Source organism: Coffea eugenioides, chromosome 1 (assembly GCF_003713205.1).
Source record: "Coffea eugenioides isolate CCC68of chromosome 1, Ceug_1.0, whole genome shotgun sequence".
NCBI classification, from domain to species: Eukaryota; Viridiplantae; Streptophyta; class Magnoliopsida; order Gentianales; family Rubiaceae; genus Coffea; species Coffea eugenioides.
Genome location: NC_040035.1, coordinates 43243499 through 43314165, shown reverse-complemented (window position 1 = coordinate 43314165; position 70667 = coordinate 43243499). Strand labels below are relative to the sequence as shown.

Here is a 70667-nt window from a genome sequence, read left to right as displayed (position 1 = left end):
ATTGCAACTTAATTAAGAGTTCTAAACTGTTAGAACTTGTTTGTTGATACATTATTAGTTCTCTTCATTAATTATTCTATGCGAAATTATCATAGCAACCAGGATAATATATAGTAGGATTTATTTCACATTTCATTGGGGGTATAAATTGTAATTCTAAGAGATTTCAAGTTATGACAAGCCATTTCTTTAGCCGACATTGCATACCATGATAGAATTGTACTCCCTTAATTTTCACTGTTCCCTCTTCCCTTTCTAATCATGCAGTAACGATTTTTTTTTTAAAATTCAATATTGCTGCACTCTGAGGTACGTAAATCCATCAGTTCGAGATTTCAGTCCAAGGTACGTACCTGGTTTGAAATTTACAGCTTTAGCGACCCTTAAATGTTTGTTGATCAAAAAGAAAAAATGGTCTTCCTTTGCATGTAGAGAAAGTCCAAACTGACACGAAATTAAAAAAAAAAAAGTCAATGCGATTGAAACAAACGATCATTACTAGATATCGAACGAATTTTGTACAGTTCATGCAAACTTTTTACAATTCATACTCCGCATATGAAAGAATTTTTTGTGGACAGCAGTTCGTTCATCTCTTACATGTGGAAGTACAAGGATTTATGTAAATTTTTACACCATTGTCGTTGCAAATGTGCAAATAGCCAAATATCATCACATCTACAGTAGGCTGAACATTATCCTTTGACAATCGAATGTGCTGGTGTGTTTTACTTCTTATTCTTCAAATTCTAACTACAAATTGCGTGACGTGACCCTAAATTTATGAGGTATTATGCCATTGAGAGCTGAAAACTGCTGAGTCCTTGCATTGGTAATTAATACTTACAAGATTGTTTGCAGAGATAAAATTACTAAACAATCGTTGGCAAAATAAAGAAAAAGCCCTTTTTGCTCATGGCTACTTAGTTAATCATACCCGTTTGAGGTGATCAAGAAATCAAAATTACAAACAAAAATGATCAAATCAAATTAAGCCAATGCATTTACTAGTGTCCAACATTAATTACAGACTTCAATGCAATTGATCAGGCATTCTACTCATCTTCTATTGATTTCGAGTATGAGAAATTAATCTAGTAGGTTAATTACACATGCAGCAGGATTTCCATTGGAAGGATCTAGTCAGATGTCACGGGCATAGCTAGTACAATTATAGATGCATATTCTTGTGAAAGTTAGCCGTCCGTGTATGAACTATGAAGTATGCCATGCTTGTTATGCAAGTGGGGTAAAGACAGAAATAAGCTGCTGAAAGAGAGGAGCAAACTAACATGCTTGAGGCTGATCTGTTCTATCATATATGTGCCACGTGATCTCTGAATTCGAGAGATACTACTCATCAACGGTTCCGGAAAGTTCTCCATATATCATGCGGCTGCAGATGTAGAGGGTACAAAACTGCACAGGAGAAGCCAACCACCCTTCTATATTAACCATGCACAAACCACATACACATGGTGAAAGTACAAAAACTTCATGAGTGGACAATTAAAATGCCTGTGAAAGCACAAAAAACTTCATGAGTAGACAATTGAAATGCTTAATTTCATGTCAAGTTCCCTTTTTTTTTTTTATGTAGACAAAGCAGTACTCAGTTTATTTTACAAATTAGTGCATATTATGCAACTACATTTTCATTGGTACTTTTCTATCTTAGATTTTATGTGCTACACTAGTTTCAGAAAGAAAGTAAGAGGTGCAAGTAATTAAAGGTAAGATTAATTTTTCATACCCTGATAGTATATAGATATAGATACATGTCACACGTACAGAATTTTTAGAATTCAATTTGAAATTTTGATTACGTGACATGCTCATTAAGACTTCATTAGGGTATAAACCGGTAATATAAGAAAGATTAATCCAAAAAGTAATTTCTACTCATTGGATATAATAGCAAAATGAAAATCTAAAACAAGCTGGTCATTGGTTGATGGGATATATTTGGAACATTACAGCTGTTAGACGGGACATCACAAACGATTTAATGGGAATCAGTTCCGCAATCTGTACAATCCGTATTAGGCACTAACTTAGAGTATGCAACTTTCCCTTACAGGGTTTTTAATGAGATTGAGCAAGTTTTCCTGAGTATATAAAGCCTAGACGAAGCAAGCTAAGAAAACTGCACAGATATGAATGATTGGAAGGCAGGAATGGCTAGCTAAAAGCGACCTTTCATGCTTGAGTCGAAACTTCATGCACATGCAGCGGTCTCCCATAATTACACGACTCTCATTTAGTCCTTCCCATGTCCCGATCTCTTTAATCTTAACCCGACAAACATGACCTGACCTTATCTTTGTCACGACCTCTTCCACTATAAATATGCAGGTTTAATTTGCGCATAAAAAGCACCAAGACTTGTTCAAACTTCAAGCAAAACAAAAGGAAAAGAAAAGTCATGGCGAAAATGACTAGAACAAATGGCAAGAAAAAGAATGGCATTGTGAAGCTCAAGATAGTCGCAGAGAAGCTACAGAAGAGTCTTTCATTAGGCAAGAAGTTAGCTTCTCGAGCTGACGAATTCGAAGAAGTTAATGATTCAACAAATGTCCCTGATGATGTTAAGGAAGGGCATTTTGCTGTCATGGCTGTGGATGATGATGAGCTGAAGAGATTTGTTGTCCCCTTGAGTTATCTAACACATCCAACATTTTTGAGACTCTTGGAACAAGCTGCTGAAGAATATGGCTTCGACGTAGAAGGTGCATTAACTATTCCTTGCAGGCCAAGCGAGCTGGAAAGGATATTGGCTGAGAAATTGGTGGACGGAAGAGATTCAAGAGCTAATGCTGATTGGTCACGTACTAAAACCATGGTCAAGAGCTGCTAAAACATAGTACTATAGAATAGCTAGTACTACTGTACCTTAGAGATTTTATTTTTTGGGGATTTTCATCATCTTTTCAAGCTTACCACTATGTGTTGTTCCCCATCTTTCTTGGGTTGCCAATGTCAGGCTGCCTTTTCCTGGCCAAAGGAAGTTGGGCATGTTCTAATCAGAATTAATTCCATGCAATTGTTTATTTGGTTAATAAGATTTACGAGTAAAATTTATCTACAATTCTAGGCATTTGTTCATTTGGTAATTAACATTTACGTGCAAAACTTAATTGTAGCCACTCTTATTTATTTGTTAAATATGATTTACGTGCAAGAATTATCTATTAATCCCTGAACGTTGCACTTGTTCCTGAATTGAAAGACCTACGGAAACCTCAACAAATTGTCTCAAGATGGACTAAGACAAACTCTAGCTTACACCAGAGACTCAAACATTTTACAATTAGCTCGACTTGATTAGATTTAGCAAAATAACATCCCCGATATCTAACTGGACTGACTATCCTGCAAATCTTGTAATTGTCATTGGAATACCGAGTACACGCATGCATCAATACCTGATTACAAATTTTAGAGGACACACATTTTTCTGAGATTTATGATATGGCAATGTTTACTTAGAAGCTGCAGCTGCTTGAACTTGGACCAACGCCAAGTAAGTGCGGAGTTGAGCATCCGCAACCCTCAAGTAGTTTAACTTGTTTGTAGCCCTATCCTAATCCCTCCGAAAGTGCCAAAATTTTCTGGTTCTTGTAATAAGATCTTCAACAGTTACAAAATGGTGAGAAAAGGCAACTAATTAATACCAATTTTACTTTGAACTCGCGAGTATTTAAAGTCCGTGAGTTTGTTTACAAACACGTATGTGTGTGCGTGTATATATATATATATGATCATCATTCGAAGAGGATATGTCCCCAAGGTAACTCATTGAATTCACTAAAAATTAGTGTAGTCAAAGTAGCGATCGATTCAATCCTCTCAAGCTGTTGAACTCATTGTTGGTACTCGACCAAAATAAATCATATAAGTATCAATAATTTCTCTAATAAAATTTAACAAATTAACAAAAATTTCATACCTCAATATTGCATTAAAAAATGTAAATAATTTGTACCATAAAAGTTAATTTGGCGTGAGTTGAGAGGAGAGTACACGAACCACTTCTGCCACCTTGAATTTGACAGCTACTAAGAAGTCTGGTAGGGTTGAGGCGAGTAGAATGCTCTTTTTAAAACAATATGCGTCCCTACGGTATTTTTTTAATCGATGCAGAAGGCCTAGCGCACCGCCTCCAGAATACAACAGTCCAACTCTATAGTTGTTGCTTCCCTTTGATCTGCACAACCAAGAGAAGCAGAAGCTTCCCAATATTTTACTTTGCCCAAAGAAAAACAGAATGAGAGAGAAAGAAATGAGTGTAGGGAAAATAATATTTAAAATAATCTTTTGTTAAGAGAAGTGTATCAAAAATTCTCCAAAGAATTTCACTATTTATAGGCTACAAAAACCTTTAGAAAAAAGGTTGAAAGTCCAAGTTTAATGTATAACCAGTTTTTTTCATATTAAATTGTAGTTAATTGGTAGAATTTGTAACCTAAAAAATGATTCATATTTAAATGGCTTATAATGACTCAATAACTCTCCATTTGACCAAGTAATTCATTTGCAACTCCTATTCAAAGAATTGTTTAATAACCCCATTCAAAATGTATTGTAACTCCCAACATTATAATTCCCATGACTCTCAAATAAATTATTATAACTCCTTGTAAAGATTTGATCAAGAAAAAATTAAGATTGTATTAAAATACACTGACACTCATATGTAAGTCCCAACCAATCCTCAAAAAGTTTGAAACTTCTCCACGAATCCTGAACCTAGTGGTACTAAAAACTCTATCATTCACTGGCCATTGGACCAACCCCAATAATTTGTAATAGGGTACTTAAAACTTGACTAAAGGGTAAAAAGCAACTAATTAAAACCAATTTTACTTTGAACCATTTCTGTCAGTTTATATTTAAAAAAAAAAAACCTGATAGGTTAATTAAATAAACATAGTAATTAGCATTTTAAGGATAGGTTCCCAGGTAACTAAAAGTCTAAATTGAGTAAAAATTACTCCATAGTCAAGTGGTAATTGAACGCAATAATCAGGTATTACAAACTGTAATTCTTAACACTCCAATTATATAAAAATTTTGCATTAATGCATTACTGTACATGCATCATATTCAATGTGACGCAGAGCGTCCAGTCAGGTAGATTAGAGACAGGGAGGAGGGGCAGGGTCTGAAACGAGGGTTCCACCGGCACAACATTGGCAGCTCATCAGCCACTGTCGACTGAATTGACTTGCTTATATTTTTATGTTTCAAGAAAAAGGGATCAGTGATAAAACTGACCGGAGTTTCTTCTTGCTTTCGTGCTGAATCGACTCTTCACTGCCCTTCTCCATCCCAAGACTTCAATTGGTCCCTTTCTGATTTCTGCGTCTTCCTTCCTTCTAGATATGAAACAGAAGGAACCTGCACAGATAGTCCTTTCCATCCCTGGAGTGAGAAGGCCCTGTTGGGTGTACCCATGCTGTACTAGAAAACATCATATCATTCAGTATAGGACAAATAATCTCTCAGTTAGTTTAATTGGAGAAGCAAGGAAGGTTCGATTTGTGTTAGGTGGTGCATGTCATTAAGTTTACTCAATCATTCATTATACAAGAGAAATTTGCACTGTGAAATTATTTAATGTAACGTCATATGTGTACCTCATGAATCAAATTAAGGTCATAGTTAGACCATACCTTAGAAGTGGAAATGTCAACTGGAATTGATATCTTACTAGATTGACGTGACAACTGCATAAGAAAAAATCTTGTTTAGGAGAAACAATAAAATATCTTTTGCTTGAAAGAAGTTTGATCAGAATTTGTAATTTGCCAAGTTCTTGGTTCTTTTATCGTTAATGTTATAGTTTGCGTTTTCTTGTTTTATGTATGTGTTGCAACTGATCAAAAATGGAGAGGAGAAAATTCGAACCATTAGAGGAGGATGACAAAGATCATGCTCGGGAGAAATCACATCTAATTAGTCATTCATCAATTCTCACAATTCTCCGGTATAAAACTGAAAATGGAACAATTCAGAAATTTTGGCTATTGGCTGAAAGCAATAGACACATCAAATCTTAACCAAAAAACCTCGTTAAAATTTGTTTCTCATTCCACAGATGTAATCCCAGAAAGGGTTTGTTTAGATTGTTCCTGTTTGCCTACTTTCGGTAATCTTATCAAAGTGTTACAAACAACATGGAATTTCGAACTGCAAATACCATGTACGTCAATTTTACAAGACTTCACAGAAATTTATCGTCTCTGCTGCTTTAGAAGTTGACTGTTCGCTTAAAGAAGGTCTTTTTTTTTTTTTTGGTTGAGAAAGTACGTTCTTGTAGGCCACATAAGTGCTCCAGTGCTCCAAATTCTATCGGCTGCTGCCAATGGGAGCCCAAATTTCCACAACTCTTATCGAATGCTCAGAACTTACCATTCTCAAGCCAAAATGCCAGCTAAGCTTGAAAAGGGTGATTTGTCCTTTTAATTAAGTTTACGATAGACATAAAATTTGAGCTGTGATGATGTCATTTTTTACCCATTACAATTCGCACGGGGCTTCATCTATAACTTCCATCTGCATCGGTGATTTACAATTTCAGTACGAAAGAAAAACCACCATTTTGCTTAGTATTCTAAACATATTATTTTGCTTAGTATTCTAAACATTAGCTCAAGTGAAAATTACAAATCCAAAGAACAAAATATGGAACCAAAATCGACGCTACATCCTCTCCAAACCATAGACCAAGTACAACAGAGAGCAATACATATGATGCTTCAAAAATAATACTATCGTGTCAAGTACTAATGGACTCATCCAGTCATCAATCACTACAAGTGTCCTTCAAATGGTAAAACATAAAGCGATCAAGCTCTTCCACCATCTTTCGTCATACTCACATCTGAGCAGCAGGATTTTGTGAATGCAGAACCGATCAACTCTTAAAGATCTGTTTTAGTCAGATAAACCAGCCTTTTGCCTCAAGTGCTCCTTGAAGCTCATAATGTCATCCTGCCATCTAGTCACAGTCTGATCTGCGCACACCCATATCTCCTGAGCAACCTGATTTATAAGCCTAAAATCATGACTAACAAGTACAAGGCCACCGTCCCACTCATTCAGTGCCTCAGCCAAGGAGTCAATTGTCTCGATATCTAAATGGTTAGTGGGCTCATCCAACAACAGCATGTGGGGTTGCCTCCAAGCTAACCAGGCAAAAATCACCCTGCTCCTTTGGCCATCTGATAAATTCTTCATGGGCATAACTTGAGCTTTACCAGAAAGCCCAAACTTACCGATTGCTGCCCTCATCCTCTCTTCCTCGTTGCCAGGGTACTCTTTTATCATAAACTGAAGAGCTGGCATCTCCAGATCAAGTTTCTCAGCCAAGTGCTGGTGGAATTGTGCAATCCTCAAGTGGTTGTGACGGCGGACCATGCCATCAAGGGGAACCAAATCACCTGTCATCAGCTTAAGCAATGTGCTTTTACCAGCCCCATTGGGTCCAACCAGAGCAACCCTTGAGTCAAGGTCAACCCCAAAATCAAGATTCTTGTAGATGAGGTTATCAGGTGTATAGCCAAAAGAAACTTCAACAAACTGTAGGACAGGAGGTGGAAGCTTCCCAACATCAGTAAAGCGGAAAACCAAAACCTTGTCCCTCGCCACCTTCTCTGTCAGGCCACCTCGCTCCATCTTGGCCAGAGTTTTCTCTTTACTCTGTGCCTGACGAGCTAGTTTGGCTGACCCGTGTCCAAAGCGAGCTATGTACTCTTTCATTGAAGCTATCTGCTCCTGCTCCCACTTATATTGTTTCATCTGATTCTCCTCAAGTTCGGATCGAGTCTGGACATACTGATCATAATTACCAGTGTAAGGCTTCAACTTCTTACCTTGCATATGGATGATGTTGGTGCAGACACCATTCAGAAAATCCTGGGAGTGAGAGACCACAACCAATATGCGGTCAAACTTCTTGAGAGTTTCCTCTAACCAAACACAAGCCTCTAAATCTGCAATTGCCATATTCACAGATGAAAGAAACAACGTTAGAAATACAGAAAGCCTGCAGGGTTGTTTATGCTATCTTTGCAGTAGATGACAGTGGAAACGCAGTAAGCAAGGGTTGCATTCTTGTGCCAGTATGCATTCTTAACATTGTTCTATCAGCTTTTCTGCTCAACTTCATGAAAAGGAAAGTCTTGTTGCATATAGAAATGATTACAAAGATAAAATAAATACCATGCCTGAAACTCATGTAAAGATGAGCCAAAACAAGAAGACCAACAACAGGCAGTCAAAACCAAATATGGTTTCAGCATCAATAAATTAATATGGAGATTATTGCCCCCCTTTTTCCTCAAATAAAACATCCCACTCCCACATACATGACAGTAGATAGCAATGGCAAGCTATATTAACAACTATTTTACAATAACCAGATAATGAACCTACCGAGATGATTTGTGGGTTCATCCAGCAAGAGTATGGTTGGATTCATGAACAGAGCCCTTGCTAGAGCGATCCTCATTCTCCAGCCACCAGAAAAGTCTCGGGTTTTCATTTCCTGCATCTTCTTGGTGAAACCAAGTCCAAACAAGATTTCAGCAGCTCGCTTTTCAGCAGTAGCCGCATCCATGGCTTCCAAACGTTCATAAACACGCTCAAGTTGTTCACCACCACCATCGTCCTGTCCAGCCAAGGCTTCAGCTTCTTTTTCCAACTTCAATCTCTCCTCATCACAGTTTATGACAGCCTCAAGTGAAGATATGTCTGAAGCTTCAATCTCTCTGGTGAGGTGGTAAATATCCATATGATCTGGAATTGGCAGTTCACGACACCCTATCGCAGCAAGAAGAGTAGATTTCCCACAGCCATTCAATCCTAGCAAACCATAACGTCTGAAAATACAAGATTTTAGAAATGGGAACTAAAATAGTGGTTAACAACATTTTGCATCAATCTAGAGCCACAGACCTGCCATAATTTAGTTCCAGTTCAGAGTCAACTATGAGGTCATGTCCATGGAATGTAAGTGACAAGGATTCAATCTGCAAAAACCAAGGAAAACTGTTCTTAGTCAACATTACAGCAGCTTAATAACTATAATGGAGAATATCCACGTGCCATACACACAGCTTTGAAAGATTGACTGCTCAATCAACATGATACATGCAGTTCACCAAGGGTCATAAATCAGACAACATATTTCTCAGATGAAAAAAAATGATTAAGGAAACAAACTAGAAGCAGATTATCCCAATAATGCTGACATATTACATAACAAATTACAGAATACACTAAAACTGGACATATTATACATCCAATGATAGGTTACATATGTATATTTTATGAAACACATATCTTTCATCTCCACTGTTTTTGTCTACTTAACTGATTCCAGAAAGTGCTAATATTACCACCACACTCTGGTCAAGGTATTCAGATCACAAACCTGGCAATTTTAAAAGGCTAAATTACACGATTATGCGTAGCAGATGTTGCCCTTTTGAAATCAGGTAAATTGGAGAATTTAAGTTTAATCATGACAGCCCTAATATAAGAAACCAACGAAAATTTCTACTACCAATGTCTTTTGAGCAAACTTTTCAGATGACACCACAAGAATTGCATACTTCTACATTTAGATAAGTGAAATTCAGAATCTTGAACAAAATTTAAATGAGAAAATTCTAATAAATGTTCTCTGTTATTAAGTAATCAACTCTTCTTTTTTCTTGTCATCATACAATACGTGGGAGACAGTTACACAAGGCAGATGTTGACTCAGATTACAAACAGACCAGCCAATGCACGACATGACATGGTATTTGCCAAGTAAAATGAAGATAATCTTACACACCTTTAAAAAAAAACCCTACACTTTTTGTATATCATTGCAACCAAAACAGACCAAAATTGCAAATGAAATTGTCACTTGTCAGCAAGGGTCCAGTTACACTTTCAATGGTTTCTTAGTAACAATAAAACAAGATTAATATTTGTTAGTAACAATAACATTGCAACGGTTTCTTAGTAACATTTGTGCAGTTACACTTTCAATGGTATTTCTTAGTAACAATAAAACAAGATTAATATTTGTTAGTAACCCTAACTTTTTGTATATCATTGCAACCAAAACAGACCAAAATTGCTAATGAAATTGTCACTTATCAGCAAGGGTCCAGTTACACTTTCAATGGTTTCTTAGTAACAATAAAACAAGATTAACAATAAAAAAGATCAACATAATTTCAGAAGGTATGATCAACACGAGTCATTCCAAATCTTCATCACGTACAGTGTGTGTAAACATCTAGCTTATAGAAACAATACATTCCTAAGTCTAATCAGAACGTACTCTTGGGCAGTTTATTTTCTTACTCAGCATCTTGTTTTACTACTACTAAGAACGCAGCCCAACATACACATACAACATGAAAAAGGGTTGTCTCCTAACTAATTTCAGTCCAAAAAGAAATTGTAAAAAGCAGAAAGCAAACAAGAAATAAACCCATTAGGAATTGCGTTAAAAGACAAGATACTACCTTTTTCTAACCAACATAATCCCCCAAAAAAAAACCGTTTCTTTTTTATAACCATAGATAGAACATAATCAAAAGAAAATTTGAAAAAAAAGACAATATTCTTTTCTATGCATTATGTTAGTAACTGCAACAGGTAACAAATATAGTGAAAAATCAAGAGGTAAAATACTATTTATTGTAACTGAAATGGTACATATAATGGCATGATTAAAAAATGGATCTTTAAAAGAACTAACCCGAATATCTCTGGACAGCGGATGAGAACAAAGCACGCCGGTACAAGTCCGATCCGATATCTGGAGCATCCCAACTCCATTGGCCAAACTATCAGCGCTTCCATTCTCCGCCGCTGTGGTGGCTGCCGCTGCCGCCGCGGCAACTTCCTTGGCAGCTTTAGACGATGCTGCAGCTGACTTACCTCCTCTCTTAGCTGCCGCCGCCGCCTTCTTCTGCGCGTCTCTTTTCTTGCTCGCGTCCGAAACCATCTAGAATAATCCAACGAAAATAATAACAAAATGAGAAAATCACAATTATTATCAAAAAAAATTAAACAAACTAAAAATCACAATAAATTGCGAAAAATTACAAGTACCTTGAGAAGCTGAGATCTAGGGTTTCAAGTATCGTTTTTGCAATGGAACAGCGTGTGTGTGTATTTCTTTTTCTTTTTCTCTTTTCAATTTGGTAGGAGTAATTATTTCCTTGAATCGGAACAGAAAGGATGGGGGCGTGCTCCGATGCGGTCCGAGAATGAGGGTTTGAGGGGGGATGCTGCGGATATTTATACGGGTTGTGAAGGGGACACGTGGCGGGGAATGGAGGGTACAAGGGAAATTTAACGGTGATTCTTGCCACCACATAACTGGAGACTTTGTGTTTGGACTAAGGAGTTTGCGTATCCAAGTTGGAATCCAATAATATTTCTTTTCCCATTGTTTTTGTTTATGAATATATATCGTTAGCATAGTTCTAGTCTACTAGTAATTGTCAAAACAAAAGTTTAATGGCGGGGCTGCTATCTAAGCCGGTTAAGTTCGAATAGTGTACTATTCGAGTAAAAATGTTAGAGCTCGAGATTGGGATTGTCGAATTTTTCAAAGTTAAACACGAGTTTGCGACCAAATCAAATTCAATCAATTTTGCAATCTTGATTTTTTAATAAATTTCATAATTTTATAATAAATATTTAAAAATTATACTATAAATACACTATTCGATAAGACTCAACAAGTATTCTGAGTTTTGATTTTTTCTACTTGAACTATTTTATAACCTTATTAAGTAGTTCGAACTTAATTCGAATTCGGTCAATGATAAATTTAAAGCAATCCTTTAATCGAGCTATTCACGAGTCCGAGTAGCTTGATTAATTTACACCCTCCGAACTCCTCAAGTTAAAGTTGTATCATTTTGTATCTTTGAAATATTGTTGCTTAAAAGTCTTTTGAATTTTTTAATATAAAAAAAATTCTAAAATTTTAATCTAGTTTTTTTTTTACGCAATGATAACATTTCTATAAGTTAATATATTATATTTTACAGGGAAAGGGAAGTCTAAAGAGACAATAAATCTATTCTATTTTAATAGTGTGTTTATATATTTTACATCCTAGATCGGTTCTAACTGGAGATACCATTATTGTTTCTAGTACAGAAGGTCCTACAAAAATGGGAAATGCCCTGCCTCTATCCTAGGTCTATCCAGTATGGAATGAACTTATAATCATGGAATCGATTTGATCATCCGATTATGAGTTCGTAACCCTAGCCCATTCCCATTCTGGGCGGATATGGGGAAATCTAAAGAGATTGTGTAATGGGGTATACGGATCTGATTAGACTAAATGAGTACTTTGGAACTTTTTTTAAATTTTTTTCAATGCGGTGGAGTTCGAAAACCCCGAGTTACAGCTCAAAGACAGATTTAATTTCTTTTTGGTGGCGACTCAACTTTGGCTCAATGGTTTAATTATTTACACTATGAGACTTCTTTTAGAATTTAATGGTGTTTTCCTGTTCTCAATGCACGTCGAATTTTTTGGCGCAGTGCGTGCCTTTGTGAACTAATGAACGAAAGTGGACAAATCAAAAGGCATTAAAAAAAAATTGGATTGAGTGATGAATTTTAACGGATGGAGATATATGTCATCATATATTTCTCACTTACTTGCAATCTCGATAGATATCCAAAATTTTGAATTTTTTTTTGAATTTTAGAATTATGAAAACTATTCCCATGTCAAAAAAGCTTTTCAAGAGTAAACTAACATGGTGCTGATTTTGTCCATTAGAGTGACAAAAAAAGCTTTTGAAAATTTGAAATCTTTTTGAATTTTAGAATTATGAAAACTATTCCCATGTCAAAAAAGCTTTCCAAGAGTAAACTGACATGGTGCTGATTTTGTCCATTTCTTACTAGAGCAATTTAAAAAAGTGATAAATTAAGATGTGAGAATATAACAAATTTCATTATTTCGACAATTATATATTAGTTCTGTCTAATTGATATCCATAACTTTTTGACAAAAAAAAAAAAAAATTGATATCCATAACTCATTAAAATATATTTCAAGTGTCATATTTTTGAAAATATATAATTAAATAGAATAAATAAATAAATATAAAGGATGACAAGTAATATTAAATAGGAACAGTATACAAATACAATAGGTAGAGGAATAATAATTATTAGTATGTATATATATCAGATAAATTTTAGATGCATTAACCGGTACTTCAAATGCATACTAGCTAGAGAAATCTGATCTTAAATTCAACATCCATAGTGATCAAATGAATACCCATTTCATTTGGGGATAATTTCAAAAACCTCCCCTAAGATTTGAAAAATTACATTACTTCTCTTGATTTGATAGTTTTAGTAATAAAATATTAAAATAATATTGCTAGGCCAAATTTTTAAATGAATACCCAAAAAATACCCTTATGTAATGAGTTCTAATTTATTTATTTTCCTATACAATTATAAGATTATCAAGTATAATTATAAGGAAAATGTGTCAAATTTTGCATGTCTACACCTATTATTTGATAAACAAATATAATAATAATTTTATCACTATAATAGGATACTTTTGATAGTATTTTATTTTGGATTTAGATTTATAACATAGAAAAGAAAATGTCAAAATAATTCATTCAGAATTTATGAATTTTTTAAATAGTGAAATTATCATAATTTAGTAGTGATTTTGAACCATTTCTTTTTAATTTATTGTTAATTTTAATACTAAAAAATATAAAATAAAAATCAGCAAAAACATTGGACTACAAAAATGTTAACTCATTAAAAAAATCACTAATTCGACATTCGGTTACCGTAGAAATTAGAGGTAATACTAAGGACAACGAGTTCACTGTCAATGAAACCATGATCAAAGTTGCAAATTCGGTTCCAATGGGTAGCGAAAATTAACCCGGTCATTTTAAAAAAATTCGGGTTGCATATATTTTTCTGACAAAAATGACCCAGTTTATTTTTTTTTAATTCAAAATCGTGATTTCACATAACACAGGAAAATACTTGAAAGCTATCCCATCCTCGTACCAGAACTCCGGTGCTCTTCTTAGCACGTATCATACTTTTTTTCTTGAACCTTCGGCAGACGTCAGGAAGCCGGCGGTGACTACCTTTCAGTAAGTGACCTGCTCATTTAGCTATTGATTAGTATTATTGTGTTTTTTTAACTTTGCCCCACTTATCTGCTATCCCAAATTCAAGTTGTCCTATTATTTAATATATTAAAATTTTCCACTCAAAATTTGCAGGGAACCCATCTAAAGTTTCCTCTTAAGGGTGATTCTTGGATGGTTTGATGGGAAATAAGGAGACTCCATAATTGCATAAATTAAGGTATGGGGACAGTATATTATTGCATTTCTTAGTGTATCAATTTCTCTGACTCTTACTTGATAATTGATTATTGTTATTATTGTTGATTTGCTGTGACTGTTAATTTTATTGCGTTCAAGTGTTGATTTTGAATGTGTCATGAAGCTGATTAAATCTATTTAGTCTCGTTGCTGTAGTAATTTGTGCCGTCAGAAATTTAATTGGATTTTGTCTGATTTCAATTCTCTTCCTTCTTGTATGGTTAGCCCGCAATAGGTCTGGATTAGCAACCTCAAAGAAGGACTGTAGGATTTGATAGGTGGAGGGTTGATGACTAATGCGTAACCTTTGACAGCACTTATGGTTAATCTGCAGTGCTTGTGCTTGAACATAAGAATCGATATAGTGGTGTCGTACTTCTGTACAACATGGCTCTGGTTTAAAAGAAGGCTAGTGTCCTGATAATTTAGTTAGTCGAGTTTGGATATACAGGGTTGCTAGGAAGCTGTATATGGTTTCTTTTTAGTGGTATCTGCCATGACCCAAGTCTTTTCAGAAATGAGTTCAGCCTTTGCTGCTATCTCCCTTTGCTTTTGTGTGTGTGTGTGTGTGGGTGATTCTTGGATGGTTTGATGGGAAATAAGGAGACTCCATAATTGCATAAATTAAGGTATGGGGACAGCATATTATTGCATTTCTTAGTGTATCAATTTCTCTGACTCTTACTTGATAATTGATTATTGTTATTATTGTTGATTTGCTTTGACTGTTAATTTTATTGCGTTCAAGTGTTGATTTTGAATGTGTCATGAAGCTGATTAAATCTATTTAGTTTCGTTGCTGTAGTAATTTGTGCTGTCAGAAATTTAATTGGATTTTGTCTGATTTCATTTCTCTTCCTTCTTGTATGGTTAGCCCGCAATAGTTCTGGATTAGCAACCTCAAAGAAGGACTGTAGGATTTGATAGGTGGAGGGTTGATGACTAATGCGTAACCTTTGACAGCACTAATGGTTAATCTGCAGTGCTTGTGCTTGAACATAAGAATCGATATAGTGGTGTCGTACTTCCGTACAACATGGCTCTGGTTTAAAAGAAGGCTAGTGTCCTGATAATTTAGTTAGCCGAGTTTGGATATACAGGGTTGCTAGGAAGCTGTATATGGTTTCTTTTTAGTGGTATCTGCCATGACCCAAGTCTTTTCAGAAATGAGTTCAGCCTTTGCTGCTATTTCCCTTTGCTTTTGTGTGTGTGTGTGTGTGTGTGTGTGTGTGTGTGTGTTGATCAAACTTATTTCATGGTTATATGCTTCAAAGGTTTCTTCATGAGGTGAATGTCGTTTTTACAGCTTGGCTTAGGTAGTTTGATGAAGTCAAAATTGTTGATATCTCTATTATTTTCACGAAAAGCATTATCCTTCTCTACCAGAATTACAGGAAGTTGCAGATTCTTCTTATTAAAACAAAACATGTTGTATAGGTGGGTCTTGCTATTGAAAGCATAAAGCCTCCCCCCCCCTCTCCCCCCAAAAAAAAGAAAAACTCCTCTCTCTCTCTCTCTCTCTCTCTCTCTCTCTCTCTCTCTCCCTCTACCTTCTCTTGTGCAGGGAATGAGACTTGGAAATTGATAGTTTAACATAAGGTAGCATTGTTGGAAATGCTGTTGCATTAATTTAAAGAAATTGCTGATGTTAATTCACATTTGAACTCGTAAGATAGCTTGATTTTTGGATTCATTCTTCTGTTAAATTTGTTTATGAAAAGAAGTGCTTAAGCTACGGATATGAATTTTAGAGAAGAATACTTCACCTGTCTCAGTTACAATGTTAATCTTTCTTATGCATCATGATCTCTGGCAACAAAATCACAAATACATTCCCCAAACGTACACAGCCAAAACAGATCTGTCCTTTTGTCAACCTTGGAGGTCCTTATTAGTTTTTTAAGTTTCTCAAACACAGGCAGGATGTTCATTTCTTTCCATTTTTGGGGCACTACTTTTCCCATATAATTTCTTAAGTTTTTTCTTCATTTTCCTTTTAAAGATCCATCACTTTCTATCCAGTAGTTGACCTGCTACGTTAATTTCTGCTGAATGACTTGCACCAAGAAGAATATCATCTCTTTTACTTTTCAAATGATAGCACATAGATGATGGTCTTTAATCATATATAAGATGTACTTCCTTTTCGATCTGTTTCTGGCAGATGCAAAATTTCAGTTATGGGAAGGTGATGGTTTTGTCCAAGGATCACAAAACAGGTGGTGCACTTGAGATGTTTGATCAAATGTTACTGAGTAATTGCATTGTTTAGATATTAGTTCTTTCCTTAGAAGCATGGCTGGGGCGATTGTTTACAGGCAGTGTTGTATTTTGAACTTGACATAGCATGTCTCTGGATCTAATTGATACAGGTAGCACCATAAAGATCAAAATTAGCAAGGTTTTGGGCCAATACAATAGTAACTGCATAGTCATGTCATCATTGGATCTCATGGTGTGAGATAAAAATTAGGAATCAACTTGTGTAATCAAGTCAATCTACTATAGTTAAACACGTTGTATGTTGGCCTTAATAATTATAATTATTATACCATATTTGAGAAGTCATTAATATTTGATCTTGTTTCAGTGCATCAAATTTATTGTGGTTACTTACTACTTAATAAGATGTTTGTAAATTCATGTGAAGATTATAGGGCTCTGTTAATTTCTTTTGCTTCTCAAACATGGTACCAGATTTGATCTTTTATTTCAACATTTTCTTTAAAAGTTTGTCCTGAATTAGTTTTTGCTTTTAGCTCCTCCATCCAAGTTAGAGCACATTATACCATGGCCTTATTAGAGATTGGAGCTAAAGAAGCTAGAGTAAAATGCCACAATGACTCCTTAAGTACTTAAATAGTGCAGAGTTCTGTTGGATTTGCAGTTGGCTATCAGAACCTGTGATGTCTACCGTTATTTCTCTAGGCCCACTCTTCATGACATTTTTCTTGAAACAAAAATATTTGTTGTAATTACATCTTGTAAGTGTAAATGTTAGAAATCCTTTGTTTGTTGTAAGCACTGAAGAGCACTTGATCAGTTGCTCATTTCTGAACAACAAAGTTAGTTATCTTTTCACATGAGTGCCATAACTCTTGTTTTTAAGAACTAAAGATTTCAATAAACAGCACCTGAGAAGTGTTCCATTTTTCTCTGATGCTTCACAATAGACTGCTTCTGGGCATGCCATTTTGTAAAATTGCATACATCAAAGATAAAGATAGTGGATCTTTTCCTTGCTATTTTTCTTGCTTGTCCACTCTGCTAGAAGCCTATAATGTAATGTCTAATGTACGTCTTCTGAATAGGTCGCTTTTCTCGACGTGATGACTGTTATGAAGAGGTATGTCTTAAGATTGTTCTTTTCCCTGAAGTACGTCACTGCAAATGTAGTGGACCGAAACAGTGGACGCATAATCGCATCAGCATCAACAGTTGAACATGCGCTCAAAAATACGCTTGAATGCGGTCGATCTTGCAATGCTAAGGCAGCATCAACTGTTGGAGAAGTATTGGCAATGAGACTTAGAGTAGAAGGCCTTGAACAAGGACAGGGAAATGGAATCCATGTCAATGTGAACAAGGAAATTGAGAAAAAAGGTTTCAAGAATCGGACGAAAGTCTGGTCTGTTGTAAATGCCCTCAAGAGCAACGGAGTCAAACTTATTCTCGACGACGATGACAATCAGAATTCTCGTTCAAGTTAGTTTGTATACATGCTCAAGCACTTGTAACATGACAGAGGAAGATTGTCCTCTTTACTTGTGATTGTCACTGGTGACATCTGTAGATCAGAATTGAATTTAATTCTGAACTTAACAATGAGAGAGGAAGCACTTTCAACGAAATCTGTTATAATATCAAGAAGTTGTTGGCCATCTATGTGAATCCGTTGATAGTGGATTTTGTCCTCAATATCTAGTCCAGGCAGATTGTAGACAACTTATTGTCTTATCATTTTTCATTTTTCATTTTTCATTTTTCATTTTTCACTAGGGTGGTTTGGGGATGGGTACGGTGAAGCAAACTGTGAGTTGAGAGCTTCAACCAAATTGCATTGCCTATCGTAATCATGAACGCTCAGCAACAGCAACAGGTTCGATATAAATGAAACGAGGGCCATGGTCTATGAGTGCCTGGCAGGAAATAACTCTGGCGACAGAATTGGGATACCCAAAGACAATTAAGATGCTGATAATGGACCGCCAATGTGAGGCACAAAATTCTGCATGACAGACATGACCTTTGCCGTCTTTTGCCACAAAGGTGGTCCTCCGGTTATGTCCATATTTGAGTTGGAAATAAAACAGAGATGGAAACCTACTGGGCTATTTGCAACCCGTTTCTAAGATTGGGATGACATGACTGTAACTAGACATGAATCTAGATAAAAGGGTGGTCCTCGCACAAAACTATTTGTAACTAGAACATTTTTTTCTTCTTCTTCTTTTTTAAAAAAAGAAAGAAAATCAAGAGTGATTCTTCACGTATCTTTTTTTACTTACTTGAACTCGCCGTATCTCAATTACAAGTAAAAAATCTTACCAAATAAATTACACTTCGTTTGTCTTTGTAGTCTGAACTCCATTTAACATTCACATATACAAACCTAGTGACTTTGATTCCTATTGTTTAGAAATTCCGTAAGAGCAGATCCTAATCTCTGGAATTAATCATTAATTAATGGATTACTTAATCTGTAGCAATCATTAATTAATGGATCATTAGTTAACTTTTTAAGAGCTAATTTTTTAATTTCGAAACATATTTGTTTGCAGTGAGTCCCCAACCAAGTACCAACCAACCCCTCCGGGGGTGCAGGAGCTAAGTAAGCCCAACAAATATCTAAGACGGTAGGTGAGTCATAGAACCAACTACCAAGCAAAGAAGCTACAAGAATCCAACTAAAGAAAGACAAGAAAGGTGCATTTCAGGCTGTGTGATGTGTATTTCAACTATGCATCTAATCTAAGACGATCGAGTCCATAAACAGCCCTCACGCTGCATTATTCTACCATTCCCTAATTGTTGTTTACTGGTAATCTAGAAAGTATTAAAGCTAATCATCAACCTTTCCCCCACCATTATTGCCACTGTTTCCTTCCAAAAGAAGAAAAAACAAATTAATCATCATTAAATTTGAGGATGAAAACATTTAAGTTTGATAGGCTATCCGCCCGTGCAAGCGCCACAAACCTAATAATTTGTTTGCTTTTTTCCACGTCAGGAAAAGTGGCACACTTTAAACTCATTCCAAATCTTACCAAAAGTCCAATTTGATGATTCTCTTGGCATTCTATTTCTTGGTTAGTGATGTAACTAGAAGAAAGGTGGAACATGGGATTGGAAAAAAAATGGCCGCAAAGACTCCTTTTACTGGTTATGCTTTTCCTGAAAATTTCACGTAGAAACTCCAACCATCAAGTACAATGATGCCTTTCCTGAAAATTTCACGTAGAAACTCCTTTACAGGGTAAAGCTGAGGTTTTGTGAGAATCATGATGCTTTATGATCAGTCAGCAATGATGCCTTCGGCGAAGTTCATAGCTCAAAATTGACCACAATTTTGTCAAGAAAATTCTATTAATGTGGAAACATCTAATAATTTGTTTGCTTTTTTCCACGTCAGGAAAAGTGGCACACTTTAAACTCATTCCAAATCTTACCAAAAGTCCAATTTGATGATTCTCTTGGCATTCTATTTCTTGGTTAGTGATGTAACTAGAAGAAAGGTGGAACATGGGATTGGAAAAAAAATGGCCGCAAAGACTCCTTTTACTGGTTATGCTTTTCCTGAAAATTTCACGTAGAAACTCCAACCATCAAGTACAATGATGCCTTTCCTGAAAATTTCACGTAGAAACTCCTTTACAGGGTAAAGCTGAGGTTTTGTGAGAATCATGATGCTTTATGATCAGTCAGCAATGATGCCTTCGGCGAAGTTCATAGCTCAAAATTGACCACAATTTTGTCAAGAAAATTCTATTAATGTGGAAACATATTACAGTTGCTAAACATGAGATGGGATTGCTGTGCCATGTTAAAGTTTGGATTGCTATTTTTTAGAGTGTTTTTTTTTTGGGTAGAAATATACGTCATAATAATTTGATGTGCATAAGATAAAAAAGTGATCATAAAAAACATTAAAATTTTTCAAAGAAGAATAATAGCTTTTTCAAATTACTCGAGAAAAGATAGACGCTGGAGCTGAAGAAGACTAGCAGTAATAAAAGATGCGGTTCTTGAAGTTTCTTGGGAGAAGAAACAGACGAAACAAATGAAGCATGGAACCTCATACAGACACAATAACTAAAGACCTCAGTTAGTTCAAGTAAAAAAGCGCGTTAAAATTTCCCTTAAACCAAGAAAAACGAAAGGGTAGTTTAGTTCCCTTAAACCTATTAAAGAACAGGTTTTTATCTCAAAAAAAATCAATTAGAGTTGGAGTGAGTGGCTTATTGATTAGCTTTCGCTAGTCTTGACTCTTGACTAATTGATGCAGGATCAGGTTGTTTAACAAAAGCCCACTAAAACACCACAAAAGCGAAATAGGAAAAGAACAAAAGAAAGGACGAGGAAGAGAAAAAGCCAGGTGTGGTACCAATTGATTCCAGGACTTTTACGCTGTGAATACCGAATAGAACAGAGAATGAGTGGAGGGACAGCTGCATATTCAGCTTATCCACCATTATTATCTTTTCCCATTTTACGGCTTCGTGTGAAGATTCAAGTACACAACATGATCATGATGGCAACAGTTTATTCCTATAGTTTTATCTTTTTCTTTTCCATTTTATTTTAGAAGGTCGTGGCTGGAGAGTAGAGGCCAAGTCCAATTTTAGAAACTAAAAAAATAAATGAATAATTGTATCCGATTTTCATATAATATCAAATCCATAAAAGCAGTAAAATTAAGCAAGGAAGGATGGATGGATGTCTTTTTTTTCGCTTATTTTAGTCTGGCTTATTTTATAGTAGTACACTAGTACTAGAGTAAAAAGAAAATGAAATCAGCTTTGTGGAAAGGAAAGGAATGGGGGTGGACTTTCAAAGTCTTTAATTAAGCTTTTACCGTGATGTTGGTTCTTTGGTTATCAAGCTCTTTCCATAACTTCATAACCCCACATGGGATCGAGCTCAGTGGTAATCATCACAGTAAATGAGGAAAGCCCCACAATCACATGGATTTGGAATCTAATCAACATAACTCTCTTTTGTTTCTTATCGATTAACAAAAGTTCCATCAAATTTAATTGCCTTTTCTCTTTGGAGCAGCAAGTTGTGTGCGTATTATGAGCATTGCATGGTCTTGAGACTCTCTGTTAAAAGTTGTGTTACCATCCGACTGAGGTTTATGACTTACCATCCACTGACACTTGCACTGATTAAGCCAAAAAATATTCACACACACTAATGAAGCCAAACATTTTCCGGAGATTTTAAGCTTCATTTACCATTTTCCTTGCCATTTTTAATCTCAAGTAATGCTCAATTTGCTCCCCCAGAGCCACTGATTTGCTTTAAAATGTTTTGTATCTCGAAATTTCCAACTCCGAACCTCAAGAGTTTTGCCTCATTTTCTTCAAAATTCACGATTAGAATTGAAGACTATTACAAGTATTATTGTCATAGCGATCCTGAGATCTCTAATTTGAATTTTTCTGTCCTTTTGTAAGGGTTTGAGCTTTTTTTTAAACCAAAAAGAAAGAAAAAAAACAACTCCTAACAAAATTTTGTTTGATCGATCACTGAAGAACCGTTGTTTGATTCTCTCCTACAATTAAAATTTGGTTAGAGTTGCAAAATGTATCAGAAAGCTAATTTGAATTTTGATATTTTTATCGCTTTTATTTATAAAATGAACCTGTAAAAATATACACAAATTGGTTAGGTTTATGAAATACACAAACTAGTATTAAGCTTGATGAACAGATGAACCCAAGCATCCAACTGTTTGTATAACGCATCTGTCCAAACAAGAAGACAACTACTTTCCACTATATTTACTTTTACCCCTCTTTCCGGAAGCTTCCTTTTATCTCTAAATCATTGAGAAAATAAATGCATGCTAAGGAGTTCATGTCATCAGAAACAAATGGCTACATGTCCTGTACATGACATACACGTACATATAATGCCCATGATGGCATTGGCCTACGGCTTCTTTTTCTTTTTCTTTTTCTTATTTTAATATTAACGAAAAAGTGCCCAAGCATCGCGCGGGTGTTTTGTGCATGTAATTAAAGAGAATTTTTTATTTGACAAATAATAGTATATTTTAAAAAAAATAGTCATTAAATATGATAAAATTAATAATAATACATTTTAATTGCAGCATATATTTGTACACCTTACTTTATCAATACTTTTATAATTTTATCATTTCCAAAAGTTCCTTATAGATGTTAGTTAAAAATCGCCCAAGAGCAGACATAAGTTGTTTCAAACAAAGGAACATCCTTCAACTGTTAGTTATAGCAACGTGTAATTGCACAACAAAAGCCACACTTCAATTAAATGTGTTTATGACACTATTTCAGTAATTACACCAATACATAAACTTATATAAATTGTATTCGATACAAAAATTATTGTAAAATAATTCCATATTCCAGAAATACTCAAATGTCTTCATAAATCAAAACTTTAAATGTATCAAAATGAGGGCATTTCGATAAACATATTCAAACACATGTTGTCTTTAGTTGTATCAAAAGTTTTTAAAAAGTTATACAATTATTTTATATTTTCAAAAAACTTCTATCCATGCAATTGAAATTCAAACCTTCCTTTTGATCAAACTCACTCTTATATATAAGGAAACAATTTAGTTAAGTTCAACTCAGACTACTGTCAAGAGTTTGACCGTGTTCTCAAATTTGAGCATACTTTCAAAATTATAAATTATTTAAATAAATTCTTACAAATTAACCATTAATATAAAATCTTTACGAATTATCCACCAACATAATTCTCGAACGGAGACTCAGACACACTACTTGTGTGGCATTGGCCTACAACCTATGACATGCGCAATGTGCAACTGCTTTAGTTAGATCTCCAGTCCAGAGTCCAGTCCTGGCTCATGAATGAATGATTATTTGAATAATAGTACTAGTACGTATTTGTTAAAGGGGGCCAGGGTCAACGTCGTCATCACATAAGTGTCACCATGAATAGGTGGGACCCATGCCTGTTTCCTCCGCCACTTTCCAATTTGCCGTCTCCTCAGAAATTGTCTCCGTCGCCTCGTATCAACTCCGGACCAATGTTTTCAAACCCGGACCGTCAATCGAACCGGTGAGGTGAAAGGGTCGAGGTTCAACCGGTCGGACCGGTTCAACCGGGGTTCAATAAATAAATAAATATATATATATATATATATATTTATAGACACACACACCTATGCATAGAATAAAATATAAATGCTGAACCACAATAAATATAAGAGCAATATCCAACAATTAACACAATTAACATAGTTATGAAACTTACATGTCCAATTGTCTAAATATTAAAATTAACAAAAAACAATACAAGTCTAGAAAACAATCAAAAGGTCCAAACGAGCCCAATTTCTGAAGCTTCTATAATCTTCTTCATAATTCTGGGACAACAAAGCTTCAAAAAAAGCCATCTTGACAAGTCATCATGATCATCCAAGACCATTATATGAATCACTGACAAGTGATAAAAGTATAAAATCATATTAGTTTCATCACACCAACTGATAGAAATCTTAAAAATAAAAATAAAAGAGTACAAATAATTCTATACCAATTACCATTTGAACATTTAATGCCAATCATCATCTTCATCATTAAAAAAGTTTCGACGCTGAAATGTTTCTAAATCAACATCTTCTGCTTCATCTTCATTATCTAAAAAATCAACATATTTAATTATATACATATTCAACAATTGAATATCATATCATACTAGCTTTATTTTTGCATCAAACTAATGATTTATGTCAAACTAACCTTCAAGTTGTTCAGAATTTGAACATTGACCATGAATTGGAAGTTCTTCAAGCTCTTCCTCTAACTCCTCATAATCAAGCTCCCCTTCTTGTTCTTCTTCAACCACCCAAAATTCTGTTTTATCAATTGACTCATAATCAACGGGATCATACGATCTCTTTTGCTGATTATGCCTACAACATATATATATATATACACACACCATATACATTTAGTTAGTACTAAAATATTTTCTTAAAAAGAATGAAATGTCATTTATAAAAATAAACCATTTACATATACCTATACTGCAAACGCAAATTGTAATGCACATATACAAGATCATTGAGCCTTTGATGCTCCAACCTATTCCTTTTCTTAGTATGAATACGTTCAAAAACACTCCAATTACGCTCACATCCTGAAGAAGAAGCTGTTTGACTCAAAACCCGAATTGCAAGTTTTTGTAAGTTGGGAGCATCACAACCAAAGAGCTTCCACCAATTCTCTGTCATATTCAAAATTTAAATATAAACAAAATATTTATAAATTAGATATATATATATATATATTAGAGAGATTCAAATGCTAGAAAAATATAAATTACCTGGTCTATCTTTCTTGCTAGTAAGAATAGCAAGTTTTCTGCCAAAACTTCCCTCCCGCTCTCGATACATTCCAATTTCTCTTGTTAAATTTTCCACACTACACCAATCCACCTTTGATTCTATGTAATCCAACAAACCATTTGTAATTTCTGGATGTGTAGAGAATGTGGCAGTGTCATATTGAAAAGCGGGATTTAAAAAATATGCCGTAGCATGCAAATTTTTCCTCAACATCCTATCCCATCGGTCATTGATGATATCAATGTAAGGCTTATATAGTCTTTCACTACTCCTGAACAACTTCTTGATTCCAGTAATTGCTCTAAACATACCTTCATACACATACCCCAAAGAAGGCCTTTCATCAGTGTCACAAACTCTCAACAACCGAATAATAGGACCCATTATTCTCACCGTAATCAAACAATTATTCCAAAATCTATCATCCAAAACAATTTGTTTGACCTCTTTTCCTTTGTTCATTTTCAAGAACTTTTTGTAATCTCCGCTAGTGACTAAAGCTTGTAAGCTGTCTTTGTGATCATGTAAGCTCTTTAGTGCAATAAAAGTGGTGGCAAATCGAGTCTCCCCCGGACGAATAATCTCCCTCCACCCATTAGTTTTTCTCAGCCAATTTAGAACATATTTATGATTATACACAAAAACAGTTACTGTAGCAGCAAGAGCCACTAGAGATTTAACAGTACCCATTTCACCAATATCCTTCAAAATCAAATTGATACAATGGGCAGCACATGGAGACCAGCAAATAGTTGGATATCTTTCATTTAATAAAGTTCCAGCAGCCTTATAATTGCTAGCATTATCAGTGACTAAATGCACCACATTTTTTGAACCAACCATTTCAACAATTTCAACAAACAGATTGCACAAATTTTCTGCATTTGTCACAATGTCCGATGCATCTATAGACTTGATAAAAGATATACCCTTAGGACAATAAACCAGAAAATTAATCAATGGTCTTTGTCTACTATCTTTCCATCCATCACCCATTATAGTGCATCCAGTTTCAGCCCAAGTATTTCGAAATGAATCAACAACTAACTGCACATCTTTCTTAGCATCTCGCAACAAAGTGACTCGCAAAGAATGATAAGATGGAGCTTTATAACCATGACCCATTGATGCAATTTGATCGATAGCTTTTTGAAAAAATGGAGAATTAACAGCATTAATGGGAATACATGCATCATAGAACCAAAGAGCAATGGCCATATCAGTATTTTGCCATTTATCCTTACTTTGCAAACAAGCTTTGATAGTAGGTTGAGCACTATCACGTCCACCCTTAAAGAAAGCACGAATACCTGTAGGGGCAGTGGTTTTTCTCTTTCCTTTACCTAATGATGTACCAGCCTCATTCATTGAAATTTCCCTCATTCGAGGAGGTGGAACCTCTTGCACTTCATCACCGACAAATTCGTGCACTGGTTGACCAAAAGGACTTTCGACTCCAAAATCTCCTCTTTTTTCTTTAGATTTTTTATCATTCTCTTGCAAACATGTTAATATTTCAAGCCTCACTGCTGGATCAACATTTGGACATGAAGTAACACTGCCCGTTACTCCTGCCAAGTGTTGCTTCATTCGGTGGATGCCACCCCCATGAAACACTTTAAAACAATAAGTGCATGTCATGGTTTTTCTTCCTTGTGCATTTCTGCCCTCAGAAACATATCCCCATGCTATATCTGTCTTTTGCCTATGACCTTGGGGCTGACTTGCAGATCCCTCACTATTGAATGGTCCCCCCGGTGAACATTGTGAGTTACTACCGCTACCAGCCTCCATCCTAAAATGAGATATTTAAAAATAACTAGTCTTAACAAATAATTAATATACACAAACTGAAACAAATTATTAAAGCTAACAACCGTTTAGCACGAGTGAAGTTAATTCCCTAAGCCTTGTGCATTTCTTGAGGGTGTTAAGTATCTTCACGGTAACTGGGTTTTGCACAGAGATTTAAAGACATCAAATATACTTTTAAATAATAGCACAGAGATTTAAAGACATCAAATATACTTTTAAATAATAGCACAGAGATTTAAAGACATCAAATATACTTTTAAATAATAGCACAGAGATTTAAAGACATCAAATAACTTTTAAATAATAGCACATAGATTTAAAGACATCAAATAACTTTCAAAGACATCAAATAACTTTCATCTGTCATGTTACTGTAGATTTTTGTATGGATTTCAAGCTAATTTTCTTCTCTGTGGCCTTAAAGATCATTGTCGTTTTGTTTTGCAGATATTCAAAAGTTTTCGTACGCCTAATGACACAATCTGGTCTGGGTTTTCGAAGCTTCCAGGGGTCAGGGTTAACTTTGTCAAGCATCAGTATGTATTAGACTATTATTAGAATCATGTTTCAGTTCCCAAATAAATAAAGCTTAAGACTATTAGACTATTATTAGAATCATGTTTCGCATGCAAATTTCATTACCGAATATCAGTACCTGGAACAAGAAAAATCGAACTATCAATTGAACACTCTTTTCCAAAAGAGATATCAAATGACAAACTGTGTTAGGACACTTGAAGTCTCACTTTTCCATAAAATAAGCAAAGGGTCCTAGTAGAAGCAATGCAATAATATTCCTATAAACTGGGTATACAATTTTGCTGACACCAATATTAAGTGCAACTCTAGAGACAATGTGAAATCCTGCAAAGCACAGCTGCAAAATGAGCAGTGCAATAAGCAGCTTCATTTTCTCAGATGAAGGGCTTCCTTGTCCCATATCTTCTTTTCTCTTTTGTTTCTGTATAGGGTGTTAGATCATAAAGTACTGCGAGGACAAACGGAATAGTGCTAGATATATACATGCATGGAGGGACAACATTAAAGAAAATGTGTACTTATTTTATGCATGATGGAGGCTAAACGTACAGCCTCACTATCATATGCTGATTAATCATTTAGAATTATTATAAGATGTAAATGGCATCCAAATAATGCACAATGTGCATTGATTGTGGGGATACATATTAAAATGTATGTTTCTATTATGGCTTGCACATAATCTTTTGATTATGGAGATTTTGCTTTATCTAAATCTCATTGGATTATTGACTGAAAACTGAACTTTGTTAAGGAGACAATGAAGAGGTGGAACGTGTTGGCAAGTTAGTTGAAGACTTGAATGGGGAGCCTGACCTTTTAATACATTGACCATAACTCCATTTTTATTTTCTTTCATTTATTGTGAGCTTGACAAAATTAATCGAAACTGAAACAGTTTAGGTCTTCGAGCTTAGTAAGTAAAAATGCAAAATAGTATACTTTGTACCGCATAAATGAGTTGATTTTATAGACCAATTCGTATTGAAAAAAGAAGATAGAAGCGCAGCAGGTGTATGAAGTAAAATACCTGAGACAGGGTTGCGAGAAAAGCTGATGAAGATGGTGTGAAGTGTGAACGAGTTTGGACTTCCACTATTAGTAGATAAGCTTGAATTCCACAATTTTTTTTGGCTTGGAATCGGAGCAGCAGGCGGAAAAACTTCAGGCTTCAAGATTGGAGTTGCACCAGCTGCACCACCTCAATCACCCTGCTCAGCCGCACCAGCCGCACCACCTCAATCACCACCCTGCTCAGCCGCACCAGCCGCACCACCTCAATCACCCTTCAGCCCACAGTCGACAACGAGCTCCGCCAACCAGTGGTCATCTATCTACGCCGTTTCCCAAAAACTGATCCACACCAAAACTGATCTACGCCGTTTCCCCAAGACCGAAGCGGCGAAGTGAAGTACGAACTGCGAACTGCGAACTGCGAAGAGGAAGACTGGAGCAGGAGCGAAGCGAAGTTGCCGAAGTGAAGAAATGAAGAATGAAGATTAGGGATCGGTCAAAATTGAAGTTTTTGTCAATTTTGACTCAAAATTGGAAAACCGCGGTTCACGGTCCGACCCGGTTTTAAAGATTTGAACGGTTTTTTACGGTTTTGACCGGTTTCTTATAAAAGTCAACATAACCTATAGACCGGACCGGACACATGGCCGGGTCGCGGTCGAACCGGTCGACCCGGCCGGTCCGGTCCGGGTTTGAAAACATTGCTCCGGACTTGATTCCGTTCCACGTTCAAGTGCCGGATTCATTCCCCCTTTTGGTGAAGTTGAACCAAATCCTAATCATTTTTGGAAGTCAACAATTAGATTACTCATTTCCACTTTGTTAACATACCTGTAACATAGAGATTCTGTGAACTTCGGACGACATAGTAGCCCAGTTCTGTTCATTTCAAGATGTAGGAAACAGGAATCCAAAATGGCCAGCAGGATATTGTCAGAGCAAAAAATAGGATTTAGAGCAAATTTCTGTTCACGAGGCACCTTTGTTCTTGCTTAGGTTTTGCAATTAAATTTCAAAATTTGAGGTTTCAAATGAAACTCTCCCAAATTTTAATTGTTCCTCATGGTTCCACCAATTAATTAATAATTTTTTTTTCAGTCCGAAGGACTATTCGAAATCATCAGACTAATTCCTCCGACTGGATAGAGCTCGCCCTAAAGATGCCAAACAACGATAGTAAATAGGTATCAAACCTAAGACCTTGTTGTAAAAACTCGGAACCAGCTGAGCTACCACTGGAGGGCAATCAATTAATCATCCCTTGTCTATTTTCTATCAATCAATTAATCATACCTTATCTATTCTCTACCCCACAATGCTTATCCTCTTTCTTCTTCTTGCTCCCAAACAATTAAATCATTAACACCCCAAATAGTAATTCAAGCACCAAATCGAAACCCAGAAGAATCTCGTGAATTGTTTCTTCTTCTCACGCCTATTGGCGACTAGCAATATCTTCCAATTATGCATATCACTTCTTTTTCTTTTCTCATTTTCTGGAATTGAAATCAATGATCGTGAAGAAAGAACAAACAAGTGGATTCCATAAGACTTTTTTTTTTTCCCATGTATTTAATGATCACCCTTTTAGTTGTTGAACTTTGTATATGATTTGGTTGGAAAAAAAGAGTTAAAAGGGGTAATTTGTCAATTTCAATTCAATTAGGGAATTTGTATATTATTAGGGAAAAAAGAATCTAAGCTTTTGTTGAAATTTTGAAATAAAGTTGGGTCGGAGGTTAATGGTTATGGCAGTGATAGATGGCGGTTTTATTGTTGTGGCGATCATGATGATAATCAAGAACCAAAAATTTTTTGTTGGGAACAGGAAAAGGGAAAAAAAGGTTTGTCATGGGGTCTAGGAGATTTAGTTGAAGTAATGATTATTAATGTAAGGAAGGGCAAAGTTGTCTTATGACGTGAAATTTGCTGAAAATCCTATTCGTTTGCTCTAACGGCATCATCGTCATCCATCCAAAATATTGGGTTAGGTTATAAGTTACACCCTTAGAATTAATGTAGACATCACCATGTAAGCAAACATTAACCAATCGGCACCAAAAACATTAATGAATGTGCCTAGATAAAAGACAATCTGAAAGACTTTTTATATATATATATATAATAATACTGTAACATCTTTTGTAAGGTGGTGTATATAAATTAAAAAATAATTGAGAAACGTGATTATGATATAACCATAATTTGTCTTTTTGTTTTGCAAATAATGCTCTATCAAAACAAATTGATTTTAACTCTAGCACCTATGAAATAATCAGCAAGCCTCCATGTGTTAACCCATAGAATAGGGAAAATATTACGGGGAGAGATTATGCAAAAAAAAAAAAAAAAAGGTCACAAAGCCAGCTTGGATTGAAAATTAATTACAAAATCATTTCTTGTTTATTATAATATGATATTCATAAGAACAATAAGTGAACTCCTGCAATCCCACCGATACCGGCTCCCGCGAAACGTCGGTGGACGCTGCCAAACTAAGGGTGACAATCGGGTCGAATTCAGGTTGGCGGGTCGGGTTGAAGTTCGAGTATAACAAAAAATTCGCTGACCCGACCCTGACCCGTCAACTCGAAACGGGTCAGGATACTTGACGCGAACCCGAAAATTTCGGGTTGGCGGGTCCACCCGAAATGACACGAAACTTAATTTTAATTTATTAATTTATCACTGTAATTTCTAATAACATCAATTTCTCACAAAATTAATTACATCATCAAGTAATAAAATTTTAAATAAATAATTTCAAACCAAATCTAAAGTAAATTAAACACCGTAAAAGTGTTTTATCTCAAACCAAATATAAAATATATTAAAACAGCATAAAAGTAAAAAATAACATAATATATTATTTGTCCAAATATAATAATTTCAACTTCACACAAGTTAAATAAATTCATTTAGGATTAAGTAATTAATGCCTTTGAAAAAAAAGAATGATTTAGTTTAGTTAGATAAAATAATTTTTATGTTTATTAAATTATTTTTAATTTGTAAACCGATCATATCGGGTCATATCAGGTCACTACGGGTTGACCCGAAATCGACATGTTTTCTTTTTTGGTTCATCGGGTTCGATCCAATTCTGACCCGAACCCCCGAAACCTCAACCCAAACCCATTAATTTCGTGTTAGATTCGTGTTTTCGGGTCGTATCAAGAATTGCCGCCCCTATGGCAAACAGAGCCACCACTGCCTCCCGAGTGAAAGTGATAATACTACTAATAGTTTACGCTTAGCTTTACATATTTTGTTTCCACGCAAAGCCAAAACAAATTTTCCTGCCCTGAATGATCAATTTCGAGCGTGTATATGGACTACGGTGTACAATTCTCAGGTATTGTCGATCATATCAAATTTTTATTCGATGGACCCTTTTTGCTTTTGGCTCCGAATGAACCAAAAGTCACGATACAGGTTTAAAAAAAATGTCCTATCAAACGCACTTTCAATCTCTAGAAATGAAACTTGGAGATGGAATTGAAGCAGTATTTTTTTTAATAAAAAAGATAATTTCATTCAACAAATTTATATTAATGATAGAAATACATCAAATCAAACATGACACAACTATATACAGATTTAAAATCAATGAATAATATGTATCTAAAAAAATTAATACAAATAAAATTAAACTTCAATGTATTTTTCATTCGGATGAATGAATTTTAAATAGTAAAATTTTTCAAATAATATTTCATTTGCATCATTAATATATTTTTTAACTTACCTTTTTTATCCTACATTACAAAAATATTATAATAATTATTTTAAATAATACTAAAGTATCTAAATTTGCAAATAATGTACTTTTTTTTTTTTGCCAAATCATAAATCGAATCCCAGAACAGTCCTCAAAAGCCGCAAATAATGTACTTGTTTAATAAATTTGTGCATATTTTCTAACCGTCAAGTCTGAATCATTGATGTTTGACAAAAGAAAGCAACGCGCGGCTCGAAGGAAATGGTTTATGCAAAAGCACTTTCCAGAATATGACTTTGTGACAATAATATGTGAAAGAATTTAAATGGTTTACGCGTGTAAATCTAGTAACATCAACCATAGTCCTCAAATTTCCAATTTCTTATATCTTTTGGCCTTGTTTGGATTGCATTTTCTTGAATTTTTTATAAAAAGATTATTGTAACGATTTGATATATGTGAGAAAAAAATATAATAGAAAAATGTGATCAAGAAAAATGACACAATTTTTCGGTAAAAAATGACTGTCCAAACAAGCCAAAATTTGATTTGATGATGGGTATTGTTGACTGGGAAGTGACACAGAAGGATCCGAGGCAAATAGAACGCAATGCATCATCATGCGCAGACATATTTTCACTAGTAAATAGCAATCCACAACCAACCGTTAATTCTTGCGCCAAATACCCCCCATCCCTTTTTCCGTCTTTTAACACCACATCATGCTAATGAAGTGCGTTTATTGCTAAGGCCGTTATTTCCCCAAACTATAGGTGCGCGTTTTAGGGAGGAAACCTGAATGCTCTACCGGTACCCGATGAACTGAAGGCCTCCATTGCCCCCAGTAAAAAGGCCTAAAAAGGAATAAAAGTTATTCGCCAAGATTTTCATTTGAGTTCCCCATTGTTGTACACAACACTACTTTCCTTTTCGTCTGCAAATCATTCGGGTTTTGCTCAGTGGAGGCACTAAAGATTTAGTCTCCACCCGCACAAATACCCCTTCATAGCTCAACAAACCACTCCAATCTGACAACGGCCTTTTGCCAAAACTGGAGGAACCAACAAGCTTAATAATAATGGCCGTGACAGAAAAAGAAAAAGGATGACTGGTCTAAAACTTTTCTTTGGAAGCCTAAGCAAATAAGAACAAAAGGTTAGTAGATCCAGCTACTCTGCAAAAAAAAAAGAATAGTAGTGTAGCATAACTTGCATCATACATAGACTGTAGTAGATTACACAGTCATAATCATGATTAACAAAAACAAACCACCCTAAACCTCATTCTTAACCAAACTAATCTAATGGAGCACCTAGCTCAAGTCCCAACCAACCATTCTCCTCCAATCATCATATATATATATATTCTAATTCGCCACAATCTTACATCCATTCAAAACCCCATCATAATAGATTTCTTCCCTCTATGTTATTTACATTTAATGCCTTCCCCTAAATGCCCAAAATATCCGTGTAATCCATCCTTCCTTTAATTAGACACAAAGTCACATAATACTACAAGCATTTGGATTCTCATCACTAAACAGCTGAGGGGCATGATACTGCAATTGATAAGGATCGCCCATATAGGCAGGCCCCCCGTATACAAAAGGGCTGGAACTTGGATAATCATACCCGAATGGACCATTTGGTATCTGCTGCTGCTGCTGCTTTTTACTCCCTTCCATTTGTTCACCACCACCACCACCTTCCCCACCAGCAGGTTTACCTTCGCCGCCGCCGCCGCTTTTCTCTTTCTTGTCTTCCTTCTTAGCAGGAACAATCTCCACATCCCTTTTCAGATGCTTCTTCAAGTTTTCCACCACGTCCTTCATGTCCATTGCACCCTTGACAGTCACCAAATCCTTCTGCTTATCCACTTTCATCTCCTGATAACCTGTAATCATTGTCATTCACCCATCCATTAGTCATTTACACACAAGATACTACAGAAAAATTAGCAGTCAAATCTAACATTAAAACAGCATTTCACCTTTGGTTTTGCTGACAATTTTGTGAATTCTCTCGATGCATCCTTGACAGTGCAGTGGCACCTTCAGCACAGCTGTCGTCACCGGAAGCTGCAAAAACAGTCATACATTATAAAATTAATCAATGGGTTTTTCCCAATAAACAACAAATAGCTGTGTTAACAAAAGAAATTCAACAAATTCGACGACACGTGGCCACAATAAACGTGGTAGGCACGAAAATGAATGATTACAGTAATCAGCTAACACTGGGTACTGAAACATGAAAAAAATTTTCAAACTGAAGAAGTGATGTGAAATATCGGAGCCAACTGCAACAAATGCGGTTGCTCATGAGCAACTGCTAAAGTGCTGGTAACGTGTTGCCACCACATGCTTCCACCGCTGAACTCGGAAAAAGGCAAATTCACCGAAGTTTAACAGTAGAATGTAAATTTTGACCAAGTACGGTAAAAAAGAGAGTAATTAGAAAATTATAGTATTCTTTTTCATCTGGGGGTAACCCAAAAAAAAAAAGGTAAAGTAAAGATGCTAACATGCGCAGTGTGTGCAAACGACGACGACAAAGAACTCAGAATTTGTAGCAGAAAAAGAAAGTAAGAAAAAAAGGACGAAAATATGTGCACAGCATTACTTAGCAGCGTACCTCTTTGGAGTTTTTCTCGTCTTTTTTGTTTTTGCTATTATCCTTGGGCTTTTTCTCCTTGGAGTCTTTCTTCTTTTCCTCTTTTCCGTCCCCAGCGTCGTCGTTTTTGGCTTTGTCCTTTTTGGGCACCGGCGAGAGTAGTTCGACCTTTTTGTGCGTTTTCTCCTCTAACTTCTCTCGAAGCTTCAAAGGATCAACTTTTCCGGTCACCGTTATCTTGCCTGAGCCGCTGTCGACTTTCACAGCCTCCACACCTAGTCAAAACCGGAAGCAAAAATTACTTAAAATGTCAAATTTGGGAATTTCTTCAAACGAGTAATATTCAGATGAAAAACAGCAGTGAACAGAGCAGCATAGGATTTAGGAAACCTCAAGGATAATTTTCTTGGAAACTTTATCCTGAAGAACAAGAGCTGTTTTAGAAACAGACTAACATGAAAACATAAAAAATTAAAACTGCAAAATTCTCGAAAAAATAGCGGCAAAAATAAAATATAAAAGTGAAAAAAGGCAGACCAGAATCTCAGTAGAGAATATACGAAAATATGTGCAGTTACGGATGATAATTTATTTCATAAATAAATGCAAAATACCTTCGAAACCTCGGATACACTTGACGATTTTGGTAACGCAGCCGTCGCAATGCAAATCGATCTTGAGAACGACAGCGTTTCCGCCATTACCGGTGTTGTTGTCCTTCTTGGCGGCTCCTCCATCTTCTCCCCCTTTTTGTTGCTGGTTTTCTTCTCTGTCGTCCTCCTTCTTCTTCTGGCCCTCATCGCTAACCTTCTTGTTCTTCTTCTGCAGACAATCACAGCCACAAAACACTTTAAAATTTCCCATTGCGAAAACTTTTCTACGAAAATTCAGAAACCACAGATCACATTCATATTTCAGAAAAGAAATAACGGATTTTTCGAATATACACACATATAGAGAAGGCTAATAAGAAAGATTTAGATAGATAGGAAGAGGCGGTTACTTTGCTCATTTTTTTGCTGCTTTTTTTTAAAAAAAAAATAAAAAATTCCGGGGCGTTTCTATCTGGCCTTTCTCAAACGAGTAAGAAAGATTTCTGAACGTAGAGAGAAAAGAGAGCGAAGGTGTATTTATTCGAGTGAGCGTGTGAGGGGGATAAGAGTGGAAATGAGGGCGGGGGGCTGAGTTGTCAATTCGCTCATATGTGGCGATGGTGTCTAATACAGGTGTCATATGTGCTTGTGGGTATTATGTATGCTTAATCATGGATTATTATCATGGTTTGATATGTGTGTAGTTAATTTTGAAAAGGTTTTTTTTTTTTCCTTTTTTCACTTTTGGCCTTTTGACACAAGATAAAATGGGATTTTGCAATATAGTTCTAATAAAACAATTACCTTTTTTTTAAGGAAAAGGATACATAATAATCTAGGAAACATATTTTTAAAAAAATTTTGCACTTTTTACCCTTGTTTTCATGTTTTATTTTATGTTTTTGACCACGCATTATAGAAAAATTTGTATATAAAATAAAATAAAATTTGACTTGAGTTTTATTTCTTAAATCTCGTTTATATAACTTGTTATTGCAAATAAATGGAGAATAGGCTCAAACAAATGGAGAATAAAGTTTGTATTGACTGGATTCACGGTTGATGAAGAGAGGTGTATTTACTCGGTGCATACTACTATTAAGTCCATTCATCTTTCGAAAGGAAATGTTGTTTGGATTCTAAAATATTTGAGATAATTTTGTGAAAAAAGCACTGTAGCACTTTTTTGATATGATGTGTGTGAAATAAAAGGGTGATTGGAAAATGTGTTGATGATGCAAGAAATCAGTGCGAAAGTGAAATAATTGGCAATCCAAACATAGTGTTTGGATATCTCATTATTTCAAATAACATTTTACTTTTATCATAAATACATTTTTCAACTCACTTTTTTATATTATCAATCATCGTTTTATCTCACATACAGCACATAACAAAAAATATTACAGTAATTATTTCAAATAATACTCTATCCAAACATATTTATTTTTTTCTCGTTAATCGCACCGTTACTATCATTATTTTTATCATATGGTTTTCATTTTATTAGATTATATGATAAAACAAATTTGTGAGGATATAATTAACAAAAACTGGAGTGCGATTAGCATTTCCCCATCTAAAATTGTGACATTTATCACCGGCCTTCTTGAAAAACAAACTTCTATCTCGTAGGCATATAATAATCTAAATCCATGACATTCTTAGACCAAAGAAATGTAGGAGTCTAAAATCCTAAGCACAATTCAAGCCAAGAAAAGGAAGATTTAAGTAAGAAGACGATAGTAGCAGCATATATTATACTTGATTTGGAGACTCAGCTGTTAATTTCAAAACAAAAAACGTGAGGGAAAGTAAGAATAAACCAACCACTCTCTTTCATTTGTTTAATTAGTCTCCTCAGCAAGATATCCATTTTTTTTTTGTCGTTTTTTAGTAAAATGAGGTAAAGAGATATGTATGTATATATATTTATTTATATATGCACATGTAGCAAGTGTCGGTTTGAGTTTGGTGACTGGGTGCCCTGCCGCGAAATTTCCATGTCCTTGGACGCTGGTTTAGCCGTTCACGCAGGTACGCGGTTTAGAGCCGTATCCAGGTCCTTCTACCTTGTGGGCTTCGCTTTAGCAGGAAGATGCAGGGTCCGGACAGGATATTATCAATTCTCTCATCTTCTAGTCAAACTTGGCTTCCCCTCCCACCTTTTTCGTTTCAAGATTAGAATGGCCTTTTTATAGTGAGGTGTTTGTCAAACTTGATGATTTTCCAAATTATTTGAGGCAGAATTTTAGTCAAACCGCAACTATTATGAAGTAGAAAAATGCGTGAGTGAATGGTGGAGTGCTTTGGACAAAAAAAAAAAAAAAAAAAAAAAAAAGAAAAGAAAATGCTGGAGTGCTGATCCATGATGGCAAAGGGCTGCTGTGTGTAAGGATTTTTAGGGTCTAGACAACTGGCCGGGTAGTTTAGATACTTTGTCGAGGAGATAATAGAACAGGTAGATGATTATGAACAGTCAAATTTTGATTGAATTTGACACTTGTTTTGTTTGGATTGCATTTTTTCTGAGTGTTTTTATAGAAAAATTTATGATAGCGATTTGATATATATGAGACAAAAAGATGATTGAAAAATGTAACAATTTTTCTGAAAAATTGTTGTTATCCAAACAAGTTTGCAGAAAAATTAGCACACTTATTTCTTTCTTTTTATATAATTATTATAAGTGTGTTGAAATAGCACTTCCATTCCCCAGGCAAAAACATCATGTTAGAGTGATGTTATTGAAGGGTTGTGAAGCAGCCTGCAAATGCTTTGTAAACACTCCACTGGGATTTTAAGGTCACGCCGCAACAAAATAGAAGTCAAATAAGAATTGATTTATTTAACGACGGTCAAAGCTTTCCATCATTGCACGATTTGCTTTCCGATCAGCAAAATACAAGGATCAAGGGAAGGTTTCTGGAGTTGGATGCCCTTTGGGATGAACTAGAAAGACGGTATATGAAATCAAGATCTTATGGACCTAACCCAAAATGTGCTGGACACTAACGCAAGTCTTCTTTTCTTGCTGTCACATTACAAAATGTCAATATGAGCCCGTGTATTTTTCCAATTGCTAGCCGAAGGTAAAGTCTCCGCGTCTCAGCCCTCATGAAGGCAGTTGGTGTGGAGAATTGTGGTCAGGTAAACCTTGGACTCGTAAAGTTCCTGAGCACGCATGCTCTCGTCGCTTGATTACCCCAGGGATATAAGAAAACGATATGACTTTGTAAATTAGTAGTATTATGATAGATCATATTACTCTCTGCCATTTCAATAGTTCTTAGTGATGAATGTTTGGGTATCAGAGTATCATGTGGCATGTCACATAGTTTACTACCTAAAATTATCTCTTTTATCAAACCTAGAATTAGGGGTATCCATAGGGCTTTGACAAAACACAAATTCAAGTCACAAGAAGTTGAAGCTTTGCAGTTTGCAATTCGGGCTAATATTATAAGACCTATGCTCGCCTCACAAAGTATATTAGGGTTTCGAACCTTGGCCCAAACTCGCAATTAATACTTAATTACGTGTTTAATTATTATATTTATCAAACAATTAAATATAAATTTTAAATTGTTATAATATATAGTAATTAAGCTATTTGTTCCATATAATATACACATTTATATAAAGACTTTTTTGAGCCAAGTTTCGGTGGAGTTGAGTCTAACAAAGCTTAAACTCGGCTCGCAATTAAATTGGGTCTCATTCAAGTTTTTCCCAGCCTAATAACATAGAAAGCTCGAACCTAGATATAGACTAAGATCAACCTCATCCAATCTGGGCTTTGAGCCTATGGACCAGCTTTTCTATTTTGGGCCAAGTTCGAGCTTATCAAATCCTAGATCTACAAGGCTCAATTGATATGTTTAATCTTTTTACAACCAAAATTGGTCAAGAAAACATGATTACATAATTAAACACTAGGGGCCAATTAGTCCAAAATTTAGTTTTGTTAGTAGTAGGGGCAAATTAGTCCAAATATTAGTTTTGTTATTAATATGGGCAAATTAATTTAAATTTAAATTTTGTTATTAACAGAGGCAAATTGATCCAAAAATTTATTATGTTATTAATAGAAACAATTATGCCCAAAACTTGAATTATATGATAGCGATAGTGTAGGGTATATAGTTGTTAGACTATAGCACATTCCATTAGTAGGGTATAGAGGTCTAAATTGTTATCTCACCTCACCTCCTACTTATCTCAGAATAACTAATCCTATCTCCTCACATTGAATTATTTTATCCCCATATGAAGTATTAATTCGATTAGGTGAAATTTATTATCTATGCAAAAAAAAAAAGTAACTAAATATGAGATCTCACAGGACAGGATTAATAACCCAATCTTATGTCATGAACCAGCCCTTATTGCTCTCGGGATCCACCCACCTTCGGACCATGGTAAAATGACATGAAATGGTCACATTGAATTTTGGGCCTTAAGACAGTAATTTTTGTTCCGAAAAGTCCAAGTAGTGCTGGGCTACAAGTCGATTTCCAGGCCACAGGCTAACGTAGCACAAACTCGTGTAAATTTCACATATTTTGGTCGTACATTTTCACAAATGGTGGAAGTTAACTAGTGCTCCTCATTTTCGATCAAGTTTTAATTTTTCAAGTAGTTTTGGGAGACGAATTTTAGGAGTGTGAGCACACAACACCGACAATGAAATTTCTAATGAGAGAATTTTATCTCAAGGTAGAAAGAGGCTCTATAGAAATCAAGATTGCAATGTCCCTGCATTTGAACTCAAATCTTCTTCCTTCAAAACCAAAAAAAAAAAAAACTCAAATCTTCTTGCTATCATAATGACAAAATGATACAAGCCCATGTATTTTTATCAAATAATTAGGAGCTAACGTTAAGTCTCCACATCTCAGACATTTAGGTTGAAGGCAATTCGTGTAATGTGGTGAACAGGTACAATAGATAGGCCTTTACCATTGAACAGTAACAAATTGGTATTTGAAGTTGGCATTTGCCCCTTTTCTATTTGCTTGCGTGATTAATACATTTTTCAATACCGTTTTATCTTATATACACCACGTTAAAAAAAGGCTACAATATTTTTTTAAAAAAATTATCTTAAATAATCTACCATCTAAACATACCCATTGTCTCTATATATTTCCAACAGGGACCATAGATGAGATCTTTACCATTGCCAGTGATAAAAATGATCTCTCTCTCTTTGTATGTGTGTGTATAACGTAAGTGGAAGGGTTTGAATTCAGAACCTCTCACTTACACTCCCCCTCCCAACCTCTTATTTCTACTAGTAAGTTCTAAAGCTAATCTCAAGCATTTTTTTTAGCCAATCTCATGTATTTTCTAACATCTATATGTGTTTCTATACTATATATATAAAGGGAGAGAAGGGATTGGTGTGAACATTTTGTGTCACTTAATATTATATCAAAAACACCCTTTAAAATTAGTTTTCAAATTATTCACCTTCTTTCTTATTCTCCATCATAATTTTAAATACAATAACTTTTCCTAACAGATGTAATGATTACAGCTTTTTTAAAATAAACACATACAACTTCACCACGGTACGTAGTAATTTAATAATGTGAAAAACTATAATCACACATTTTTTTAAATAAGCAGACACACCTTGGGATGTGCCAAAAGCATTGGTTTGAAGTAACCCAATCAACTTGGTCGTTAACACTGAACACCATCTTAGGTATTCCCTTAAATTTATCTATGTATAAAGACTAAATTACAAGTATGAGGGATAGTCAAGTAAACTCATAATTAAAGGGCAACTCCGTGCATTTAGACCTTATGTTGTTAATGTAAGAAAAGGACCATTTCATAAATCGGTCATTCCTTTTTCCTAGTTGGGTTATCATTACTTTACCCTCTCAAACTGTAGTATTACTTTCAATTTACTTTTAACGTTATTTTTTAGGCACTTTATCCCCAACATTAAGCAAACTAATCATTTTTCTTATATTGAAAATTTTTGGATGAAAATACCCTTTTTTCATATAATTTAACATAAATCACAAAGTTGCAATGGTTCTTCTCATTTTTAGTGAGAGTGAGGAGTGATGTTAAAGTAACAAAAAAACTGTAAGCCTTTTAATTTTCCTTCTTTCCAAAATTCTTTATCTCTTTCCCCTCTTTTTGTTTTTTCTTGGTGATAATAAGAGTGCAATAAAATTTAAAAAAAAAAGGAGAAAAACCTTGTTGATTTTTTTCTTGGTTAAAAAGAATGAAAAAAAATGGCGAAGTACCATTACAAATTATTTATTATTATTATATAATAGAGAAAGGTAGTGTCCTCCAAAACCTTTCTATGTACTGAGTTGGTTAAACGTTTTGATAGAGTGCTTAAAAAATAACGTAAATGGTACTCTATAGGAGTACGTTTAAGGTGATAACAAATCTAAGAGTTAAAGCATGTCTTGAACTAAGTTACTAAACTCTTACGTTTGGACTTTGGACTGCTAGTTTTGTAGGTAAAAAGCCTAAAACTTAACGTTAAGGGAAGCTGATTGTATCACTAAATGTTAGGGAATAAAGTAATAGTAATAACCCTTCCTAGTTCGATATTTTTTCTGCAGAAAATTATTTTCGTATTCTTCCACTTTTCTCCCAGTCCTGGAGGCTAGGTGTGGCTGCTTCCAAGTACTCTCGGTTCCCTCCCTGTCCAGCCCACTTGGGCACCGAATTCAGAAGTGGGTCAGATTCCCTGAGCTAAATTACAAGCCTAGGTACTGTTTAGGTATTATAGTCATATATACGAGTTAACTCGTTTCCATGGCTTTAAAGATATGCCAAGTCAGATTCAGAGGAAGATATGCCAAGTTCTCTAACTCGTTCATTTGAAAGGTACTTTGACTAGCAAACTCGAAACGTTGCAACCATCCACCGTTTATAGTCATTATCGCAAATATCCTCTAGTTGCCGATAAAATACTTTTAATTTGGTGCTATTAGATTTATCCTACGTCGATTGCGGAAAAAAAAGTAGAGCGCTTGGTTACGACCTTTTCTCCTAGTAAAGATTCGAACGAAAGATTATTGATGATTTGATCCAACCTAAGGTCCAATATACACTTTCAGATAAAAGGTTGATACTGTTCCGACCTAGTGATGGATGTGTGCGGGGGGAATTATTGAGTGATTAAATGTTGATACCGTCTCAATCTAGCGCTTGATGTGTAATGCGTGAGGGGAGAAGATTGTTGAGAGTTGACGAAAAATTCATGCTATCTCGACTTAATAGTTAATACCTACCTGATGTGCGAGGAGGGAGATTATTGGGTTTATCCCATGGCAATTGTTTGGTCAAAGTGTGAAGAGAAGTTTCAAACCTCTTGTTGTCCTAACTAACTTTTGGAGTAGGACGGCCAATGACGCCCAGAGGTGCCGGTAACCGTCCTGTCCAGGCAACACATATTTGGTAGACATCAGTAGCACTCGTTAGATGAGCACAAATTCTCCATACTTTTATACATTAAGCACAAATGATTTTCAAATTTTCAGTTCAAAAAACCCACAAAATTTTATGAACTTAACAACCTACTAAACTTCTGGTAAAGTTGAGGTCTTGAGTTCTCAGTTTTCATGCAATAGAATACTCTCTTTTCGTCTCTGTACTCGTTTATTATGGTAGTAGTAACATATTTCAGATGCCGTTGCTGGGAGGATTTTAGTTCTATTACACTTTGACATAACTATATTTCGGGTTCATCTTTCAAAATCAAGTAAGCTTTATGTCTATAAATAGTCGAAACCTTGTCCATGTAGAGTTAGCTATGCTGGTTGCACAATGTCCCCATCTCAAAAAAATTGAAAAAACAGATCAGTGGATTGTAATTCTAACCAGTTACATACGTCCGAAGCCGGAATTTTCTTGATTCTGGAATTGGCTTCCCTTTAGTTTCTCATCAGCCACGTGCACAGCTTGAATGGAAACGCACCCTGAATAACTAACCTTGTTTGGATCTCTATTTTTTCTCAAAAATTTTTTTAATTTTTTTTAAACATTTTTTTCAATTATTTTTATATCTTACATTAAGGTTGATTGCGAGTCTAGCTACTGGCTATAGCTCGCGAGCAGTTCAGTTAACCACTTGACTTGAGCCCGAGTTCGAGTAGCTCGAGTGGGGATGCAAGTCGAATTTCAAGTTCGACTATATGGTACTCGAGTATTTTTTAATATAAATAATATATATTTTTAATTATGAAATTATCATTAAGCATTTATGTTTCAGTTAATTTACAAGCTGGTTTGCATGCTTAATTAAATTTTTTAATGGCAAAAAAGTAATAACATAATTGTTAGAGCCACATCGAGTCAAGTTCGAGTTTTTTTTCTTTTTTTTTTCGATCCTCCATTTCCTAACTCGATCAAGTTCGAGTTCGAGTCGAGTAGTGTGCCAGCACTGTTTGAGTCGAGTTCAAGTATCAATTCGTATACATTCATATCTTGCATATATCAAATGTACATATTCTTCGACAAAAAACTCCAGAAATTAGCACTCCAAACGGAAAGGTGATCAGGAAACACACCCTGTGTCAAATCAGATTTCTCACTGCTAATTGTCAAAAAGAAAGAGACTCCAAGCCATCCGAGAAAAAAGAAAGGCTTGCAAATATTTTCAGTGACCCGCGAATGATTGCCCTGATTTCATTCTGATTCGGAAGAGCAACCAAAAGTTGCAAGAAAGAGGAAAGATTTAAGAGCCGAATCAAAAACAACAATCGCCCTATAGCTGCAGGCGAGGCCAGTGGAGAGTGGAGACTGGGGACAAATACCAAATCTATCCAATCTTTAGTTTTTACTTTTTCTCCCTCTTGTCTGTGGCTGCATAGCTGGATTCTGGCCCATCATAAAAGTCTTATGAGGAATAAATGTGAGGCTTATGTTAAGGGGTTCCTGCCACTCATTATCGAATTGGCTCCATTAAAGTCCAAAGCTCCTGTGAATATATTGGGCCCCCACCAAGCCTAAACATATCAAAGCCCACGAGGGTCTGAGCCCTCGATAGTAGAGTTTCAGATGCAGTGTTACATTTGGCAGCTTTCAACTGGTGGATGCATCAAAGTTCACGTGATTAGGAACTTATCAGTCACGTGGCCTAATTGGTGTGGACCATTTTAGCTGGCCCAACACAAAAAGTAATGCCCCAAATGTTGATCTATTAGTCACATCATGCCATTGTCGCTCATCTATTCGTAGAATAACTCCTTTTTTTTAAAAAAAAAAAAAAAGTTTTAGTAGAAGAAGAATGAATTTAAGAAAATTTATTATTTCATACAATTACTTCTTCATTTGTTCTTTTTTTTTTCCCTATTTTGTTGTAAAATATGTATGTAGTTTTTATGCATTCAAAGGGAAACGAAGTGAGCGATGGATTATTACCTTTACCATATTTATTAGAAGTTTCACTAATTACATAGATTGCTTAGTGTCTTTAACTTTCTCTCCATATTTTTCACTTCTCTCAATATTATTTTTCAATCTTACACCTTAATAGTCAAACCATCCCATGTTTAGTTGTTAACATACAAGATAACCAGGTGCTATTTAGCTTGCATATGTTTCTAGTTTGCATATTAGATTTGACAAAGTGTTACCAAGCATAGTACCAAGTTACTCATAGTCAAAATTCTCATACGAAGAAGAGTGGGAATTATGATTCACAAGTCAGAAGAACATGTTAACTTTGTGCCATGATTAAGAAAAAAATCTTCTAACATTCAACAAAATCATAACACAGGGGAGGGGAGGATTCAGTTGAGTGGTAACGCGAAAGGAGCTGCAAGTAAGAAATCTTAAATTCAAAATCTTCCATTTACTTGAAAAAAAAAAAAAACTCAATCATAACACATAGAGTAGAAAATCGAAATTTAGGCCATTTGGTGCTACATTGATAGGTTCTTCCTTTGTCCAACTAAACGTCTGGGGTCTCACTCATAACAACATCCTAATTAATCACTTAAAGATTTTTCCCATAATAAAGATTAAATATGAATAGGCTAGAGCTAATAACTTTCTTGTGCAAATGGAATATATATGTATGGTGTCAAATTGTTGGCAATGAATCAATGTCAATGTCATGAATGTTTCTACAATAATAATAATAATAATAATTGAAAGCTGTAATGTGACCTCAAACAGTTGCTGCTCTCATTGTCATGAGCAATGTCGAACAACTACAAGTTATAGATATTATGTTACCTGAATTCACTATTATCACCATCATCAATCGTTTCAAGAAAGAAAAGTTTAAGATATTTTGTGATATCAAGTTGTAGCTATTGTCATTTTCGTGGATGTCAACAACTGTAGTTCAAGATAAAATGTAGGAAAAAGGCAGATAATGAGGTTAACTACAATCACTTATGATAGGTTCATTTGTCAATTTCACCAGGTAGGGTTTATCTTTAATTTCTGTATGCTCAAGCGACACACACAATGTAAATTTGGATCTTCAAGTTGCATTTACTCTTGAGGTTAAGGTTTGTTAAACGTTTCTCTTGAGGTTTCTCAAGACGGTGAAAGAAAGTTGCATTTACTCTGCTAGCAACATTTTTTATGGCAAAGTTGTCAAATCCGTCCCGAAGCAGAATGATTAAGGGTCATTATCATAAGTATGAAGGTTATTAAGAGTCGCCATTATGGAGCACGCAAGTGATCACGTGAGTCCTATAAAGTTTTGATGCAATCCTACTTTCTACCCTAAAGAATTTTGGATATGAAACGCACACACAAGTATAGATGCTGCTCTACTTTCGCCGGACATCATATCCAGATATTCATTTGTTTTAGCCAGAACATTTCTTTGGTTGGGGATTATGTACATTAAAAGCTAAAAAAATCATTACTAGTTAGTTATTTAGACGAAATCCCAAATCGTTCTGATAATTAATTATGTGAACTTTTGAAGCATCTTTCCACAAAATTACCATGCCAATGCTTTGTGGCCAAAATTCTCTCTTCGTTCATCTTGTTCATAGAAAAGGGACTTGATTATATATGATGAGAAAATGACTAATGATTTGGTTACAGTCAACTTCATATACTTACCCTTAATTAAGAATGGTTTATTCTTCCATCAAACTTCAAAAATTTACCTAGCAATATCAAATTGGGAAGAAACTTCCTTAACAATATATAGCATCATCCCGAATCCTCCCTTTTCTATTCTTTTTATCCTCACATGACTCCTAGTGACGAAAAAACTTCATACTGTCTATTTCATATCTTCTCATATCTTTCCGATTTGCAACTCCCAAGCCCAAACAAACTGTTAGTGAATCCACCCGCACCATAGTACAATCAGGGCCGGGTTGGTATAAAACTTATACTAATACTAGTGAATAGTTGTAGTATTTTCTTTAGTATAATGGAAAGGCATATATTCGTACACGTAGACCAAAAGCAGCCCGGATCGGCCTTTATATAAACATGCATAAACAAGGGTTTTCAGCAGCATAGCAGCTAGTGGAGAATTAATAGAGTAGAGAAAACAGCCTGAATCCAGGTTTCTACTAGTCTCTTTCTCCCATTTCCTAATGGATCCGGCTGGTCATAAGTTGAAGATAAGCAGCCAATCCAAGATGCTGCTTTCGGCTGCATTTGCACCTGCACCTCCACTTCTTTCATTTACTTCTTTGTCTCAATTATATATATTTTATCCATCTTTTTGTTTCCCTTCAATAATGCTTCATTAATTTACTTTTTTCTCCCTTGTTTTCCTTTTCATTTCATGAAAGTGAACTCTGGACGCAGCCAGCATAAAGGGCTACTACTAGTTCACTAATCCAGCAACAAATCCTCTACCATGAACCCCCCCTCCCCCCTCTCTTTCCCCACTCGAAAATTATCATATATATTAAATGGACGACAAAGAAGAGAAAGAAGAGGTGCGGGTGCAGATGCAGGTGAACGCCATCTTGGTCTAGATTTCTGTGTATGTATTTTGTTTTGGAACAAGCCAAATGTACTACGACATATGCAGCTTCCTTAGCCTCCAAGGTATGTGGATCTATGAGCTTCAAAGACTAATGAGCTTTTGAGAAAGTCTTTGGCGGACATGCATTTAAACATCTGTAAGCCCTAGTATTGTGCATAAGCTTTTTCCGTACATGAATTTACTACAGAAGACTTTTTTCCCTACGTATTTGTCTGTGTATGTGTATTTCGTATCGATTTGTTTGTTAATGCTACATTGGTTCCTCTAATATGTTACACCTTGTCTGAGAAGTGATGAAAAGTCTAATACAGTACAGTAGAACTCAAAATCATATTTTTATGATATGTGACATCTTTTTTTTCTCCGATATGTGTTTTCTTTAAGAAGTGAAAAGATCTGCAGTTTGAGTTAAAAAGCCGCTAATGTATACTAGGAGGCTAACATATCATGGGCACATCATTTGATCAACCTGCAGTCATCACATGGTGAACCCCCATCATATAGGAGTACTTGTGAAATGTTGCTTTCCATCTAATGAACAAGCTTATCAGGATAGTCCTTTTTCAGTAACCTTGTCAACTGTATGGTAATACCAAAAAGCTGTAATGGGCCTAAATGTGACTTACTTTTCAATGTGGGTAGAAATCCTCATAATTAATGACTATTCTTTGGGTCTTGAAACAGAAGAAATTTCAGTGGAACATCACCCGGCGTTTGTTACTTATGAAGTACACTTGGATTTCTGTCATTACTAGCAAAATTATGCTCGTCTAGGACACTCTTAAGCCTATTTTATAATCCTCGAAATGGATCATGCGTCTTTCTGTTGATAGAAATCTGATATATATATATATATATATATATATATATATATATGCATGGTTTAAATTATCATTATCTAGTTCCTTCGTGTTCTTACGAACTTGAAGTCAATTGTTTGGAGAAATTTTTTTGATTTCAACATTTCGTGATTCTAAGACAGGCTAATTTTCCATATAACTCTCGTAACATTAGGTATAGGGCGGATGACACTTTTGTATTAATTGTTCTCACACACGAATAAACACATAATTGCTAATGTTCGGACGTCTCTCCAGTTAACAATTTGTAATTAAAATCAATTAAATGGCAGCTGTAATACTTCACAGTTTGTCATGTTTCCCCGACATTAGTGATGATTCACAAGTTCATCCGAGCAATTGTTCGAAGTAAACACATGGTTAGCGTTACAAAGCAAGATGCAGTTCAATTATAAGCTGGACAACAGGTTTGATCTTTATCCTGGATAAACAAATGATTAACATTTGAATGTCAGTCTAATACTTAACAAATTAGAAAATATGCATTTCGGACTATATGCTTAGTGATATGTTAGCCAGTCGTGTGGAAGTTTTAACATGTGTAGTGTTTGACATAGTCCAATGTCTTTGAAAGTCTACAATCCATTACACTTTTTATAGTCTGTGGTCATGTAATACGCAGACATACGAATGTCTGTTGAGCATAAATGTTAGTTTAATTTGAAACATTAAGTAAGTGAAAGTTTTGTTATGTCAAGTTCTTGGACTAGTGAGAATGTCGACTTTCCAGTCTGAAACTCAATAGGCCATTCCTCGGAGATCAGGCTTATATACGCACTTTGCAATATTTGACCCTCGATAAAGATGTGTATGAATCCAATGACATAATTGTTTGTGTTGATATATAAAAACTCAATTACCACATTGACAATCACAAGAGATCAGTTTGTAGTAGAAGCTAGCCTAAAGAAGAAACGAAATGAGAAGCATATGCTTCTCCAAGAAAACCTAAAAAAGGATCGATGCTTGTAATGAGTCATATGGTGGTGATGAAAGAAAACTAAAATGACCATTGTGGTGTTAAGTGTTTGATGATGGTTGCATGATAAGAAATCGTGATCTTTTGGAGCAATAGTTCAAAATCTGACCTAAGTTATGAATGAATCTTATTCTGCAATATTGCAAGTCCAGCTGATCTTTGAATCCTGTCAGACATGCTCGAATGTTGAACCTATGGTTTCATTATAAACAAACTTTCGGTCCGATTACTAATGGTTCACAAGACTATGCATTGTTGTCTGATTCTTTCTTCATTTTGACGTGAATGATTAATCACTAACGTATAGGAAGTTACAGCTTTGCTTCAGGCATTTCTCGGAGTAAGAAAATACCTTTTATCTTGTGGTTTTGCATTTCTGCAAGATGGATCTAAAAACATGTATTTGCAGCTGCCGGACCAGTAGCGGCCTCTCTTGCGACATCGCATATGAATAAAGATGCCTGCTTTCTGCCTCGGTGAATCCAATTAATTGGTAACCTTTACGTTTCATCAACAAATAGTCGATATTCTGATAAACGATGATGATCGATCTTGACACATCTTACCAAAGGAGCGCTCAAGGAATTAGATTTATTGTCTATTCAACAACTAACACACTATTATATACATTATCAGTATTGTTGAACACATGAAAATTAATCTGATTTTGAATTTAAAATCTAAATTTATATATTTTGTCATGCATTCAATTATGGTAGTATATATATATATACACTGGCGGATTTAAGGTGGGGGCACTGGGGGCACGGGCCCCCCACTGCTCCCCCTTAAATTCCTACGATATGTATAAAATTTTGATATTATTCTAAGTGTGCCTCCAAAGTTTTTTTATGAAATAAGTGAAAGAATTACGTGATTTTTTAAATTGGTTCATGAACTAATATTTTAAAAGGATATGTGGGTCACAAAATTCTATTTGAAATAAGTTCAAATTTTTTTTTCATTTTAACTTATTGATGAATATTTTTTCACTTAAAAAACTAACAAAAGAGTAGGAAAAAAATTTTAGTGTTGCTTTTGCCCCCACTGAAAATTTTTCTGGCTCCGCCATTGTATATATATATATATATTGTCACTATATATAAGATTAACTCTTGATTTTAAGGATAATTTATTACTTTTCCTCTCATTTTCATTTAATCTTTTTCTTTCAAATCCTATTAATATGTCAAACATCAATTATGTTTAACTTTGACCCCTTTGAAAAATGGAGCAAAAGAGATCAGAGGTTGAACGAGTTTTTCACCCGTCTTACAAACACATAAATCCATCAAGATCAACAAATTGAACTATTTGATTTGCATTTCTTTCAGCTTGATGGTTTTGGTGTTACTCATAGTCCAGATATAAAGGTAATGTTTATGACAATTCTAGCATCCTTCTAAGTAGGCTAATCTTGATTATCTACTATCTCATAGGCCACGCTCAACAGCATAACCTTCTGGAGTTGACTCTTCCTATACTCACCGTATTATGCAAAACACATCATTAAGCAACTCATCTAAAACTGTAAGAGATTGTAGGGCTACAATGAGAATCTTACTTTTAATTGAAATTGATTAACTGTACATCAACAAATTTTCAATGTAATAATTCTGCTGAATGTGGAAATTGGAAAACTAGAATTAGTTAAAAAAAAAAAAACAAATATAGACTGCATAAGCAATTGATTTAGGTGCTCTATGATGTGATCCTTCACGAATTCATGCCTCCTGAAAAGTTTTTGATGAAATAATATATATCAATATAATCAGATAAAATCTGAATTAAGTTGGGATTTGTTTTTTCAGATATCGGTTGAAAATGTAGATTTATTTATCGTTGTTACCAAACTAATTGGTTAGTCACTCTTTAAATGCCAGATTTTTTTTCAGGATGTTAAGAAGTACTAATAAATTAATATGAACCCCCGGCCCCTATAGTTTGGTCAATCACCATAACGGAGGTACTTTTTGTTCATTTTTCACTTTATATAAACCACACCAGGATTGTATGAATCTTTTGAAACAATTGGAGGATCATGAGATAAACAGCTAGTAATTATCCTGATATTTTACAAGAAGAGAATGATAACAACATTTATTTTTCGCAACATAGGTACTAGCATTCTTTTGTAACATACAGCAGTTCTTTTAATTTTTTTTTTCCTTGGTATTTTTTGGTTGCTCATTCTCTCTCCTTTTGTTGATCCTCCTCCAAGGCATATCCACCATGATCTCCAAATAAGAACCTCGCAACTTCATCAGCAGAAATTTCCACATCGCTCGCAGAAGTTAAAATAGGTTTGGACATTGAAATTGAACCAGACATTTCGTCTCCTGCAAAAATTTGGAAGGGATTGAAATTTGATTAGTACGAGGTGGAGAGATGATGGCTGCAGGTGCAATAAAAGTCGGACGAGACAGATAAGGATATAGTATGACTTTAGGACCATTTTGATTTTGGGGGGCTGATGGATTTGTGTTAAGAACAGCATCAACAGAGGCCTTGGCTTGGATCAAAAGCCACTCCACAGTTTGGCCAGCGGTACGATGACCAAGCCTTTTTCTGAGCTCAAACACACGATCAGCACATCCTATTGGCAAAACAATTCTTCTATCTTTGCCACGCACGTTCGAATGTCGATCAGAAGAAGCCTTTTTGCAAAAATTGTTCATTCTTGGACCTACACATTTGGAACTATGTGAGGGCTTTGGCACATTTGATGGGGTGTTTGAAGAGACCATTTTCTGAATCGATTAGCTTAAGCTTCTTTGTTGCTCAAGCATTATTGGCTGGAGAAGTAGTTATATTTATACAAGTACAATGAGGTTGAATTTGTAATGCAATATGATATCAATTCATATTCATATTTTCTTTTTTTTTTTTTAATTATAAATTAATAACGTACGTGCTGACACAAAGATTTGTTCCCTTTTATGCAATTGGAAAGGAAATCCAGTATTTGGAGTGATGTAATTATAGAGCAAGTAATAAATGTCTGCTTGTTGTATATCATATGTTAAAATGCATCCATCCTGGATTGGTACATTAAATTCTTTTAGATAGTATCAAAAAGGAAGGAACCCCTTAATTATGGCAGGTATAATAATTAAAATTGAAAGTTGAATGTGTATCAAGAAAAAGAAATAGCGTTTGACAATTAATTAATTCATTACTTGTGCAGAAGATGCTTTGCCCTCTCACTATGAACGTAAAATGCAATAATTATATGAATATTTGGGTATTAATTTGGTGCATTTAATTCTTTAGATACTAAAACTGCAATAATTAAAACATCTACCTCAGTAGTTTTTTTTTTCTTTTTCTTTTTTGGTGCACATTAGTAGTGCAAAATTCGATTACCAAATTAGACAAGCTCGCGCGATTAGTTTATTCATGTAATTAGCTGTAACTAGACCCACACTTGAACAAAGTTTAATGCAGTCAAGCTTTAGATTATGCTGACATTTTTGCAGCCCTGCTTCTATTGCTTCAAAGATTCTTCTTTTAGTCTATTAATTACAATTGGAAAACTTTCTTATTTTATATTTTAGATTTTTTTTTATTGAATGCCCAATATATCCAACCTACCATGTGAATGCGAGCATTAGTAATTATTACCTTCTCTTGTGTTTATATCCTTTCCTTAAATAACTTTATTTTTTTTTAAAAAAAAAAATTTAGCTCATGAATTATATCTTAACAAGCACCTGGTGCATACATTAGGCAAACTCTCATGAGTCATTTTTTTGGGGTAAAAGTAATATTGAATTGGAAAAGTATTTAAATTAAAGGGAAGCAAAATCTGCCTATATTCAAGGGTAAAATTCACTTTAAACCCTTAAATTATAGATGCACTCATAAGTTGGTGCTTAATCTTTAATTTTGGATGCTTCATCCCCTAAGGTATCAAATCAATTCCACTTTAGTAAAATCACTGACAGAATCATCAAAACTAACGAAATGTTCTGTCTCACTTCGAGCATCACTTACTTACTATTCTAAATTAAAAAATAAAGTATCTAAAATTGAAGTTTAAAGACTAAATAGGAGCACATCTATGGTTTAAAGGTCTTAAACAAAGTTTGTGTATGTTTATACAGATAGTAAATTGGACGTTGGAAATTAGTGGTAGCTGCTTCCGGATGCTTATGGGATTATGTTAAGAAAAAGAAGAGGTGAAAATGTGTTAGCCAAATTTGGTAATTGAAATGCTGAAATTGAATAATACAGTAACAGATTAATGTCACTTTTGAACATCCGAATTTCAAAATTGGGCAAATCACCAATTTAATCCCTAAACTTTTTCACTTAAACCAATTTCGTCCTCTATGGTTTTTTTTCACCAATTTAGTCCTCAAATAATTTTATCAGATTCAATGTAGGACTTATTGGGCGGCGCCACCACATTTTATGTATTTCATATGGCGGGCCAAGGGTATAATTGGAATGATAAGTTCGACTGTCTGAGTATAGGGATTATAACCGAGGCTTTTAGATGATTAAAGACAAAAACCTCTGAAAATTGAGAGAGAAGAGCACTAAAGTGAAACCCAACCAAGGTAATATTTTGGATCCTTATGGAGCAGCAGAGCAGAGTCGTGGCCGAAAATGGTTCCCCAGATGTCTACTGTATCAAATGTATTTGGTTCCAGGGCCTTTGAAAGATTCAGGTACGATCTGACGGCTTTTAGAAGCAGCATCCAGAAGCGACAACTTGGGCAACGCTTTTGCTGGGCTGGTCAAGGAGTCCACCACCACACTGCTCAACTCCGATGCCCGGAAGGGTTATCCCTACTCTGCTCGGGAAATCAAGACTTTGGTGATCTAGGCTTTGGTCTTTCGCGATGCCAATCAAGCTTGTAACCACTTTCATTTCTGGTTCTCTGGTTTTGATTCTGAATTTTTGTGATCCATGGTGGCAGCACCACTACCACCGTCACCAGAATTTCCGCCACCTGAACCACTATTCCCACTACCTCTCCCGCCGGAGCCACCATCAGATACAGCAAAGAGGCGAAAATGATCAAAACCCAGTTGTCTAAAACCAATTTTAGAGTGACCCAATTCTTTATACACAGGAGTTGAGGTTAAAGAAATTGAGTGATTGCAGCTTCTGAAGCTGAAGCCCCTACTGCTTATAGAAGTGGAGAAAGGTGGAATTTTGGGGGCACTCCTGAAATGTGAAGTGGGTTTGCGAGAAAACTGTACAAAACGATACAGCAAGGGAGATTTGCGAACTAGTTTGGCTGGGCTTGAAGCCATTGTTGCTTGACTTTGGATTGGAGTTTTGCAAAGGCTAAAGGTTTTAGAAACAGGATAGCCGGAGGAATCTCTCTAAATTGCCTCTCTAAATTTGGGAAATCTCAATTTTCAGAGGTTTTTGTCTTTAATCATCTAAAAGTCTCGGTTATAATCCCTATAATCAGACAGTCAAACTTGTCATTCCAATTATACCCTTGGCCCGTCATATGAAATACATAAAATGTGGTGGCGCCGCCCAATAAGTCCTATATTGAATCTGGTATATTGAATCTGGTAAAATTGTTTGAGGACTAAATTGGTGAAAAAAAACCATAGAGGACGAAATTGGTTTAAGTGAAAAAATTTAGGGACTAAATTGACGATTTGCCCTTCAAAATTTTTAAACGATTTTCACACCAGAATATATGCTTTAACGAGAATTGCTCAACAATCACCTAAGATAATACATAGTTGACCTGGTTGGCAGAAAAAAAGAGAGAGGGCCTAAAAGAATGAAGAGAAGACATTAGTCATCAAGATTCTACAACAAAAGAGATGAATTGTTCTGTTTTATTACGACATTAGCACTCATAGAATAGTGCCATTCTTCTGTTTAACACGGACCATGCAATAAACATGCAACAGAATCCTAAATCTTTGATCTCACTTTTTCAATAAGTTCTCTTCTAAGAATCTTGCCTGAAGCTGACTTTGGGACGCTGTTAATGAATGTCACCCTTCGCAGTCTTTTGAAAGGCGCAACCTAAAAAATTTGGAGAGATAAAAAGAAAGAAGGTTATAGCAGGTGCTCCCTGTAAAACAAAAATGCAGACTATTTCCCCCAGAGACCATATCTAAAAAATTCCAACATTTCGAGCATCGATAAACAGTTATAGTAGTAGTGTAAGCAAATGGAAAGTCAAGCATGCGAAAGAACCGAACAAGTAAGAACCTACATATTGCCCCTTAAATCTCATGAATTAAAGATCTCTCTCTCTGTCTCAATATGCAATTCATCATCTTCAAAATGACAAAGTGGTTTCTCTCCACTGTTTGTCCTGGCCAAGTCGAAACTGAAGTGGTGAAAGTTATTTTAAAAGATTAATCAAAATGATCCAAGATCCCGCTTGCTGATATTGAAAAAAGGCAAGTCAACCAGGGAGCTTCGTTGGTGACAATCAAGCACTCATTCCTGTGCACAGACACCAACACTGCAGATAATCCCGCCAGAAACTGCTCCTAACCCATCCTGCAGATCTAAGTTCCCAATTTGATAACCAAGAGTGTCTATAGAGCCAGAACAGTCCGAGGCATTTGTTGCTAGGTCCTCGAGAATCTTTACTGGCTCTTGAGCACATTTTCTTTTCCTCAAATTTTTTAAACAACATTATGAGTTTACTTGCAGATAATATGCAACTAAAAGCCTTTTTTAACTAATGATACCTGATCTGCAATGTACTTTTTAATATCTTCTTCAGTCAGTGAGCTATTGGGAGAGCGGACAACATAAGCAACTGGGACTTCACCAGCTTCAGCATCAGGAAATCTATACATTTGAATCAATTTTTGGTGAATTTGTATAACCCAAATATTATGTAATACTTCTACAAAAAAAACTCTTGCACAAAAAGTTCTGTTCACAACTACTTACGGGATGACAACAGCATCTAATATTCCAGGGTGAGAAACTAGCAGCCCCTCAAGCTCTGCAGGTGCAACCTGGGAAAAATGGACAAACAATTATTGAGACAAAAAATGCATTAACAATCCAGTGCTATTGATTTTTTAATGATCTGTGACCTGAATTTCAAAGTTAATATATCCACTGTATCTGTCTTTTGTTCCTGCTCAATGGATTCTTCCTGCAATTACTTACCTGAAAACCTTTGTACTTGATGAGTTCTTTAATACGATCAACTACATATAGCTGTCCTTCCTCGTCAAAATATCCAAGATCACCAGTATGCACCCATCCCAGTTTATCGATGGTGAGCTTTGTGGCTTGTGGGTTGTTGAAATAACCTGAAAATATAAAATAGACAATTAACACAGATGAGCGATGATATGAAAATAGCACTGACATGAATAATGTTATATACAATAGTAAAGTAGCACACATGCACAGTTTGAATGCTAACAAGTGTGCTGAAATACCATTGGCACTTAATTTGTAAAACAAGTGGCCACTAGTCCCTCAAATTTACTATAGATGTATGAAGCAATCCGTGCACCTCAAACACACAAGCCAAACCTCTAGGACACCACTTCAGAACCAGTTACTAAAATTCTACAGAACACATACCGAGACAAACTAAGGAAAAGGAAAGAATACACTTTGTAAATTGAAACCTCTATTCTTGTATCATTAAATGTAAAAGATGGTAGTCCACTTTGCTCCAGTATAGCTTATTACCAAAAATGCTAATTTGAAACTCAGGATCTTTAAAGATTATAATCATTTATAGCTCCAACATTAGTTTCATTTACAAAGATTAGGTATCACTAGAAATTGGAGCTTTTGCCTATCTTCATCCTAAGAACAACTAATTTAAGTTAAATATTATAGATGTAAAAACACAGTTTTACCTTGCATCATGTTTGGTCCCCGAACCCAGATTTCACCTAACTTGCCTGGAGGAAGAGGCTTCGATTTCTCCACACTAACTATTTGAGCTTCAACTCCTGGAACAAGCATTCCTGCTGAGCCAGAGTGTCTAGCGCCTAAATTTGAATTCTCCACTGAGACGATCCCACTAGTCTCTGTCATACCATAGCCCTGAAATGAGAGAAGACTCTTGTACTATAACACACTTACCCAATCCAAAAAACTCATTCAATGCAAAACAAATGCAAAAAAAGGCTTGATACACCATCTTTTGGAGGAAATGAATATTTGTTAGCTATCCAAATTCTCTCACGACTAGAATGTCTTTATAGATGAACTTGAGATGCAGCTATGAGCAAAGGCAGACTTCAACTTCTATATCTATCTATTTCTGAGAAAAAAAACTAAACTTGAAACTGTAGAGCATGAAGTTATTCAATCTGAAGATCTCTGAAATAATTATCCACCTCAAGACCAATTTAATGTATCCAGTTGTATTGACTTCAATTCATTTTCAGCCAGTAAGTTAATTAGAATGAATTGTCCTCAAAATGCAAGAATTATAAACTCAAACTATGACCACTGATTCAATAGTACAATATTTAAAGGTTTCGACGATTTTGACAATTTTGTAGATGACTTAACTATCAATTTCACACAGTTCACATCCATATCTTTTAATCTCAGGATCAGGTGGACTAGAACTTTGATCATCAATCAACAAAGATATGTAAACTATGCAAAAGCTTAATGAAGGATCTAATCTTCTCTTTCTGATAAAAAAAAAAAAATTCTCACAAGCTCATCATGCTACATGCTTTCGTAAGTATCAACAAGCAGAAAGATATATGTCCTATTAGGTATACACCATAGTACAAAGTAAAAGTATTTCTTGACTTCTTGTACTCAGTACATCCAAATACTTCTTGTGTTGGTATATCTAAATATCTCTCGACTTCTTGTGTTTGTTAGGTCCAAATATTCCTTCATTCATTTTCTTTATTATATCCAAGCACTAAAGGTTTATTTACTAAGTCTGATGTCTTTTCTAAACTTGTTCCTTTGCTAAGATACTTAATCATTGACTAACTACTAGTACATCAAGCATGTTATCAGACAAATTTCATGATTCACCGATAACAGCATCTTAACATTCTCAGCCGAAAAAACATAGACTAAGGAACCAAAATTTGAGCAAAACCTTCTACCTGAAAAACCAGAGCATGAGGGAAATTTTTAGCACATTCTTGCATCAATTCCCTCCCCAGTGGTGCAGCCCCTGATCCAATCTGCTTCAAGGATGACAAATCATACTTCTTAACCACACTATTCTTAGCCAAAGCTAATATGATTGGTGGCACAACCCACATATGAGTGATCCTGTGCTTTTCAACAGCTTTCAAAACCATTTCCAGATCAAACTTTCCCATTGAAACAACAGCATTACCCCTCTGCAGCTGTGCATACATGATAACAGCAAGCCCAAAAACATGAAACATAGGCAGAACACACAAATACACATTATGCAATTCCCCTGCAAGTTCTTGATCAGCAGTCACCATCAATGAGGAAGCAATAAAATTCCCATGCGTCAAGACTACACCTTTGCTTATACCAGTTGTCCCAGAAGAGTACAACAATGCAGCAGTGTCCGATTGCTTAATAACAGTACTAGAGATATCCCAGTTCATTGGCCCAACTATCCTGATCAAGTCAGCAAAAAACAGGACTTTCCCGGATAATTTACTGCCAAAGTCTTGATTTTTATCTGACCCCAGGAGCAAAATCGGCAAATTAAAACCAGAAACTTTGGAAATCAATTCAGGGACAGTGATGATAAGCTTAGGGGAGCAGTCTTTGACTTGTTTGGAAAGCTCAGAAACTGTGTAAATGGGATTAACGGTGGTGGCTATGGCACCTATAGCGATTATCCCAAAGAAACAAATGGGGAACTGGATTGAATTGGGAGCAAAGATCAAAACAACATCGTTTTTGTTGATGCCCAGATGGTGAAATAGGCCATAAGAGACTTTGGAAACGATTGATTTGAATTGAATGAAAGTTAAGGTTTGGCCAGTATGGAAGTCTATAAGGGCTGGTTTATCTGGATACGATGAGATGTTCCTGAACAAAAATGAGACCATGGAAAGATTGTTGTCCAAGGGTTTGGGAAGGACGAAAGGTGGCCTCAGAGATCTGAATATCCCATCTCTGCCATAGCCAGACTTCTCCATTTTCTTCAAGCTGGAAGCTTTTTCCTCTTTTCTTTTGCTTTTAAGTCTGAACACTGAAGAGCTGAAGGATAAATGGTAGCGGAGTGCTATTGAGAGAATATTCAGCAAGGGAATTCAGAAGGGAGACGCTATTAAACCATGCAATCTCAGAATTGGTCCAACTGCTTATCTTACATTTTGGACCTTGGATGACAAAGGCAAGTTGGCAGTTGGCAAGTCTATGAACATGAAAGCCTTTGCTAAATTTTATCAAAAAAAAAAAGAGATAATCCTAATCTTAATCTTAATCTTCTAAGCCAAAAGAGGGAGTTTCCAATTAGTATTCCAATCAATAGATTGCGACCCCTTGTACAGTTGTACGTTTCGTGATTGGTTTGTTGTGGACTGGTCATCTTGAAATTTGCGATCCCTTGTTTTTTTTTTTGGTTACCTGTCACGGTATTCAGGGTTTTGTCCTGACTAATCGGTTGGTCGATCCGGATCGCACACCTGATTGTGCTGGATGAGTCTCCCAACAAATGTGACTGCGTATATCAGGTTTCGAACCCGAAACCTATTTAAGTGGAACCAAACTGCTTACCATTTGCGACCCGTTGTACGTTTCCTGATTGGTTTGTTGTGGACTGGTTATCTTGTAATTTGAATTAATTTTAGTGGCTTTTTCAATCGAATCTTCCCTTTCTTTTCTCAATGAAGAATCCCACACTCTTCAAAGTGGCTAATTTCTTAGATTATCAATGAAAAAAAAAGTCGATCAATTGTTAGTCTAACAAGAGGTTTCATAAAACTATACTGCCATGTTGACTCAGTATAGTAGGGAGAAATATATATATACATATTTGTAAAGTTAGATGCTGCAAAAAAATAAAGAACTTGACAACATATGTTTTTTTATAAATCTTGTCCTCTACCAGACTGAGTCAGTCCTATAGTGAACAATTCTTGTTTTAAAACTAGGAGGTATAAATAGCGCAACGCGCGCTGGTAATGGTGTTTAGCATGTCCAATTGAATGTAAAAGAAAGTCGAATTACAAGTTTAATTAGTTTAATTGTTGGAAGTGGAAAATAGAGTATGTAAACACATATATTATATTAGAGATTGTAATAATTTAAAGTACAAAATGTTTTGCAAATTTGATGACTATCGTTAGAAATAAGCTGCATGAGAATATTAATCCTTCAACGCAAAAGATGGTATGCTTGACTAAGAGGACCCTTCCTGGCTACAGATAACCATTTAGCTCTCCTCACTGCTAATTCTTTCACCATTTAATGGAGGCAGCACTTATCTTGGATGGAAAGGAGTGCTCTTTGGTGAGGTGGTAGATTAAATGCGAAATCACTTTAAATTTTCAACCCACAAAATCCCAAAAAAAAAAAAGAAAATTGGTGTCTCAAACGTGAGGTTTGGCACCTCACAATTGATATAGACAATACATTAGATATAAACAATTGATGTTTCATCTTTTTTTTATTGGTTTATTAAAATTTAAATTGCCAAACTAAGGAAAAACAGAAAGCATTTGCATTTGACAGCTAGTATTAGGCAAATTGAGAAAAATAAATAAATGCATTGTACTCAAAATTTATAACCATTAACTAATTTTGGAGTTCGATGACGATTTCATCTAATTATCAATCTGAGTTCATCTGACCACATCTTAGTTTTCATCCAACTTTTTCTTTGCTAGGAATTGCTTTGTCAACAGGGAATGACTCAATTATTCTTGTCAATCCACCTACTATTCTTGGCAATAGTGTCCCAACAGTTGCAACACCAAGTTCGTATACATTGAACAAAGCTTTTGCAGCTACGAGTTCTTAATTTATTACATTCGTTGATGTTTCGCAATCATCTGTTGTTAACCAAGTTTCTTTATCAAAGGTGTGAATTCGCCTTGATGCAAGATTGGAACAATCTGGAGATATAAATGAAAGTGCATCAGAACGTGGCGAGGCTACCATAATAAAAAAAAAAAACAAAGAAAAATTGATGATGATTTTTTGTTCCTCTGTTCTACAACTATAAGTCCTTTGTTAATGCTCACAGCGTTGATTATGCAGCAAAATTTCAGTGAACTTAGAGCTTTTGAAATTGTATCTGTAACCTATTGACTTGTTCAAATTACTTAGAACTTACAACAAATCATGTCAACTATATCATTGAACATTGGTTCTCTTCCTTTTCTTTAATGGCGTTCATTAGAAGCTGGACAAGAATTTTGACCTCTCATAATGTCTTTGTAGTTTGTTACTATACCATACAAACACAATTGCAATAAAAAAAATTACAGTGGAAATGCTATTCCAAGTATTACTCAAAATTCCCCTTCTCCTTCGATTATTGATTAAAAAAAAAAGTAATGGGAGTACACCCAACCACTAATGATGTTTATCAAATTGTTTCGATATCAGGTCTTGAATCTGGTTCGATTGCAAAACAAGCCATCACGGGCTTCAATAGCCTGCATTCGAAATCCTCTTCGTAGTGCCATATTGGAACATCATGTAGTTTCCAAGTTCACCTTACCTGTAGGATCCTGGAACTGTTAATATCAACTATGGGTCCAAAAGAATCAAAGCATTAGCTACCCTAAAAAAAATCAGGCTTAAGCCACCCATATTAGCATAGCGTGGTATTCAAAATTTGACGTGTCGGATGACTCGGAGCAATTTTTGACGATGAATAAGATCTGTCAATGGTTTTTGGTATTCAAAATTTACTCATGTGTTATCCATCTAATCATGATAGTGTATAGACTGACAATATATATATAATTTACTCTATCTTTTATTCCAGCAATGATTAGGTTAGTGGACTGAACTCTAAATTACGGGCGAGTTGGAGTAAATTATCGATCTGCCTAAGGACAATAGGATGTAGGTGAGATTAAGGATGACAATGGAGGTGGCTGGCGCGGGGGGCTATTGGGGCAGCGGGTAGGTGAGATTAATTAAATTATATAATATTTAATTTAATTAGTTACAAACTTATGATAATAATATTATTAGTTATATGTATTATATAATATATATTAGTATATGTAATATAATTGATATTATCAATTATACTAATAATTATATATGATTACTAATAGAAATTATTAATTAGTTATACTAAATTTACTAATACATTTATACTAAATCCCTAATTACACTTAATACAATAACATTTTTTCTCAAAAAAAAAAGCACAAGCACAATAATGAATTAGTGATTGTATTTGTGCCAAAAGTAAAAACTTGACTACTTTAGTTGTATTTATTTCATCATGTTGGATTGTATTCAAATAATTTTTGTTTGATTGTTTTTATAAGTTTCAATTTTGAAATTACAATGAATAATAATTTAGTGATGTGTTGATATTTTAGTACTTGATTATTTGCTAAAATTTAACTATAATAAAATTATATAACAAATTTTTATTAGCCCGCGGGTGCCCCCGTGGGGTAAGCGAGAAGGGGCGGGGTCGGGACGGGGGGAGCGGGGGGTGAGGGGTGGGGGCGGGGGAGAATTTGTAGGTAGCGGGGCGGGGGGTGGAGGAGGGGTCCCTCGCCTCAATCCCACCCCATTGCCATCCTTAGGCGAGATGGCCCTTTTACTTGGGCCTATCTAAGGGCCTGTTTGATAACATAAAAAAGTGCTGAATCTGAATTTTTTCAGACATTCAGATGTTTTGAGTGTTTGATAAATGAAAATCTATCTGCTGAACTTGTTAAGCAGTGCTGAACCTGTGTGTATTTTTTTCAGCACAAGAATCCTAACTGAATGCTTATTTCTGATAAGAATCAATAGAATTACTTCAACTATCTTATCTTATCTACCAAATCTACCCTTATTTGTTAATTATGTTCAAAATTCTTATTTAATTAAACAACCTAATATTCTCTATCTAACGATTTTTAGTTTCTCTTTTCTCCCTTTTTAATGACTTTCACATCTTCTCCATACTCCTCATATAATATATTTCATCATTTATATTAATTTGATTTAAAAATAAATATTGTCATTTTCATACCTTACAATTTTAAACTAATTAAATCATAGATTCTATTTCTTTTTTGAATGAAAGGATATAAAGGCAAAATTATCAATTTAAACTTATTAAGCATTCAGCTATAAATATTTATCAAACAGTATAAATAGGTTTAGCATTAAAATTCAGACATTCATATATTTTTTTCAGTGTTTAAAATTCAGCAAATTAATTGTTTCAGTATTCATTTTTCAGAATTCAGACTTCAGAATTCAGATTCAGTTTTATCAAACGGAACCTAAGTTCCAAAAATTGTAAATAATTTGAACAAGATGTCTAACTAAAATAAAGGAGTCCAATATTAAGTTGTCTATCGTTTGACCCTTCAAATCGTCTATTTCAAATTTTGTTTCTGTTCCGTCTGTCTCATTTTTATTTAACTACCTTGTGTATTGTACTATTAGACTTATCCTCAATATAATACTATAATAAAATTCTAAAAGTTATTAATTAATACACATAGCAGTTAAACAGAGACGGGACAAAATTGAAAACGAGACAGACGATTTCAAGCCATCATTTGAATAATATGTCTAACGCACGAGTAGGATGTTAAGTTGTCCATAATCAAGATATCTAACCCCCAGTTAGTTCCAACACCTTAGTAACTACTGACCATTGATCACAAAAATTGTATTATGCCTACCACCATGTAGTGGCGAAGCCAAGATCATAGAGTGAGGAGATCAACCACCATGTAGTGATGGAGCCAAGATCCTACGGTAACGGGATCAATTTTCATTATTACATAAAATGACGTAATAGTATATTTAAAGTTAATCGATGTTTTTGTTAAACATATAATCTCTCTCTCATTTTTAAGTTTAATAAGTTTTGAAGTTCATAATATTCTTAAATTTAGAAGTCAAAATCATTTTTTCTGTTTGAATTTGAAAATTTTGAAAGAATTTATTTTAAAATAACTTCCACAATTAACTTCAAGGAGATCCAAAATTCTAGCATATAGTAATAATTATGAATTTCTAATTATTTGGAGGTCAACGTAGATTATAAAGTAGAATGTATTAAATTTTAGTGGGGATAAATAAGGGTAATTTTAAAATTTTCTAAACCTAAAAATTAATTTTCTCAAATTTAATTGCCCCCACTTAAATATATGCGGTTCCGGCCATGCCACCATGCATGATACCTGTTGCCCCCCTCTTCAGTACACGTGGTTCCGTCCATCCAGCCGTGCATGACGACACTTGCGGCTCCGCCCCATGCCACCATGCATTGACTCTCCCCAACCTCAGACGGCTCTCATTATACAAAGCCAAAGGTGGCTGTCAGCTTCTTTTACTTTTATGGGCCAATTAGAGGAAAACTTCTTGGTTACATCCACCACCTTTTTTTTTAAAAAAAAAAAAAGAAAATATACAGCCCATTAGGAAAATGTTGAAGCGTCAGACGTCGTTGTGAACCAGATTGAAAAGTGTATTTGTAATGGAGGTTTTTTGTTTTTCTTGTATCCAAACAATTTGTTGGGTCAACGATGGTTATCGTTAATAAGCCCAAGTGGCATTTGGTTAAACCCATTGTTATCTCCATAAACCGCTTTGTGCTGCTGACTGCTTGGGTATATATATAGTTCACAAAATCACAGAAGTTATCCGAAAATTGAAGCCGCTTTTGTCTCTCCTAAAACTTCACCAGGTACACTCACTCATGACTCATCTCGTTTATGTCGCTTCCATTTGCACAGAGTCCCACAGTGATGTACTCAATTGTCGCAACAAATGGCCGCTTCACTCACTAAAACCGCCATCTCTCAAATTCTTCGATCAACCATTCTCATTACCAAATGTCCTGTATCTAAAATCCCGTCTTCTTCCATCTCCCCTTTCCCCATAATAACTAAGCCAAAGGTCCCAACTTCCCACCACCCCTTTTCTTTTCTTTAATAGTAGGCATCAATGATTATTAAAAAATCGCTGTTTTGATAGTTTTGATACTCTAATACCATCCATTTGCTCGAGCTTTTTTAAACGGTAATTCTGTCTGCAGGTTCCTAATTTTCCCAAATTCATAGCATCACCAGTAATGGCTTCATCAGGGTCCAAGGAATCACCCGCCAACAATCCCGGACTCAATACCAACCTTGATGACGCCACCAAAGGTTACATCTTGCAACAAACTGTAAGCTTTTGATCTCAGTTCATTTCATTTTCCATGATCTTGTATTACTGCGGTAATCTATACCATCAAATTTGATTAAGTATCTCTTTAATAACCCTTGTGTCTTTTTCATTTTTTTCCCCTGCATCTCTGTTGGCTTTTCAGATGTATCGGATTAAGGACCCAGAAGCTAGTTTGAAGTTCTACTCTGAAGTGTTGGGCATGTCGTGAGTGCTTCTTATTCTCTTCTTGTTAATCTTGGTCAATTTGGAAATTTGATCTTATTCATATAGTTAAAGTGATATGCTTAACCTTTTGCTAACTTCAGAGCTTTAGGTGATTAATTTAGTGATTATCTTGTGGTAGTTTACAAGTACAATTTTGATATGCTTTCTTAGTGTTAGTGTAATTCTTTTTCCGAGACTAGACAATCTCACGGGACGTAGAGATAATGTGTAATATGGATGGTGAAATGACTTACTTGATTAGTTGCTAGAATGATCCACCGTTGTAATTCTAGATAGGCTTAAACCAGAGCTCCTGTTATCAGAAAGTTGTTCTTATACATTTTTGACAAAGGATATGATTCTCCACAAGCTCTTCCTTTTGCATTTATTTGGATACATTTGAAGTCTTAAAATGGCTTAACCTTTCCTAAAAATTCCATTTTGTCAAGTGTAATTGACATTGCAGTTGTTTCTTGTTGTGCTTTCTGTTGTTCTTTCTGAATCGCAGGTTACTTAAGAGGTTGGATTTTCCAGATATGAAGTTTAGCTTATACTTTTTGGGATATGAGGTGCAGCTCGAAATTTACTTATAGAAGAACTCGATCACCTTCAGTTGCATTTTTTGTTTGGCATGGAGTTCTTGTTCACTGTTTGTTCTGAAGTATAGATGTTAAAAGACCTGAAACTTATGATTTACATCTCTTCCATCATCTATTCTCTATCCTGCTCTCTAGGATACGTCATCTGCCCCAAGTGATCCAGTTGAACGTACCTCTTGGACCTTCGGACGGAAAGCCACGATAGAGCTTACTCAGTAAGGATTACCCCCCCCCCCCTCTCTCTCTCTCATATTTTTTTGGGCGGTGGGTTTCTACTTGGAAACTCATTTCCTGCTTCACCTTTTTTATGAGAATGATATTTGACATTCAATGTTTGCATTACAGTAACTGGGGTACGGACAAGGATCCTGATTTTAAAGGTTATCATAATGGAAATTCTGACCCTCGTGGGTTTGGTGAGTAACTCAATAATTACTTTGATGGGCTTATTTCTTTCTCAATTGCTCACTTTTTGTCTTGTGGATGTGAGGTTTTGCCTTCATTCCTTGTCTTTAGATTGGACCTTTAACTGTCATGTGCAATTGGTTTAAGTTGTTATGTGGAGTGATGTAAAGTTGCATCTGTACCTGTGTACTTTTGGCTGAAAAAAGTTAGAAGAAAAGAACTGTAGTAACAGTTCTTCAATTTAAACAATGAGAACAAGTTGTGGCTTTTTGGGGAATTTCAGTTGGTAGATGTTTACTTTCATTATCATTGGTCATAACTTGGGTCATTTCTGCAGGACATATAGGCATCACAGTGGACGACACTTACAAGGCGTGCCAGAGATTTGAAAGATTAGGAGTGGAGTTCGTCAAAAAACCTGATGATGGTAATTATGTCCTCATATGTATTCAGATCAGTATAAAATTTTGTACTTCCAGAATGTTGGCAAATACATGTGAATGTGCTTTAAGGAACATATTGAAAAGTATTTATTTGTTTACTGCATGATGTCTTCATGTTATGAGATCCCATTTCATAAGAAACGACTCACTAAATGCTACCACGTGAATTTTTCAGTTCATGGATCTTGTATCTTGAGGTCATGCATCTATATTTGTACATAAAGTATTTGTTTACTAGAATATTCCTTCCTCTGAAACATGTGAAACCTTAGAAGGGACAAGAAATTTACTTAGAATCAGATGAAAATCCTTATACGATTTCTGAAGTTGGACATATGGAGTGAGAGCAGGAAGTGACTTATCTACTCTAAGTGCTTAACATGATATGACAAGAAATTAAGGGGAATTTGAGTTCTTAAAAAGCCATGTTTCCTTTAACATGAAATTGTTGCATAGATGACAAGAACTCAGCATTTGGCTATTTAGTGCATATGTAGCATCATCAAGAAACTAAATCTTTTTTTCTTCCCTTCTTTACAATGAACTTGTATAACCTTTTTGTATTGCTGGATGTATCTGAACTTTCAATTCTTGTATACTAGACTGTTTGCATGTCTTGCTAGGAAGAATTTACAGGACAACAAACTCTGTGTCATGGACAAGTTACATGAATTCTTTTTGCCCATTTTTCCTTATAGAAGGTTGCATCCTGATCAAGTGCCATCAGCAGGTTATAGATAACAAACTTCTTGACCTGTTTGAGTCTAGACTAAGTAATACTTTTCCTGGATATCAGTTGCCATGAAGAAAAAATGACTTTTGGATTGTAGTTACCATTGACCTCTTACTTTTGTGCTTTGCGTAAAAAAATAAGGAAAAACTTTTGCTCTCTGCTCACTTCAGGCATGGTCACTCTGTCCAAATTTTTTAGAGAATGCAACCTTAGATGCCTCTTTGCGGTTCATGTCTAGCCTCTTGTCTCCTTTTCTCTCTTTCCCTCTTTTCTTTATTAGGACGCATTCCATGACTGGGTTTCCTTGGTTTCAAGATCCAAATTTCATGAACAGGTCCTTGAAACTGGGTTGGGATGTAAAATAGAAGGTGCAGAAAGAGAGGAAGTGGATCTGGGGCATTTCCAAACTATGAAGAAGAGTAAAGCATAGGCCTGATGAAATAACTTGACGTGATAAGAAACATAGCATATTGATAAATCTCCTTTATTGCTGAACAGGCTTTTCATTCGTGTTGTTACACATCTTATTCATCCACTAGATGGAAGGGGTCCCAGGGGTAGGGGTAGTTAAACTACCGATGGTTGTGAATGGTTTCCTCATGGGGAAGTGTGGATAAATGTCACCTTAGAGGACATTTTAGTATCAATTCCTCTCACTTTAGAGTTTAGAGGGCACTTGTTTCAATCCTTGTTCTTTTGTTCAATATGTTTAAAGTACATCAACATTCTATTGAAAGTTCAAAGCAACAATACCTCTAAATTTCTCTACCTTTGCATGATTTGTCTAAGCATTTTTAGTTCTGTCTCGTGAAATACTCTTGCTCCTTGTCTAAATTGGCCACTGGTTACAGGAAAAATGAAGGGGATAGCATTCATTAAAGATCCTGATGGCTACTGGATTGAAATATTTGATACCAAAACAATTGGAGGAGTGGCTGCTGATGCTGCTTGATATAGTAATGGACTTGCTTGTATTGCAGGTAAGAGTGTTTTTGCTATGTTCTGAATTCTGATACAAGTTGATATTGCCTATCATGCTGCATCATGTGTTGTTTTGTAGTAAAAATAGGTATATGGATGATATTAGGCATTCCATGGTCATTAACATGAATGTCTGTCGTCGATGCCCAGCATGTTTATTTAGTCTTTTCCAACAGTCTTTTGAACTTGATTCTGTTATTCAGTGTCTGTATATCAAGTTTCTTGTATGCCATATGATGATTTTGGTTTTAAGTCAGATTATCCCTTTCAAGCTTTCCAATCAAGTTTTTGGCACTAAATTGCTGATCTCGTGCTTCACAGTTTACCCCTTGCAATTTATCGATTAAATAACTAACTCTTCACATTTTGCTCTCTGTTTTTCGAAATATTTTAACTAAATAACTAACTGGCTGGCAACTTTGTCTGGTGAATTTCCACAGAATTGTTTTCAGGGCTTTGTCTGCCAGGGGCAGTAGAGTGGAACATGACTAGTTTGTATGTTTATCTAATAGGGAGGTTTTTGGAGTAAAATTTAATTTTGATGCAGGAGGGCAGAATCTACTGGTCTGGATTCCAGTGATCTCCAAAACGCGAAGATAACTTTGAGGAAGGATATTGTTCATCGTGTTTATTTCATGAATGTACTGTTTCGTCTTGCTGATTTATAATTCTTAGAGGCGCAGTAAACTGTTTTGAGCTGTAGTTGTACTAGCATTTGGTTTTCAACATTAGCTGGTGTCTTGCTTGTATGAACTTGGAATCTGTTGTGAGCTTCATGCGCTAATGAACAAATCAAGATTCAGGGGAAGCAGAGACGTTGTGTCCTTACTTTGGATAGAATATGTTACGCTTCTTTCACAACGCGAAGCATATTATTTGAATATCAAGATTTCAAAATCCAGCAGCTGCCTCTATCAGCTGGCCCTTTTTTATTAAACCCCTGACGTATTTTGCATATGGGCTGCTTTTTTATTTTATTTTATTTTATTTATTGTGAGCTGTGTTTTGTTCTTCCTTTACCATTGAAACGGATTTATGTCATCACATGCTGGTTACCTTAAGAGTGGCATATGGCGAATTTGAGATTCTCACCGAAATTATTCAAAATATAGTTGTTTCATTAGGATTGGAATGCCACCGGACCAAACGGGTGTAATGGCATTCGCTGGTGAAATTTTCAGGAAATTCTAGACAAGAATGTTGGTTGAAGGATTCGATTTTTTGACCTACACTCAAAAAAAGTTTTAAAGCTCACTCTGGTGGTCAACTACTCTAGAAGTAGTTTGTATATTTCACTAAATGTTAATTTTGGATTTCGAGTTGGAAATATTAATGTTAACATTTTTACTTGGCATGAGATATCGAATATTTCTTAGAATCATTTTTCACGAACATGGCAAGGGAGTGGAACAGAAAAGAGACGGAAGATTCCGCAAAGTTTAATTTTACTTAATCCATCCATCTCTTTGCAAACCACAAAAAGAACAAAAGGGGAAAAAAAAGAAGAAGAAAGGTAAAAGGTGAGAGAGACAGAAATGTAGAAGTTAACGAGGAAGAGGAAGGATGTAAGAGGTTCTCCTTGATCTTGTTAGGTTTTGCGGAACCAATCTCTGGCTAAAAGTAGGTTGGAGGACACTGGTTCCCTGTGTAATTCTTTCGTATAAAAGCTGCGAAGTTGGACAGGGTCATATTTCTCGAGACAATAAATAACTCTCTGGTCATCACCATCAACTCCCTAGCGATAAGAAGAGGCATATTGTCATGACATTCCACACTCTCGGATTTGGAGAAAACTTCAACCACAATAATAACTCTCTCCAGCTGAATTCTCAGTGGAAGAGAATTAGAGGCTAGAGACCTCATCACATCATTTGACCTTTAAGGGTAGTAAAAACTGTCGGCAGTACCAATAAAATTAA

The 70667-nt window shown here is 35.3% G+C and overlaps 8 protein-coding genes across 11 annotated transcripts; 3 read left to right on the top strand and 5 right to left on the bottom strand.

Moving 5' to 3' along the window:
- The first annotated feature begins 2396 nt into the window (after positions 1 to 2396).
- Positions 2397 to 3063, top strand: LOC113750584 (auxin-responsive protein SAUR50-like). The gene has a single exon (XM_027294547.1). The coding sequence runs from the start codon at positions 2426 to 2428 to the stop codon at positions 2855 to 2857; it is 432 nt and encodes a 143-aa protein (XP_027150348.1). The 5' UTR covers positions 2397 to 2425; the 3' UTR covers positions 2858 to 3063.
- A 3520-nt stretch (positions 3064 to 6583) lies between these two features.
- Positions 6584 to 11294, bottom strand: LOC113781002 (ABC transporter F family member 1). Its single transcript, XM_027327203.1, has 5 exons — positions 11125 to 11294; positions 10769 to 11017; positions 8962 to 9035; positions 8440 to 8885; positions 6584 to 7997 (listed from the first exon to the last, which is right to left on the bottom strand). Exons 2-5 carry the CDS (start codon positions 11015 to 11017, stop codon positions 6940 to 6942), a joined length of 1827 nt encoding a protein of 608 aa, XP_027183004.1. The 5' UTR covers positions 11125 to 11294; the 3' UTR covers positions 6584 to 6939.
- A 2751-nt stretch (positions 11295 to 14045) lies between these two features.
- Positions 14046 to 18344, top strand: LOC113776120 (50S ribosomal protein L18). 3 transcript variants are annotated; one of them, XM_027321204.1, is made up of 3 exons: positions 14046 to 14189; positions 14322 to 14406; positions 17738 to 18344. In XM_027321204.1, the coding sequence occupies exon 3, from the start codon at positions 17756 to 17758 to the stop codon at positions 18134 to 18136; it is 381 nt and encodes a 126-aa protein (XP_027177005.1). In that variant the 5' UTR covers positions 14046 to 14189; positions 14322 to 14406; positions 17738 to 17755; the 3' UTR covers positions 18137 to 18344. The 3 variants fall into 3 exon arrangements, with proteins under 3 accessions (XP_027177005.1, XP_027177021.1, XP_027177013.1); XM_027321220.1 differs by lacking the exons at positions 14046 to 14189; positions 14322 to 14406 and adding an exon at positions 14978 to 15055; XM_027321212.1 differs by lacking the exons at positions 14046 to 14189; positions 14322 to 14406 and adding an exon at positions 16625 to 16645.
- Positions 18345 to 24224: 5880 nt separating this feature from the next.
- Positions 24225 to 26403, bottom strand: LOC113773161. The gene is made up of 4 exons (XM_027317727.1): positions 24999 to 26403; positions 24695 to 24899; positions 24413 to 24585; positions 24225 to 24310 (listed from the first exon to the last, which is right to left on the bottom strand). The coding sequence occupies exons 1-4, from the start codon at positions 26401 to 26403 to the stop codon at positions 24225 to 24227; spliced, it is 1869 nt and encodes a 622-aa protein (XP_027173528.1).
- A 6880-nt stretch (positions 26404 to 33283) lies between these two features.
- Positions 33284 to 35839, bottom strand: LOC113765103 (heavy metal-associated isoprenylated plant protein 3). The gene is made up of 5 exons (XM_027309166.1): positions 35729 to 35839; positions 35340 to 35547; positions 34747 to 35000; positions 34103 to 34190; positions 33284 to 34006 (listed from the first exon to the last, which is right to left on the bottom strand). Exons 1-5 carry the CDS (start codon positions 35735 to 35737, stop codon positions 33615 to 33617), a joined length of 951 nt encoding a protein of 316 aa, XP_027164967.1. The 5' UTR covers positions 35738 to 35839; the 3' UTR covers positions 33284 to 33614.
- Positions 35840 to 51306: 15467 nt separating this feature from the next.
- LOC113773156 (transcription factor PCF1-like) lies at positions 51307 to 51866 on the bottom strand. The gene is made up of 2 exons (XM_027317715.1): positions 51572 to 51866; positions 51307 to 51458 (listed from the first exon to the last, which is right to left on the bottom strand). The coding sequence occupies exons 1-2, from the start codon at positions 51864 to 51866 to the stop codon at positions 51307 to 51309; spliced, it is 447 nt and encodes a 148-aa protein (XP_027173516.1).
- A 3005-nt stretch (positions 51867 to 54871) lies between these two features.
- On the bottom strand, positions 54872 to 59415 carry LOC113774940 (4-coumarate--CoA ligase-like 7). Its single transcript, XM_027319606.1, has 6 exons — positions 58180 to 59415; positions 56953 to 57142; positions 56243 to 56388; positions 56018 to 56085; positions 55810 to 55912; positions 54872 to 55129 (listed from the first exon to the last, which is right to left on the bottom strand). Exons 1-6 carry the CDS (start codon positions 59203 to 59205, stop codon positions 55016 to 55018), a joined length of 1647 nt encoding a protein of 548 aa, XP_027175407.1. The 5' UTR covers positions 59206 to 59415; the 3' UTR covers positions 54872 to 55015.
- Positions 59416 to 64791: 5376 nt separating this feature from the next.
- Positions 64792 to 69645, top strand: LOC113777675 (lactoylglutathione lyase). Of its 2 annotated transcripts, none has more exons than XM_027322847.1 (9): positions 64792 to 64898; positions 65250 to 65381; positions 65526 to 65587; positions 66096 to 66156; positions 66322 to 66401; positions 66532 to 66602; positions 66929 to 67018; positions 68619 to 68747; positions 69296 to 69645. In XM_027322847.1, exons 2-8 carry the CDS (start codon positions 65286 to 65288, stop codon positions 68717 to 68719), a joined length of 561 nt encoding a protein of 186 aa, XP_027178648.1. In that variant the 5' UTR covers positions 64792 to 64898; positions 65250 to 65285; the 3' UTR covers positions 68720 to 68747; positions 69296 to 69645. The 2 variants fall into 2 exon arrangements, with proteins under 2 accessions (XP_027178648.1, XP_027178640.1); XM_027322839.1 differs by lacking the exon at positions 64792 to 64898 and adding an exon at positions 64935 to 65110.
- Positions 69646 to 70667: the final 1022 nt, after the last annotated feature.

Excerpts from the sequence above, each read along its gene's own strand:
- LOC113781002 (XM_027327203.1), bottom strand. The coding sequence starts at position 11,017 with ATGGTTTCGGACGCGAGCAAGAAAAGAGACGCGCAGAAGAAGGCGGCG. Across the intron at positions 9,036-10,768 it reads CGCTGTCCAGAGATATTCGG|ATTGAATCCTTGTCACTTAC; the intron begins GTTAGTTCTTTT and ends TGGTTTTTGCAG. Across the intron at positions 8,886-8,961 it reads CTGGAACTAAATTATGGCAG|ACGTTATGGTTTGCTAGGAT; the intron begins GTCTGTGGCTCT and ends TTGTATTTTCAG.
- LOC113776120 (XM_027321204.1), top strand. The coding sequence starts at position 17,756 with ATGACTGTTATGAAGAGGTATGTCTTAAGATTGTTCTTTTCCCTGAAG.
- LOC113777675 (XM_027322839.1), top strand. The coding sequence starts at position 64,982 with ATGGCCGCTTCACTCACTAAAACCGCCATCTCTCAAATTCTTCGATCA. Across the intron at positions 65,588-66,095 it reads TCTGAAGTGTTGGGCATGTC|GTTACTTAAGAGGTTGGATT; the intron begins GTGAGTGCTTCT and ends TCTGAATCGCAG. Across the intron at positions 66,402-66,531 it reads GCCACGATAGAGCTTACTCA|TAACTGGGGTACGGACAAGG; the intron begins GTAAGGATTACC and ends TTTGCATTACAG.
- LOC113773156 (XM_027317715.1), bottom strand. The coding sequence starts at position 51,866 with ATGGTCTCTTCAAACACCCCATCAAATGTGCCAAAGCCCTCACATAGT. Across the intron at positions 51,459-51,571 it reads AGCCCCCCAAAATCAAAATG|GAGACGAAATGTCTGGTTCA; the intron begins GTCCTAAAGTCA and ends AAATTTTTGCAG.
- LOC113773161 (XM_027317727.1), bottom strand. The coding sequence starts at position 26,403 with ATGAGGGAAATTTCAATGAATGAGGCTGGTACATCATTAGGTAAAGGA. Across the intron at positions 24,586-24,694 it reads AATTTGCGTTTGCAGTATAG|GCATAATCAGCAAAAGAGAT; the intron begins GTATATGTAAAT and ends TATATGTTGTAG. Across the intron at positions 24,311-24,412 it reads AAATTCTGAACAACTTGAAG|ATAATGAAGATGAAGCAGAA; the intron begins GTTAGTTTGACA and ends TTGATTTTTTAG.
- LOC113765103 (XM_027309166.1), bottom strand. Across the intron at positions 34,191-34,746 it reads ACGAGAAAAACTCCAAAGAG|CTTCCGGTGACGACAGCTGT; the intron begins GTACGCTGCTAA and ends CTGTTTTTGCAG. Across the intron at positions 34,007-34,102 it reads AATTGTCAGCAAAACCAAAG|GTTATCAGGAGATGAAAGTG; the intron begins GTGAAATGCTGT and ends CAATGATTACAG.
- LOC113774940 (XM_027319606.1), bottom strand. The coding sequence starts at position 59,205 with ATGGAGAAGTCTGGCTATGGCAGAGATGGGATATTCAGATCTCTGAGG. Across the intron at positions 55,913-56,017 it reads TTAGATGCTGTTGTCATCCC|ATTTCCTGATGCTGAAGCTG; the intron begins GTAAGTAGTTGT and ends TCAAATGTATAG. Across the intron at positions 55,130-55,809 it reads AAAAGTACATTGCAGATCAG|GTTGCGCCTTTCAAAAGACT; the intron begins GTATCATTAGTT and ends CAAATTTTTTAG.
- LOC113750584 (XM_027294547.1), top strand. The coding sequence starts at position 2,426 with ATGGCGAAAATGACTAGAACAAATGGCAAGAAAAAGAATGGCATTGTG.